The 72,089-nt window shown below is 41.1% G+C and overlaps 1 pseudogene; it reads right to left on the bottom strand.

The window, feature by feature from the left end:
- Positions 1-3,695: 3,695 nt before the first annotated feature.
- LOC134381096 (DNA-directed RNA polymerase III subunit RPC5-like) lies at positions 3,696-57,906 on the bottom strand (annotated as a pseudogene).
- Between the last annotated feature and the right edge of the window lie 14,183 nt (positions 57,907-72,089).

Consider the following 72,089-nt stretch of genomic DNA (forward strand, 5'->3'; position numbering starts at 1 on the left):
TTGACTGATTCTTCTGCCATCTCAAATTTGCTGTTAAGTCCATCAGTGAGGTTTTTATCTGTCATTGTACTTTTTAATGGCAGAATTTCTGCTTTTTTAATAAATAATTTCTAGCTCTTTATTGGGTTTCTGTGTTTGTTCAGTCGCTGTCATTACACTTTCCTTGAGTTCTTTAAGTACGGTTTCCTTTACTTCCTTTAAGTACTTACACTTGCTGCTTTGAAGTGTAAGTTTTTGCTAAATACAACATCTGGGTACACTTAAAGACACTTTCTGTTAACTGTTTTTGTTTTCTCCGCACAAGTGTGGGTCACACTTCCTTGTTTCTTTTCATGTTTTATGGACTTCTCCTTAAACACTGGATGTTTTAGATCATAGCAACTCTCCATTCTGATTTTTTCCTCTTAAGAGTTGTTCTTGCTGTTTTGTTTGTTTAGTAACTTGCCTGTATTAAATCTGTGAATTCTGTTAGCAATGTATAGTGGCAGGTGTCTCTACTCAAATTTTTGTCTTGTTTTTATTGTTATATACATGGCTTCCCAGGAATTACCCCTTTGTCTGCATGCATGGTATTTGGTCATCAGTAGTCTCAGACACCTTGAGTCAGTGAATCTGCCACTATTTGCTTATGATCTGTGTGTGGACAGGGAGTGCGTTCAGAATCCCAGTGTCCCTGGTGTTTGTCTTCTACCGGGCTCTCCTCCTGCCGTGTCTTCTCTGCACACACTCAGCTCCACCATTCGTCAGGGACGTATGGGTGGTTTGGGCAGGCTCTGGTCTCTGATGAGACTAGTAGAGCTGCTGGTCCTTCCTGTTTGTTTCCAGCAAATCACCAGTTTGTCTGAAAATTGTCCAAATTGTATGAGTCCCTCTGGCTGTGACAGCAGAGCTGCTGGCTTCCTGGCTTTCCCCAGCCTGACTGAACTACCATACCAACGGAGCTGGGGCCTGTGGGCACTGTTAGCAGCCCCTGGAGGGAATGCCACAGTCTTGAATTGTTCTTGCTTGTAGTTCAGTAGTTTTCATGAGTCATCACTTCTCAGTTTGTTGTGATGTTTTGGTCAATTACCAGAATACTGAAATTGTTGCTTTTGGCAATTTTGTGCAGCTTTTTTACCTGCTCTTTGGGGAGAGAATTTGTTGATATCTTCATCCCGTCATCCAAAACTTGTGTTCCCCATGGGTACCCCTTCCTGTTGTGTTTTTCTTAATAGACTTCCTTTTTTAGAGCAGTTTCAGGTTTACAGCAAAATTGAGCAGTAAGGACAGAGAGTTTCCATTTACTTTCTGTCCCCCTCCCACCCCACCTCTGTGTCTATTGACTTCCTACACAAGAGTATTACATTTTTTACATTTGATGAACCTACGTTGATGTATCAATATCACCCAGAGTCCATAGTTTACATTAGGGTTCCCTCGATGTTGGGTTTTGACAAATGTATAATGACAGATAATCCACCATTACAGTAGTAGGCAGAATATGTTCACTGTTCTAAAAATCATCTGTGCTCTATTTATCCCTCTTTCCCTCAGTCCCTGGCAATCATTTATTTTTTTACTGTTTCATAGTTTTGCCTTTTTCAGAATGTCATGTGGTTGAATCATGCCATATATAGCCTTTTCAGATTGGCTTCTTTCACTTAGTTATATGCTTTTAAGGTCCCTCTGTGTCTTTTGATGGCTTGATAGCGCATCTCTTTTTAGCTCTGAATAATATTCCATTGTGTGCATGTACCACAGTTTATTTATCTATTAACCTACCAAAGGAGTGCTGATTCTCCCAACTTTTGACAATTATGAATAAAGCCTCTAAAAACAACTGGGTGTAGAATTTTGTGTGCACAACAGTTTTCAGTTTTTTTGAAGAAAAACCAAGGGGTGTGACTGCTGAGCCACACAGTAAGAATGTTTAGTTTTGTAAGAAACTGCCAAACTGTTTTCCAAAGACGCTGTGTACCATTTTGCATTCCTACTAGCAACTAATGAGAGGTCCTGTTGCTTCACATTTTCACCAGCATTTGGTGTCAACATTTTGGATTTTGGCCTAATTGCGTGTGTATTGATACCTCATTGTTGTTTCAGTTTGTAATTCCTTAATGACATATGATGTTGAGCATCTTTTCATATGCTTATTTGCCATCTGTATACCTTCTCTGATGAGATGTCTGTTCAGGTCTTTTGCCCAGTTTTTAGTCAGGTTGTTTTCTAATTGTTGAGTTTTAAGAGTTGTTTGGTTATTATGGATAAGAGTCTGCTAACAGGTATGTCTTTTGGAGATATTTTCTCCCGTTATATGGCTTGTCTTCTCATTCTCATTGACATTGTCTGCCACGGAGCAGAAGTTTTTAATTCTAATAAAGTCTAGCTCTTTAATTCTTTCTTTTATGGGTCTTTGGTGTTGTATCTAAAAAGTCATCATCATATCCAATGCCTTCCAGATTTTTCTCCTGTGTTAGCGTGTTGAAGTTTTATAGTTTTGCTTTTACACTTAGGTCTTTGATGTATTTTGAGTTAATTTTTTTTTAATGGTGTAAGGTCTGGCTCTACATTCGTTTTTTTGGCATATGGATGTCCCGTTATCCAGCACCGTTTGTTGAAAGGATGTTCAACCACTGTTGTGTTTTACATTTAGGTCTGTGATTCATTTTGAGTTAATTTTTGTGAGTAGTATAAAGTCTATCACTAGATTCTTTTTTTGGCATGTGAATGTCCTGTTGTATCAGCACCGTTTGCCAAGTGGCCTGTGCTTGTTCTATTGTGTTGCCTGTGCTCCTTTGTTAAAGATCAGTTGGTTGCATTTAGTGAGTCTATTTCTGGGCTGTCTATTCTGTTTGATTAATTAATTTATTACATCTTCAATACCACACTGTCTTGATTACCATTGTTTTGTAGAAAGCCTTGAAGTTGGGTACTGTTAGTCCTCCAACTTTGTTCTTCTCCAATATTATTTTGACTATTCTGGTATTTTTGTCTCTCTCTGTAAACTTTAGAAGAGTTTTTTGGTATCCACATATTAACTTGCTGGAATGTCGACTGAGATTGCATTGAATCCATAGAGCAAGTTAGAGCTGACATCTTGACTATATTGAGACTTCCTATGCAGGTAAGTATGAAATATCTCCCCATATATTTAAGTTTTTGATTTCTTCCATCACATTTTTAGTTTTTCTCATATAGGTCTTGTACATATTCTGTTAGGTTTATATCTAAGTATTTTATTTTTTTTGTGCTGATATAGATCACATAGTGTTTTTAACTCTAAATTCCAGTTATTCTTTGCTGGTTTATAAGAAATAGATCAGATCAAGTTTTTGTATTAATCTTATATCCTGCAATTTTGCTATAATTGCTTATTAGTTCAAGTCATTTTCTTGTCAATTCTTTTGGCTTTTTTTTTTTTTTTTTCCAATCCTGCCCATGTTAATACACACTCTATTTTGAGAATGAAACCAAATAATAAGCAAAATATCTGAAGAATTTCAAATTGTACTGCAAAGAAAGTCCTGGCTGGTCCATTCTGGGAGTAATCTCACTTAAGCTGACCCTACCACTTGCTGAGTATGATCCTCTCTGTCCACGGGGCTGCAGTACCACACTCTTGCTCAGTGTCTGCTGGAGGAAGTCAAGACTGTACTTGTGGCTCTGCTGTCCTTCCTTGGGCTTGGATTCATTGGGTTAGTGGTTTGCTGCTATTGTCAAGACGGTACCATCACTTTAAGGTACCACATGTCAGCATAGCTTACTCTGTAGTCTTTTAGCACTTTATCCACCTCCTGTTTACTTAAATCCACTCCACACTCTTGAGTCAACCAGATTGGATCTTGTTCAGGCATTCCCAGCAATTTTTAGAGAACAAAACCTGTCGATGCTGATCACTCATGTGTCCAAACTCCATTTGGTCATCCAGGGAAACAGCAGTCAGGGAGTAAAAGGCACCAGTATCTTCTTGCACCATGTCCTGCAGCATGGCCTGCAGCGTGTGTGGCCAGGGGGCGTGCTGGCCAAGTGTAGGTGAAGAGATGTTTGAATTCTCTCAGTGTGAGAACGAAGTGTTTGTGAAAGGTGGCCTCCATGAAGGCCCTCAGTTCCTGGGCACAGCCTGGGGGCAGGTGCTCACTGAAGCTGTCCCTCCTGCTGCCCACCTGGCAGGCAGCCTGTCAGCCAGCCTGTTGTTGAGGCTGCCGCTGGGTGAAGTGTCCATGGGCTTCTCTTCTCCTGCTTCCTGCTCTTCCTTTTTCTCTCCCTTCTCACTCAGGGGATCCTCCTTGATCCTCACACCTGGCAGGACCATGGGCACCCAGTTCTGCTCCTTCTGCTGCTGCAGCTCCCGTTCCAGCAACAAGTGATTCTGCCGGGCCCTGTTTTTGGCTGCTTGGACCCGCTGCTCTTCAGACACTAGCCCAGCAGGCCCTGATTGTCCATCGGGCTTCTTTGGCATGGTTTCCCTTACAAGATTATAGAGTTTTTGTAATTTTTCCTGGATGCCCGTCCACATGTGCTGCTGCTGGACCACATCCAGATGCTTCTTGATGAACTCCCTGCCTTAGGGCGGGATGACACCCCAGCGTATGTTATTCCTCAGTACCTCCATGTGCTCTAGACAGGCCTTCACGTCCTCAGTGTAGAGTTTGGTCAGCATCGCCACCTCTTTACTCACCACCCAGTGGCTCTGCATAAACTTCCACATAACAGAGTCTTGGCCTCTGCAGAGCACCTCAGCAGGCACGCTGCTGTGAGCGCTGGATGACTTTTTGGGGTACAGGATGTAGCTCTTCACTACCCAGTTTCTGTAGATTATCATTGCCACCTCCTGAATGCCACACAGAACAGTCCCAGAGTTGATAGAGGGGCATAGGAGACTCATCAAGTTGGCAAAAGGTATGACCTTCAAGTTTTTCCTGAGGATCTTGATCTGATTGGCCAGGTGCAGGGTGAGCAGCTGGGCCATGGACAGGACATTGCTGGGGGCCACAGGATTGTCATTCTCCTGGCTGGCTGGCATCAGCATCATGAGATACTCGCTGGGATACTTGAGGAGCTCCATGTTGTCCACCTTGTTGGAGCCCTTGCACAACAGGTGCTAGCTGTCATGCTCCCAATGGCTGTCCCTCAGGCCATAGTGTAGTGCAGGTGGACCCAGCGCTCTTCAGCATGCTTCTCTTGCAGTACTTGTAGGACTGCATGTGGCACTGGCGGGCCTGCTCTGACTGGCCGGGAGAACCGCTTGGTCATCTGCTTAACATCTTCTTCCACCTAGTCCTGTGACGAGTCCCCCACCTCACTGGCCACCTCCCTTTCCAGGTGCTTGGTGTGTGCCTCATGTAGCAGAAGGTGGGCTGGAGCTGCAGGATGCCATGTAAAGGCATCAGGTGGAGCTCCCCTGAAACAGATATAGCTTCTCTGCCAGACTTTTGGCCAAGTACACATCCATCTCCTGTATGACTGGGTCATCCATTTTGTTTGTCATCTTAGAGGAGAGCAAGCTGCACAGTCCTGACACTCCATCTTTCCATGGGGACCATGCACAGGCATCAGCAATGGCCCAGACACCCGCGGGCTGCAGAGGCAGTGGCCCCCAGCTCTTCTCTTAGGCAGTGGTCATGTTGCTGGTGGAGAAACTCTGGCAGACCTCTTTAGGCTTTTCTTTGTAGACAGTCATGTCATCTGCAAAGACAGTTTTATTTCTTTTTTCCAAATCTTTATATCATTTTTTCCTTTTCTTGTCTCAATGCATTAGCTAGGACTTCCAATATGAAGTTGGAAAAAAATAGGGAAAGGAGACGTCTTTACCTTGCTTCTGATTTTAGCAGGAAATCTTTGAGGTTCTTATCAGTCAGCCTAATGTTAGGTGTCAGTGTTTCATAGATGTTCTTTATCAACTTGAGAAAGTTTACAACCATTTCAAGTGTGCTGAGAGTTTTTATCAGAAATGGGTGTTTCATGTTGCCACATGTGTTTTCTGCATCTATTGATATGATCATCTGATTTTTCTTCTTTAACCTGTTGGTGTGGTAGGTTAGATGAATAGATTTATTAATGTTGAAGCAGCCTTTTAGACTAGAGATAAATTTAACTTGTTTGTGCTCTATATCTTTTATTCATTGATGAATATTACTTGCTAATATTTTCTTGGGATTTTTTGCATATGTTCATGAGAGGTATCGATCTGTAGTTTTCTCTTACAATATTTTTGTCTGCTTTTGGTATAAGAGTAATGCTGTCTTCATAGAATGAGTTAGAAATTAGTCTCTCTGCTTCTGTCTTCTGGAAGAGATTACATAGAATTGGTATAATGTCTCCTTTAAAAAATGTTTGGTAGGATTAACCAGTGAATTCATCTGGGCCTGGTGATTTCTGTTTTGGAGAGTTATGATTTATTGTTTCTTTTCTTTTTTATTTTTTTAATTTTAATTTTTATTGAATCAAAACTAATGATACATATTTTTGGGTTTCAACATTGAGATATGTTGATCAAATCAATATTACTAGCATATATATTGTTACAAATTTCTTTATGCCCCTGTCCAATCTCTCCTCGTTCCCCTTTCTCTCCCCCCTCTGCACTCTAATCACCTTAGATTTCTTCTCTCCCTCTGAAAGAGTAATGGTTACTCTGTTGATTTGCTGCCCCAATAATCTGTCCAATACTGAGAGACATGAGCAAGTCCCCCATGCTATCCTAGACTAGATGTCTCTTCTGTCATTATGAAATGGGTTCTGTGGAGACAGACATCCAGCTTCTTTATTTATCTCTGCTGGTGACTCTCCTTGTGTCAACTCATGCCAGTGGCTGGCGGACCTTATGCGTGGTGGTTGCGGCATCTATCCGCCTTCGCAGCAGCCATGGTTATCATAGTAGCTATGGTGGGCCACTCACATGGAGGAGAAGTTTTTGTCGTGCTCTGTGGTGCTGGCAGTGTGCCTGGTTGTGGAGAGTGACTGATCCCCAGTTCCATGCCCTGGGTCGCCAAGTGGGTCCCAAGGCACTGGCACGGTGTGCCTGGTTGTGGGAGGGGGGGTCAAGTCCCCTTCTCCAAGCCCCAGATCCCTGGGTGGGCCCCAAGGCACTGGCACTGGGTGCCTGGTTGTGGGAAGGGGGCTCCAGTCCCAGGCTCCATACCCCGGGTCCCTGGGTGGGCCCTGAGGCACTGGCGTGTGGTGCCTGGTTGTGGGAGGGGAGTCTGGTCCTCATCTCCATGCCTCAGGTCCATGGGCAGACCCGAGGCACTGGTACAGTTTGCCTGGTGGTAGTAGGGGGATCTGGTCCCCTTCTCCATGCCCTGGGTCCCAGGGAATGCCTTGAGGCACTGTCAAGGGGTGCCTGGTTGTGGGAGGGGGGTCTGGTTCCTGGCTCCCTACCATGGGTCCCTGGATGGGCCTCAGGGTGCTGGCACATGGTGCCTGGTTGTGGGAGGGTCGTCCAGTCCCCTTCACCATGCCTTGGGTCCTCAGGCGGACGTTGAGGTGCTGACATGGTGTCCCTGGTTGTGGGAGGGAGTTCTGGTCCCCTTCTCCATGCCTTGAGCCCTCAGGTGGGGCCCCGAGGCACTGTCACAGCATGCCTGGTTGTGGGAAGGTGGTCCGGACCCTGGCTGCTAGCCCCGGGTCCCCAGGTGGGCCCCTAGGTATTGATGGTGTGCCTGTATGTGGGAGTGGTGTCCGGTCCTTGGCTCCAGTCCTCAGGTTCCCAGGTGGAGCCACGAGATGCTGGCGGTATGAATGGTTGTGGGCAGGGGTCCTGCCCCCTGGCTCCATGCCTCATGTCCCCTGGTGGACCCCAAGGCATCATGGTGTGCCTGGGCCAGAACTAAGTTTTTGTCCTTTGCTTGCTTCTAAAACAGGGGAACTTCCTGTGGGAACCAGTCCTTGAGCTGTGTGGTTCAGGTAAATTGATGCTTTGCTGCTGTTTCCCTAGGGAAAGCTTTTTGTGCAGCTCAGGGTTTAATGGTTGACCTTATAGGTACTTGCGGCTCTCCAGATACTCGGTGCACCTGGGTTGTGTAGAAACTCTGATCTGGGCCTGAATCTTTTCATCAAACTGCACTCCATGCAATTCTGCATTCCCATCCAGTCTCCTCTGAGTGGTCCTGAGCTGATTGGGGGGCAGGTCAGCTGTCCTTGCTGTGTCCCAGTGTTCCCCTGGTGGGCCCGTCTCCCCTATAGTCCATGCTCCAAACACTTCCCGTGGGACAGGCCCTGCGCCAGTCCCCTGTGATGACTCACTGGCCTCTGAGTGTCTCTTTTTCTGCTGTTCTGGCTCCTCACTCCTGTATGGGTCCACAGGAACCCTATTAGTGGTCTTGCTGTCCTGGGGGCCACCAAAGTTCTCTTCTCCCCTGCTGCCTCCAAGTAACTCCATCTAAAGGGCACAGCCGTGGCTTCTGCCGGCTCCTGCTCCATGTGCTCCAGCATTAAAGCGGCCGTGGCCAACATGCTGAGAGCAGTTTTTTCTTTCTCTCATCCTGGTTTCTCCCGCCTTCATGAACTCTGTAGGTCTCTCCTCCTCTTCCCCTGAGCTCCAGCGGCCCCAGCTTGGCTGACGTTACATTTTTATAGTTGTAAATTCGTTGATTTGTGGGAGAGAGTGACCCTGGGAACTGTCTATGCCACCATCTGGACCAGAAGTCTATTCAGTTTCTTTAACAGATACAGGCCTGTTCAGATATTCTGCTTCTTTTTGTGTGCGTTTTTTCAGTTTACTCTTTCCAGAAGTGGGTCCATTTCATCTAGTTCATTGAACTTGTGGGCATAGAGTTACTAACAGTATTTCTTTATTATTTTGTTGTCCATGGGATCTATAGTTTTGCCACCTTTTCCATTTCTGATATTAGTAATTTGTGTCTTCTCTCTTTTTTTTTCTTTTTTAGCCTGGCTAGGGGCGTATCAATTACATTGATCTTTTAAAATTGCTTTTGTTTTATTTATTTTATTTCTAACTAGTAAATAATAATCATGTATATTTATGGGGTACAATGTGATATTATGATACATGTTTCCATTGTAGAATGATTAAATCAGACTAATTAACATATCACCACTTGCTTATTTCTTTGTTGTGAGACCATTTAAAATCTATTCTTTTAGTAATTTTGAAATATATGGTACATTATTATTCACTACAATGACAATGCTGTACGACAGATCACTACAACTTATTCCTCTTGTGTAACTGAAGCTTCACACCCTTTGACTAACACCTCCCCTTTCCTCGTCCACCCCTCCCATTATGTTGGTTTTCTGTATTGATTTCCTGTTTTCAATTCCATTGATTTCTACTTTAATTTTATTCTTTCTCTTCTGCTTACCTTGGATTTTATTTTCCCTTCCCTTTCTAGTATCCTAAGAATGAAGCTTAGATCATTGTTTTAGATGTGTTTTTTTGTATAATATACGCATTCAATGTTATACATTTCCCTGTAAGCAGTGCTTTATTGAATCTCACAAATTTTGATAAGTTGTATTTCTATTTTAGTTAATGCAAATATTTTAAAAATTGGCTTTGGATATCTCCTTTAATCCATGCGTTACATAGAGTGTGTTGTTTAATCTCCAAGTATTTTTGGATTTTTCAGCTATCTTTTTGTTATCGATTTCTATTTTAATTCCATTGTGGTTTGAAGTAGATGTCATGTGATGTCTTTTCTTTTAAATGTGTTTAGGTGTGGGGCCGAGCCCATGGCGCACTCCATAGCGTGCGGCGCTGGGAGCGTGGCGACATTCCCGCCACGGGTTCGGATCCTATATAGGAATGACCGGTGCACTCACTGGCTGAGTGCCAGTCACGAAAACGACACACACACAAAAAAATTAAAAAATAAATGTGTTTAGGTGTGTTTTATGACCCAGGATTTGGTTTTGCTTGCTGAATATTTTATGTGAGCTTGAGCAGAATATTATTCTGCTGTTGTTGGATGAAGTAGTCTACAGATGTCAGTTATATTCAGTTGATTGATGGTGCTCTTGAGTTCAACTATGTCCTTACTGATTTTCTGCCTCCCGGATCTGTCCACTTGTAATAGTAAGGTGTTGTTGCCCCCAGTCATAATACAATATTAGTAGATTAAATTATTACAATAATATATTATAATAAAAGTGAGTGCATCTGTTTCTTCTTGCTATTCTATTGGCTTTTGTTTCGTGTATTTTCATGCTCTGTTGTTAGGTGTCTACACATTAAGAATTGTTCTGTATTCCTAGAAAATTGACCCCATTATCATATGTAATGCCCCTGTTTATCCCTGATAACTTTCCTTGCTCTAAAGTGTGCTCTGTCTGAAATTTATACAGCCTCCCACTTTGACTGGATTAGTGTTGGAATGGGATTTCTTCCTCCATCTCTTTACTTCAAATATACAAGGGTACTTCAAAAGGTTTGTGGAAAATGGAATCAAAAGATAAGAATCTTTCCATGAACTTTTTGAAGTCCCTTTCTGTATGTGTCTTTATATTTAAAGTAGATATCTTATATAGTTGGGTCTTGTTTTTTTGGTCCACACTGACAATTTCTGTCTTAATTGTTGTCTTCAACCATTGACATTTAAAATGATTATTGTCATATGTATATCAAAATCTTCCTGTTACTGTTTTCTATTGGTTGCTCTTGTCCTTTGTTTCTACTTTTGTCTTCCACTCTCTGTTTCTGCATTTTGTGAATTTAAGTGAGCCCTTTATATGATTCTGTTTTATTTTCTTTCCTAGCATATCAGCTATGCTTCTTTAAACTCTTTTTTTTTGAGTTGTTGCTCTAGCATTTGCAATATACGTTTACCACTAATTCAAGTTCAGTTTGAAATAATGCTATACCACTTTAGTGTACTGTGAGCACCTTTTAATAATAAAATAATTCCATAGCATCTGTCTGTCATCCATCTGTGTGCATAATAGAATGCATTGTTGCTGCTGTTATTTTTAGCAAACTATCTGATAGGTCAATTAAGAATGAGAAAAATAGAAGTTTTTATTTCACCTTCAGTTATTTCTTCTCCGATACTCTTCCTTTCTTTATGTAGATCCAACTTTCTTACCTGTATTTTTTCTTCCCTTTGAAGATCTTCATTTAACATTTCCTGTGAGCAAGGTCTACTGCCAACAAATTCCCTCAGTTTGTCTGTCTGAGAAAGACCTTATTTATCCATGTTGGAGAATCATTTCACAGGGTACAGAATTCTGTATTAGTGGGTTTTTTTCCTCTGAACATTTTAAATATTTTACTTCACTCTTTTCTTGCTTGTGGGGGTTCTGAGGAGAAGTTGTTTTTAATTCTTATCTTTGCTCCTCTGTGGGTAAGGTGTTTTGTCCTTTTCTTTCATGGTTTTTTCTTTTTCCTTGATTTTCTGCAGTTTGAATGTAATATGCATAGGTGCAGTGTTTTTGTTGGTTTGGTATTTTTTGTTTTGCACTTGTCCTTCTAAGTGTTCTCTGAGCTTCCTGGACCTGTGGTTTTGTGTCTGACAGTAATTTGGGGGAAATTCTCAGTCATTATTTCTTTAAATATTTTTTCTGTTTTTTTTCTATCTTTTCATTTTGGTATTTCTATTATGCCTATTTTTTATACTTTGTAGTTCTCCCAAGGTCTTGGATATTCTTTTCTGTTGTTGTTTTTCCAGAGATTTTTTCCTCTTTGGTTCTTAGTTTTGGGAGTTTCTACTGAGGCATCCTCAAGCTCAGAGCTTTTTTCAGCTGTGTCCTGTCTACTAATGAGTCCATCAAAGGCACTCGTCCTTTCTGTTAGTGTTTCTGTTCTCTGGAATTTTTCTTTTGACTCTTTCTTAGGATTTCCGTCTTTGCTTAAATGGCCTGTGTGTTCTCGTGTGTTGTCTACTTTTTCCTTTGGATTCTTTTGCATATTAGTCACAGTTGTTTTAAATTTCCCAACTGATTATTCCATTATCACTGCCACATGAGTCTGGTTCTGATGCTTGCTCTGTATCTTCACACTTTATTTTCTGCCTTTCAGTATGCCTTGTTATTTTTTGTTGAAAGCCAGTCATGAAGTATTGGGTAAAACAGGCATTTAGTGATGTGGTAGTTAGGTGTGGAGGGAGGGGAAGCGCTCTGTAGTTCTGTGATTAGGTCTCAGTCTCTTAGAGTCTATGCCCCTACACTGTGAACGTCACCAGTGTTCCTCATTTCCCCCGCTCTGATGGGACAGGATGTCTGGAGGCAGATGTAGTTGGATATTTATTTCCCTTTCCCCACATGGAAGACTAGAGGGAGCTGGAGTTGGGCATTTCCCTTTTCCCAGGTCCTTTAGGCTCTATAGAAGAAAAAGAAAAAATCCAGAGATAGAAGTAGATTAGAGGGTACAAGAAATGGGGGTTGGGAGGAGAAATAATGAGAAGTTATTGCTTAATGGGTGCAGAGTCTATGTCTAGCACGACTAAAAAGCTTTGGAAATAGATAGATGTAGTAGTTACACAGCATTGTGACTGTAATTAATTCCACGTAATTGTATACTTAAAAATGCTTTAGATGGTAATTATTATTCTATATATGTTTTACCACAGTCAAAAAGAATAATTTTTTAAAAATCGAGCAGGTTATGCTCTTATAAAATATTTCCCCTGCAGTCAAGCCTTACTAAGAAGAACGGAATGCTCTGGCATATGTCAAAATTGGTTACTTTCCCCCTCTTCTGTTGGAAACATGAGGGGATTTTTTCCCCCTGAATTCACTGTGAAAACCTGGACAAGCTCATGGAGGTAAAACTCACAGTGTGAGGAGCCGTGTGACTGGGCTCTCCTGAAGTTTTTGACTCTCAAGCGTGTGCACATTGGGCCTTCAGCTACTGGTCAATTACAGTTCAGGCTTTCCGACCTAGTACTGATTCCTGCAGAAGTTTCTGCTAGTGGGTTTCTGTTCCAATAAATTATGATTCTCTGTGTGTGCCTGTCTCTCCATTTTTTGTCATAGGTGTTTGTCCTGTGATGTAACTTCTCTGAGAATCTATGAAGAGGTGTTGATTTTTCAGTTTGTTCAGCTTCTTGTTTGTTGTTAGTACAGAATGGTGACTTCTAAGCACCTTACATGCTGGATTGAACCCAGAAGTCTCCCCATCCTGTTCTGTGCATTCTTTTATTCCATCTTCCCATGTGACTCTCATCCTCTCTGGAGCATCTGGCATATATAAGGGGGTTGTGATAGACTGTTACACTGATAATCAATCCCCAGTGACTCACACTTCCCAGTATTTACTTACACCCTTGTGTAGCTGCCTACCACAATAACCTCATGCTTGGCCATATGACTTGATATGGCCAACAGGTTATCATCAAGCCTAATGTAAGCAGAGACTAGAAAAACGCTTATACGTTGGGGTTGGTGACTTAAATAACACAGCTGTCATGTATAGAAACTCAGTCTAGCCTAGCAGAGGATGAGTGATCACAGGAAGACATAGGTCTCCGCCTTCTAGCCTCACTTCCAAGACCTCAGACATGTGGGCAAAGCCAGTGTAGATGCTCTAGTTCCAACCAACCCATCAGCTGAATGTAGCTCCATGAATGGCCCAAGGAAGAACAGCTGGAGAAACCACAGCTGAACCACAGCATCATGAGAAACAAAACTGTTGGTGTTTGAAGTCACTAAATTTTGAGATGGCTTGTCATGCAGCAATAGGTAACCTGCCCGTGATACTGATCTCTGTGAAGGTATGGGTTCCATTGCTAATCTGAGCATGATTTAAAGTAAATTCAACTTTAACATTTAAATCCTTCATGATAATTCTTATACTCTCATGTTAGGTTTCACTGTCTTTAATTGCCCCTGCTAACAAAATATTTTGGATTATTTTCATTGTCTTTTATTTCTAAATGATTAGGTTTAGTTTTGAATTAGGAAGACTCTTGTTTTATTCTAAGTTGGTATTTCTGGGTAAGTGGGTAGTTCTTTTTAAAAAAACCTTCCAGCTCTTCTGCAGCGCTCTGGAATAAGGAGGGATCTCACCATCGGAGAATAAGGGGAGGACACAGAGTCATGTGGACTCCCCTCGGGCACTCAGAAAGAAGCCTGTGCGAGGACGGAGAAGCCACGGCCCACAGCATCTATAGTCATCCTGCAGAACTGGCCACTGAGATGTTGGGTGCCACCTTCATGTTCTGGTAGTGAGGAAATGGTGGTAAAATAATAACACTCTTTTACAGGAAATACCATGTGCTACATAAGTGTTTGCTATATATAGGTATAGGATGTAAGGATGTAAGTTTACATATAATATGTAATTGTTTGCTGCTGCTCTCAGGACCTTATATATTGACTTTAGAAAGTGAAGCTTACTTTTCAGCTGCTCCCACACTCTTCACCCTTAGTTGTCAGTGTCCTGTATTTAACCCCATCACCAAATGCTCTTAACTATCCTGAGTTTTCTGTTTCTGGAGAGCTATTTTCTGGAGGCTTTGGGGTATTTTTTCCTCTCTATTTCTCTGTCTCTGCTTCTCTCTCACCCAAAGTCTACTGCTTTGGCTGCTAGAGCTGCTAAAATGCTTCATTCTCACTGTGAATCCTCCCAAAAGGAAGCTGGGGGCAGGAAGCCTATGAATGCCCTCAACACAGGTCAGGCTGAGGGCACAGGGTAGGGTGGAATAGAGTGAGCAATCTAGAAGGGCAGCAGAACATATCCAGTGTCCACTGCAAAGGCCCTGAGGCAGGAGTACATTCAAGGAGCAGCCAGGAGGAATCAGCTAGTGTCCCAGGAGGACAGTGAACAGGGTTTCGGGATTGCGTAGAACATGAAGCCTCCTCACTGGACCGAAGCTCCAGGAAGCTTATTTGATTCACTGCCATATGTCCCGTGCTTAGCAGAGTGCAGGATACAAGTATTTATACAAGAGTGTGTGTGGCGTAAATGGATGAATAAGTGAGTGGGCAGGTGAGTGATGAAAGACTAAGTTAGCAAACTTTTTGCAAATAAAAAATTGATGTATGTGACTGCATATGTAAATACCCTGGATTCTCGTTACTCAAATGAACCCCAGTTTGGTTACACAGTGACAATCTATAATATGTGGCATGTAGCATTGGAGGTCTGTAAGTGCAGGAGGGTGGTAGGACTGTCAGGAGGTCAGCCAGAGGGAAGAGAGGGAAGCTGAGGTTTCTTCTCCAGCTTCCTTTCTGCAGGCGGAAGGAAAGAAGCAGTGAAGACCACAGCTCTTGCAGGTGGCCTCTCTGCACAGTTCCTCTGTCCCATTCCTGATCTTCTTTTTCCTAAGGCCACATCAAGCCTAGGGGTGGCATGGTCCCTATATTACTACTGAAGCTTTTGTAGTTTCCCTAAACCCTGCTTTTTTTCTTTATTTTCTTTTAATGAATATACTGGGTTATGAATAAGGTAATTTCAGGAGACATAGTATAGCTGAACAAAATCAAGCATTTGACATGCTTAATCATTGTTTTCCTGTGGATGAATACGGGCTCCATGCAAGGACCTCTAAGTAGATTAATTACTCATTCAACAACTATATCTAAAGCTGCCTTGTTTGTTGTTTAAATCTCTTTATTGAGGTGTGATTGACATACAAAAAGCTGCACATTTTATGTATGCAGCTTGATGTTTTTGTAGATACCTATGCATGTGTGAAACCATTACCACAAACGAAGAGGGATTTATGATCCATCACCTCCGAAAATTTCCTCCCACTCCCTGCATTATTTGGCAGTTTGACAAGTGGAGAGGTTGCAGATGATAAATATATAAACCCAGAAAGTCCTGGTCCCTTATAGTTAAGAGTCTTTACTTACTTAGCTTCTCTCGCACATCAGTTTTACTTTGGGCTTCTTCATAGGAAGAGTTACTTTCCTCCAAGCCTGAGGGTCATTTTCTTCATGGGCCTGAAATCCCTTCCCGTCAGCCAATTCAAGGGCCATCAGGTTAGCACAAACAGTCCTTTTGAAGCCCTTGTGGTTTTCATTCTTACTCTTTTCTAGGTCCTTTCATCTTCCACCAATTCCTGGTCCAAAGGCATCCTGTGTGTTTCATTAGTTTTTTGTTCTGTTTTGTATTCCTTTGTTTTGTTTTGTTTTTCTTTTTATTTTTTTTCAATTTTATTTTATTTTGTCAATATACAATGTGGTTGATTATTGTGCCCATTACCAGAACTTCCCTCCCCCATTCTTCTCAGCAATGTCCTTTCTGTTCGCTTGTCATATCAACTTTGAGGAATTGTAATTGCTGTGTCTTCTTCCCACCCCCCAGTTTATTTGTGTATTTATTTTTTTATTTATAGCTCCCACAAATAAGTGAGAACATGTGATATTTCTCTTTCTGTACCTGACTCATTTCACTTAATATAATTCTCTCAAGGTCCATCCATGTCGTTGCAAATGGCAGTATTTCATTCGTTTTTATAGCTGAGTAGTATTTCATTGTGTAGATATACCACATTATTCATGTCCACTCATCTGATGATGGACATTTGGCCTGGTTCCAACTCTTAGCTATTGTAAAGAGTGCTTCAATGAACATTGGGGAACAGGTATACCTTCGACTTATGATTTCCATTCCTCTGGGTATATTCCCAACAGTGGGATAGCTGGGTCGTATGGTAGCTCTATCTGCAATTGTTTGAGGAACCTCCATACCATTTTCCATAGAGGCTGCACCATTTTGCATTCCCACCAACAATGTATGAGAGTTCCTTTTTCTCCGCAACCTCACCAGCATTTATAATTCACAGTCTTTTGGATTTTAGCCATCCTAACTGGGGTGAGATGGTATCTCAGTGTGGTTTTGTTTTGCATTTCCCGAATGCTGAGTGATGTTGAGCATTTTTTCATGTGTCTGTCAGCCATTCATATATCTTCCTTTGAGAAATACCAATTTAGCTCTTTTGCCTATATTTTAATTGGGTTACTTGTTTTTTTCTTGTAAAGTTGTTTGAGTTCCTTATATATTCTGGGTATTAATCCTTTGTCAGATGTATATTTTGCAAATATTTTCTCCCACTCTGTTGGTTGTCTTTTAACTCTGTTAATTGTTTCTTTTGCTGTGCAGAAGCTTTTTACTTTGATAGAATACCATTTGTTTATTTTTCCTTTGCTTGCCTGTGCTTTTGGGGTCATCTTCATGAACTCTATGCCTGGCCCTACTTCCTGAAGTGTTTCTCCTATGTTTTCTTTATGTTTTATTTCTTAGTAACTTTTATTGCTTCAGGGTATATATTTAATTCTTTAATCCATTTTGAGTTGATTTTAGTATATGGTGAGTGGTATGGGTCTAGTTTCATTCTCCTGCATATGGCTATCCAGTTATCCCAGCACCATTTGCTGAAGAGGCAGTCTCTTCTCCAGTGTTTAGGCTTTGTTCCTTTGTCAAAGATGAGATGGCTGTAGGTGTGTGGATTGATTTCTGGATGCTCTGTTATATTCCATTGATCAGTGTGTCTGTTTATATGCCAGTACCTTGCTGTTTTGGTTATTATAGCTTTGTAGTATAGTTTAAAGTCAGGTAGTGTTATGCCTCCAGCTTTATTTTTTTTACTCACAATTGCTTTGGCTGTGCGTGGTCTTTTATTATTACATATAAATGTCTGGATAATTTTTTCCATTTCTGAGAAAAATGTCATTGGAATTTTGATAGGGATTTCATTGAATTTCTATATCACTTTGGATTGTATGGACATTTTCACAATGTTGGTTCTTCCAATCCAAGAGCATGGGATATCTGTCCAACTTCTTGTGTCCTCTTTAATTTCTCTCAGCTGTGGTTTGTAGTTCCCATTATAGAGATTTTTCACCTCCTTGGTTAACTCTATTCCTCAGTATTTTATTTTTTTGGTAGCTATTGTAAATGGGCAAGCTTTTTTGATTTCTCTTTCTGCATGTTCACTATTGGAGAATAGAAATGCTACTGATTTTTGTGTGTTGATTTTGTATCCTGCAACTTTGCTGAAATCATTTATCAACTCCAAGAGACTTTAGGCTGTTCAATATATAGGATCATGTCATCTGCAAACAGGGACATTTTGACTTCATCTTTTCCAATCTGGATGCCCTTTATTTCCTTCTCTTCTCTGATTGCTCAGGCTACTACTTCCAACACTATGTTGAATAGGAGTGGTGAGAGTGGGTATCTTTGTCTCATTCCTGTTCTTAAGGGAAAAGCTTTCAGCTTTTCCCCATTCAGGATGATATTGGTAGTGGGTTTAACATATATGGCTTTAACTATGTTGAGATATTTTCCAACTATACCTAACTTGTAGAGAGTCTTTATCATGCATGAGTGTTGAATTTTATCAAATGCTTTTTCAGCATCTATAGAGATGATCATATGGTCCTTGTGTTTGATTTTATTGATATGGTGTATCACGTTTATAGATCTGAGTATGTTGAACCAACCATGCATCCCTGAGATGAATCCCATTGATCATGGTGTATAATTTTGCATATGTTTTGCTGTATTCTGTTAGCTAGTATTTTTTTGAGGATTTTTTCGTCTATATTCATCAAGGATATTGACCTGTAGTTTTCTTTTTTAGTTGTATCTTTACCTGGTTATGGTATCAGGGTGATGTTTGCTTCACAGAATGAGTTTGGGAGAATTGCCTCTGTTTCAGTCTTTTGAAATAGTGTGTAGAGAATTGGTGCCAATTCCGTTTTGAATGTTTGGTAGAATTCTGCTGTGAATCCATCTGGTCCTGGGCTTTTCTTTGTTGGGAGCCTTCTGATAACAGGTTCAATCTCTTTTTATGTTATTGGTCTGTTCAGATTTTCTACATCATCTTGGCTCTGTTTTGGTAGTTTGTGTGTGTCCAGAAATTTTTCCATTTCCTCTAGATTTTCAAATTTGTTGGTATATAATTTTTATAGTAGTCTTGAATGATTCCTTGTATTTCAGAAGTGTCAGTTTTAATATCACCTCTTTCATTTCTTATTTTTGTTATTTGGGTCTTCTCTCTTCTTTTTATAGTTAGCCATGCTAATGGTTTGTCAATTTTATTTATTTTTCCAAAAACCAATTTTTTGATTCATTTATCTTTTGTATCGTTTTTTTCGGTTTCAATTTCATTAAGTTCTGCTCTGATCTTTATGATTTCTTTCCATCTGCTAACTTTGAGTTTGGATTATTCTTGTTTTTCTAACTCTTTAAGGTGAAGTATTAGGTTGTTTACTTGCCATCTTTCCATTTTTCTGAAGTAAGCATTCACTGTGATAAATTTCCCCCTTAGTACTGCTTTTGAAGTATCCCACAGGTTTTGGTATGATGTATCATTATTTTCATTAGTTTTAATAAATTTTTTGATTTCCTGCTTGATTTCTTCTTGGACCCATATGTCATTAAGTAGAATGCTGTTCAATTTCCATGTGTTTGTATAGTTTCCAGAGTTTCTTTTGTTATTGATTTCTAATTATAATCCATTGTGGTCTGAAAAAATATATGGGATAATTCCAATTTTTTTGAATTTGTTGAGACTTGATTTGTGACCTAACGTGGTCTATCCTGGAGAATGATCCATGTGCTGATGAGAAGAATGAATATTCTGAGGTTGTTGGATGGAATGTTCTGTAGATATCTGCCAATTCCAATTGGTCCAGAGTGTTGTTTAGATCTTGTGTTTCTCTGCTGATTCTTTGCCTAGATGATTTTTCCAATATTGATAGTGGGATGTTCAGGTCCCCTGATATTATGGTATTAGTATCTATTTTCTTCTTTAGGTCTAATAGAGTTCGCTTTATAAATCTGGCTGCTCCGACATTGGGTGCATATATAATTATGACTGTTATGTCTTCTTGATGAATCAATCCTTTTATCATTAAGTAGTGTCTCTCATTATCTCTTTTTATGGTTTTTAGTTTAAAGTCTATTTTATCAGATATAAGAATTGCTACTCCAGCTTGTTTTTCATTTCTGTTTGCATGGTAAATCTTTTTCCATCCTTTCACTCTTAGTCTGTGTGAGTCTTTATAGGTGAGGTGGGTCTCTTGAAGGCAGCATATAGTTGGGTCCTCCTTTTTAATCCATTCAGCCAGTCTGTGTCTTTTGATTGGGGAATTTAATCCTTTTACATTAAGAGTTGTTATTGAAAAGTGTTGATTTACTCCTAGCATTTTATTGGTTTTTGTTTGGATGTCTTTTTGTTCCTTTCTTTCTGATATACTGTTTGTTTTCTGTATTTGTTGGTTCCTTAGGTTGTGGATAAACTTTTCTTTTTCTCTTCATTGTGAATATTTTTATTTACCCTGGGTTTTGATTTTTCTTGGGTTTTTATAGCAGTGGTAGTTATTTTTCAGATACCAAACCCAGTACTCCATTGAGAATTTCTTGTAAAGGTGGTAGTGTGGTAGTGAACTCCTGCAGTTTTTGTTTGTCTGAGAAACATACTATTTGCCCTTCATTTCAGAAGGATAGCCTTGCGGAGTAGAGTATTCTTGGCTGGCAGTCTCTGTCTTTAGGATTTTGAATATATCATCCCATTCCTTTCTTGCTTTTTGGGTTTGTGATGAAACGTCTGATGGTAGTCTGATTGGGGCTCCCTTATAGGTGATTTGATGCTTCCCTCATACAGCTTTTAAGATTCTATCTTTGTCTTTGCACTTTGTCTTTGTCAGTCACATGCTGGCACTGTGGGGTGCATGGTCTCCACGGATCTTGGGCCTTTCCAGCAGGGCACCTCTCTGATTGGCATGCACATGGCCAGGCTCTTGTTTTGTTTTTTAATAGCAATGTGCCATTTTAGTATTAGTATCTCTGCTGGTTATTTATTGCTGGACAATAAAATACCTCCAAATTCAGTGTCTTCAAACAGCATTTAGATTATTAGCTAAACCTGCAGTTTAGCTAGGCTCAGTGGGGGTCATCTTATTTTTTGTCCACTTGGCATCAAGTGGGGTGACTTGAAGCTGGGAACTAGAATCTTCCAAAAGCTTGTTTGTTCACAGTTGTTTATTGGCAGTTGAAGTTCACTTTTGGCTGGGACTTTAGCTGTGGCAGTTAGCTGGAACACCTGCATGGGGATTCATTTTGTGGCCTGGGCTTCCTTACAGTATGGTGGATGGATACTAAGGTGAGCTTCCATAGACAGAGAAAGTCATATGGACACTATCACATTTTCTAACTTTGCCGTAGAAGTCCCACAGCAGTTACACTGTATTCTGTTCACTAGAAGCCAGTTACTAAGGTCATACTATGCACATACACAGGAGAGGAAATTTCATGGTAGAAATGTCAAAGATTTTACAGACATGTTTTAAAACCACGATTCAACTGACCTTTTCTTAATTATTATATTTAAAGGAGCGTAGTTCTACTGAAATTCCAGCAAATTGTTGTTTAGCATGTGCCCTTATTTTGTGACAAGTGGCAAAGGATTACAATATGGTGCTAATTGAAATAAAACATTTTGGTTCAACAAAACATATACATCATGTCCCAAAATATTATACTAAGAGATTTACTTGCTACTTAACCCTCAGAATTATTATGTAATCTTTTGAATAACATTCATATTAGCACAAAATATTGGCAGTTCAGAAATGGCTCATGGTATTAGAATTTATATTTACAAGTTTTATTAATTAGAGTCTCATTTTCAGTCTCATCATGGGAATCACTTTTTGAGTCAAGCCTAAATAACTCAATATAAAATCCCTAAAACTTTTTTAGTAATTATGAGGAGTAAAAATAGGGAGAAGGGATATAATACTTTCTGTTAAGAGGTGACTTAGAACCATTTTAAGGAGGAAATACATAAAATAATCATAGAAAAATAAAAGTGCATGATCCAGTGCAAATGAGTGGCAAACATGATGAGAGTAAGTAATGCATTTGTGTGGCTTCTGATGGTCTTAACTTTGTTCTTGATTTTCTGAGTAATTCACGGTCTACATTCTAAGAATCTATTTACAATATAGATAATATCTCATTGCAGCTGAATTTATTTCAAAATGTATCATTGGTTTTGAGTTAGACTATTCTCAGCCTACTTCCTTTGTTACCAAACCATATCATTTCATTCCTTCAGGTTGATGGTCTTACAGCATAACTGGAAGCTGCATCTTCACATTGTCTGCATCTGGATGCAGAGAATCAAGTTCTTAAAAAAGAGCTATTATCTATGAAAAAAATACAAAAGAAATGTGAACAACTAGAGAAGAAGGAAAAGAAGTTGGAACAAGTAGTAGTGAACCTCAAAAGTCACATGGAAATGAACATGGTAGAACGTCATCAAGTAGAGCAGTATAAGCAGGAGATTGAAGAAAAAGCAAGACAGGATGTAGTAGAAAAACTGAAAGAAGTTAATCCATTTTTACAGGTTAGTTTATTTATCTGTAGTGTGCTTTAGTTCATGTCACTGCAAATTATATTTTGGATATATATACATTGTATGTTCTACTTCCCTTATAGTGGTTTGTTTAATATATTTCTAGGAGGGAGGCTTTTGTTTTTTCCTATTTTCAGTTTCCATCATTATTATTACTAAATTGATCTTGATTATTAAGATCTGGCATAAAACTGACTTTTAGAAGGAATAGAAAAAATTGTGATTTAGAAATTATAGCATACTCTTGAATTATTCTTGTCACATTGTTCAATTTTTAAAATTGTAAATTGATTCTAATATTCTTTGAATTATCAGGTTACTTATGTTTTATTTTTATTTCTTTTAGTATATTTATCATTATACAATGTAATCAATTTTCATGGCCCTTTACAACTTCCCCCTTTCCCTTCTCCCTCTCCCCCTTTCCCACCCCTGGCAGCCTCAGTTCTGTTCTCTTCTCTTGGAAAGTTCCACATATTATTGTGATTGTTGTATCTTTTTTCTTTCTTTCTTTCTTTTTTATTACCTCCCACATATAAGTGAGGATATGCGGTATTTCTCTTTCTGCGCCTGGCTTATTTCTCATAATGTAATCTTCTCTAGTTTCATCCATGTTGCTGCAAATGGCAGTATTTCATTCTTTTTTATGGCAGAGTAGGTATAAATATACCACACAGGTTCCAGGAATCCTAACATAAGTAGTATTAAACAATTTTAATATTTGGATTTAATTCAGATGAAATAATTATTTTAAACTTTAACTTTTTTCACATATTTAAAATTGCTCTCTGAATCACTGATTCAAAACTAAAGGAAATAAATATGCAATACTTACTCAGGTTATAATTATTTTTAAAATGCATCCTATTAATTCACTTTAGGAACAAGCAGCATTTCAAGAAAATTTAGAGAAATTAAGAGAGAATAAAAATGCTTCCATAAGAAGTCAGATCGAACTCAGAATTACTAAGACCTGGAATCTGAACTCATCAAAATGAAAAATTCTCAAGATGATTGTCATGAAACAGAATTGGTAAAATATAAGCAACTCTATCTAAAAGAATTAGAAGCCAGAAAATCATTGTCAGAAAAACTAAGCAAGTCAAAACATATAATCAAAGACAATAAATTAAGCTCATTAATTTGCCCCTAAAGCATAACCTTAGTAGGAAGTGAAAAACAATATAATTTTGGAAAATGATGTTAATAAATTTACTTACTTTTAAAATGTTGGTTCGGACATTTTCTGTCTTACCACCTTTTTTTAGTTTTATATAGCTTTAATTTTTTCTCAATATTTTCTCAAATGCTCTTTGGAAGATTTGCAATTTAGATAATTTGTTACATAATTGCTTCTCATCTTTCCCCTAAATAAAAATTTTAATAAGTTCAACTTTTGGGGGTGGGGGAATTACACCTAAACCCAAAGGGTCAAGTACTACTTATTCTCAGTATGTTTTTGCACATGGGAAATGAACTTTCCTAGATGGTGATGTTTGGTATTATCACTAGAGGGCACATTAAGACAAGCTATTCTTTATAGATTTTTCCAGTCTACATAAAGGCATGCTGGTGAAATAAGGAAAGATGAACAGAGATGAAGAGAAATAGAATTCACAAAGGGGCCACAACTAGTATCTCAGTCAGTCTGATGGGTTGTGTGGAAGACAGAAAAGGCAGGCCCCATCCCTGTGCCTTGGTAACAGTGTTAGGAGCAAATTGCCTTTGCAGCTGTGTCAGTTCACTGTGATGGCCAACTAGTGTATCTCGTCCCCTAGAGCTTGTTGCTCTGAATTCTTCCTCAGTGCCAGATGTTTCATTTCTCCCAGGTAATGGCTGAAATGTACAAGGGAAGCAAATGCTTGAAAATATCTTTGAGGGATTTTCTTCTTTTTAATCTCTAAACTGGTTTATTATGAATCCAAGTATTTCTAGCTTTTGCATTTTGCATTTTAATTTTTCCATTGTATATATTTAAGGTGTACAACACGATATTTTGGTATATTTATTCATTGTGAAATTGTTATTATAGTCAAGCAAATTAACATATCCATCATCTCAAGTACTTACCCTTTAAAAACAAGTATTTCTAATGGCATCCCCAAGAATCTGCCAAGTAGACCAGTTTGTTACCTGGTAAACCATGTATCACTGATAGCCATTTTTCTTCCTTCCCTACTTTGTATGAATTACTTGTTAGGGATCCCCCTAGAAATGCGCATACTTCTTTAGAAAAATTTATTGCACACAGTAGTTATGCTCAGATATGTTTTCAGTTTAAAACATTGTTAAATGGGAAGTTCCATTTATTATTACTGCAACTTTTTATTTTATTTATTAAAAAAATTCATGAGATACAATGTTTAATTGTCACCCCTCATGCCCATGGTGTGAGGGCCAGATACATACTGGGGACATACCCATTACCAGAAATCATCTTGGTACTCCATGTCCTCACCCAATTATCCCCCAACCTCTGTCCCTCACCCCTTCTCCCCCCTACTCTGCTTTGTAGCCCTAGGAATGTTCCCTCCCTCTGCTGGATCATGGCACTACTGTGGTCTTTCTTTCCTGCCTTCCTTTCTCTTAGCTCCCACATATGAGTGAGCACATGTGCTATTTATCCCTCTGTGCTTTGCTTATTTCACTCAATATGAGTTTCTCTAGGTTCATCCATGTTGTTACAAATGGGAGTATTTCATTCTTTTTTATGGCAGAATAGTATTCTGCAGTGTATATATATCACAGTTTCCTTATCTAATCATCCATTGATGGACATTTAGGTTGGTTCCATATCTTGGCCATTGTATACAGAGCTGCAATGAACACAGGAGTGCAGGTATCCCTTCGACATGATGATTTCCATACCTCTGGATATATACCCAGAAAAGGGATTGCTGGATCATATGGAAGATCTATCTGTAGTTGTTTGAGAAACCTCCATACTGTTTTCCATAGTGGTTGTACTAATTTACAGTCCCACCAACAGCGTAGAAGTGTTCCCTTCTCTCCACACCCTTGCCAGCATTTGTTATTCACCATCTTTTTGATTATAGCCAGTCTAACTGGAGTGAGGTGGTATCTCAATGTGGTTTTAATTTGCATTTCCCTGATGACTAGTGATGTTGAGCATGTTTTCATGTATCTGTTGTATGGCAACTTTTTAAAGAGTGCAAATCATTTAGGAATCATATAGGGAAAAATGAGATAGTAAGCATTTGTCTATTCCAATCTTCACAGGGCTGATAAGAGGCTGGCAGAGGTCAGTACCCAACTTCTTGTGGAGGAAGAGTACACAATTCTTAGTCAGGATCTCACTGTTACTACGAGACCTATCCTGGAGTCACCCAGAGTTGGAATTCCTAATCATCATTTATTACTCAGCAGCAATCATTTTTCAAGACAAAACAGTGATTCCTACCTTGATGGAGTTTGGATGTGTTGTCCCCTCCAAAACTCATGTGAAAATTTGATCCTCTTTCCTTTATAACTTACCCAGTCTCAGGTAGTTCTGTTATAGTGACACAAAATGGACAAAAACAGAAAATTGGTACTGAGGAGTGGGGTGTTGCTATACAGATACTTGAAAATGTGGATGCAGCTTTGGAAATGGGTATTAGGCAAAGGCTGGAGGAGTTAGGAGGACTTAGAAGAGAAAAAGATGAGGAAAAGTTTGGAAGAGTTTAGAGAATGGTTAAATGGTTGTGACCAGAATGCTGATAGATACGTGGACAGATATGTGGATGATGAGGTCTCAGAGAGAAAGGAAGAACTTATCGGGAATTGGACAAAAGATCACTCTTGTTACACCATAGCAAGGAACTTGTCTGCATTGTGTCCATGCGTGTGGACTTTGTGGAAGGTGGGACTTAAGAGTTGTGAACCAGAGCATTTGGCAGAAGAAATTTCTAAGCAGGAAATCATTAAGGAAGCTGCATGGTTACACTTCTAGCAGCCTATTCTGAGTTATGGCAGCAAAGGCATGATGTAAAGCCAGAATTTAAAAGGGGAGCAGAGCGTAAAGATTTGGACAGTTTGCAGCCTGGCCATACAGTAGAGAACTGGAGAGCTGGAGAAAAATGCAAGGGTGAAGGAGATAAACTGGTTACTAAGGACATTATCGTGGTGGTGAGGCAGCCAGATACTAATAACCAGGACAGTGGGAAAAAAGCCCTGCAGGCATTTGAGAAGTCTGGATCAGTGCCCCGCCCATCACAGGCCCTGAGGCCTAGAAAGACTGAGTTGTCCTGGAGGACAGACTTGGGGTGCAGCTGCCCTCGGGAACCTGCTCCCTGCATCCCAGCTGCTCCAGCTGGAGCAGCCCCAAGTGTGGTTCATGCAGCAGCCCTGGAGAGTAGAGGCCTGAAACCTCAGTGTCATCCATATGATGTTAAGTCCTCAGGCCGGCAGGAAGTGAGGGCAGTGGGGGTGTGGTAGTCTCCACCCAGATTCCAGAGGATGAGTGGAAAAGCCTGGAAGCCCAGGCAGAGGTCTACCGCAGGGGCAGAGACACCGCAAAGGCCATCTGCTAGGGCAATGCGGAGCAAAAAAGTGGGGTCAGGGATCCCAGAGCTGCAGGGCCAATGGTAACATGCAACGCAGGCCTGGAAAAGCTGCAGGCACCAGCGCGGCCCACTGGGATGTGCCTGGCAGAGCTGTGGGAAAGAGACTGCCTGATGCTTTGGGGGCTCAGATGCCCAATTGTGCCCAAGACGCAGGACTTGGAGTCAAAGAAGATTATTTTGGAGCTTTAAGACATAATGTCTGCCCTGCTGGGTTTCGGACTTGTTTCGGGTCTGTTTCTCCTTTCTTCTGGTCTATTCCTCCCTTTTGGAATGGGAATGTATACCCAATGTCTGTTCCACCATTGTATCTTGGCAGTAGATAAATTTGTTTTTGATTTTTTACAGGTTCACAGCTGGGAGGACTTTTGCTTTTGGTCTCAGATGAGACTTTGGACTTTGGACTTTTAAGCTGGTGTGGGAACAAGCTAAGACTTTTGGGACTGTTGGGATGGAATAATTGTATTTTGTATGTGAGAGTTTTGGAGGGCTAGGGGCGGCAGAATGATGGAGTTTGGATGTATTGTCCCCTCCAAAACTCATGTGGAAATTTGATCCCCAGTGTGGCAATGTTGGAAACTGATTGTGTCATGGGAGCAGATCCCTCATGAATGGATTAATGCTCTCCCTGAGGGAGGGGGATTTAATTAGTGAGTTCTCACTCTATTAGTTCCCATGAGAGATGGTTGTTTAAAAAGACCCTATCACCTCCTCTCTCTCTCTCTTGCTTCCTCTCGCCATGTGATCTGCTTGTACCTGCCACTTCCCGCCATGAGTAGAAGCAGCCTGAAGCCCTGTCCCAGAATTATAAGCCAAATAAACCTGTTTTCTTTTAAAATTACCCAGTCTCGGGTATTTCTGTTATAACAACACAAAACAGACTAATACATACCTCAACCCCATGGCCTTCAAATAACAGCTTGGATGACTACTTGGCTTTCACATTTCTGATATAACTCTTATTTTTAATTTGGTGAAATACTGAGCTGTATAATTGACTTAGGCATATTAAGTAAAGATCATAATTATCTATGCCAATAAAGAAAGGAAACAAATTTTACCGTTTTTTAAAATGTCACTGGAGCTCATTTTTAAGAGATACCCTTTGTTATTCAATAAATGTAACTGAATATAAACTTTATTCAATAAATGTAACTAAAGTGACACATTTTATATTTCTTAGAAAACTGCATTTAATTAGATTTTAGAAATTGAATATTATTGTCTAATAAGTAAAGGTGTACTTTGAGGCGCTTTGGCTTACTTTCTAATTAATGTTAGTTTGGCTGTGGTTCATAACACATTTAGAGTTTACTTGCAGCACCCCAAGTTTCCACCCCTAATCATAAGTGAATGATTGACATCCAAACATTTAACCACTTGTGAGTATGTATTACTTAAAGGAATCCAGGAGAAATCCTTTTCATAAATTGAATAAACCTGTAACACTAAAAAAGGATTATTTCTTTTTAAGTTAAAGTTTTTGTCATTGACTTTCATAAGAATACATCCTTCATTGGTATATATTACGTACAGCATTTTTATTTCAGTTGATACAAAATGTGTCTATTTGGGGGCAATTATAAATGTTTTACATAGATTCATCCAGCATATATTTAAATTTATAAAATGCGGTCCGCTTCTGTCTGTCTTGCCATCATGTGAATGATTTATGGCTGAGATGGCAGCAATACCAAGTCTTTAAATAGCAACCAGTTTTCATTGTTAGTAGAATATTAATTTTAATCAGTGCACATGGGCTTACAGTTTTCATGATGTTTTCATGATCTTCTTTACGCAGAGATAAACAGAACAGGCCCGTGTTAAATGAGTGAGGGCTCAACCTTGTATTTTTACTTAACTTTATGTCCTAGACACAAATCATAGAAGAACACAGCTAAGGTTTCTTCGACAGCATTGTGGCCAAACAGCTAAAAAGGGAACAAACTGAATGACTATTTTAGTACATAAATGACAAGATCCTAGCTAGCTAATATTTCTTCATCATCTTGTTAGCTTATTTTCATTTTATTTTTCTAGAAATAATGAGATGATCAGGGTCAATGTGCTTCAGGGTCATGAATTGGACTGCAGAATAAGAAAAGAAAATGCATGTCAGTTACTTTTATAAATTAAGTGTGATGCACATATAACGTGTTCTCATTCTTGCCAGAAGCATCAGGTAATGGGTCATTTTACAAGCTGACGATGAAAGTATAAATGCAGGTACAACAGAAGGGGAGCTTTCTGAGGAAATATTTTAATTATGTTTTTTGGGGGATAGGTGTGTTTATTTTCAATATTTCTAGAGAAGTTGAAAAATAGTTTATTTTAAACTTAATGTAGTAGTTGCAAGGTATACATGGTTCTTTTGTGGAACACTGGTTTGCCAAATCTGCTAGCTTAATATAAAGATTAAAAAGCACTGTTCTATCAGGCTACAAAGACATGTTCACAAATCACTGCAGAAATCCTTAAAAGAGTTCTTATGCAGCTGTTTTCAGAATTCTTGGAGTTACAGAAAGCAGGTGCCTTCTAGAGTTGCTACAAATTTAATTATTGCCACCTGGAAAACATCAAATACTACTATGAGAGATAGTAACATGCTGTCTCCAATGACAGAAAAGGTTGGCTTTTGGATGGGGCAGTTCAAAACAACACGCAGAGATTTTAGCTATGGTCTTAGAAAGTGATGGAGTTCGGATGTGTTGTCCTCTCCAAAACTCATGAGGAAATTTGATCTCCAATGCAGCAGTATTGGAAACTGATTGAGTCATGGGGCAGATCCCTCATGAATGGATTAATGCTCTCCCTGGGGGAGGGGGATTAATGAGTGAGTTCTCGCTCGATTAGTTCCCGTGAGAGCTTGTTGCTTAAAAAGACCCTGGCACCTTCTCTCTCTCTCTTGCTTCCTGTCACCTTGTGATCTGCTTGTACCCGCCAGCTGCTGCCACTTTCTGCCACGAGTAGAAGCAGCCTGAGGCCTGTGCCAGATGGAGCTGTCCCAGAATCGTAAGCCAAATCTCCTTCCTTTATAAATTACCCAGTCTCAGGTATTCTGTTATAGCAACACAAAACGGACTAAAACAGAAAGTAAAGTGTTAAAAGTAGCATGAATTCTGAGTTTGTTTTCCAGTCTCTTTTATTTGCACAGTTTTAACATTTTGAACTCTTCCTGCTAAGAAGTTCTATCTTCCTCAGCATTTTTCTTTTAATGTTAAGGAAAATGATTATGGTAAATAACTGCTCTAGTCTGTGATTTCAGTTGTACTGGTTCTGGAAGCAACTTTTTTCCATGTTCAAAACATTTAGCACTTATTGTATCTCTCCCCACTTATCTGTAGTGGTGACAGATAGTACAGTTACGTTTTGCTAATTTTTTCTTTCAGTTTTCACACTCCAATTTAATTCTGGGATGCTTTGTCCTATATATCTGAAGTAATTTTAGGATTTTATTGGTTCCTTATTCAATTTTCTTAAAATATAAAATTTAAAATTAGCCTGAACTGATACATCACTAGTTAACTTTTTTTTGCATATACAGTTCTTTTCTTTAGCTTCAGTTTGTTGCTTTTACCCCCTCATTTCAATACTTAACACACTCTTTTTTTTTTTTTTTTAACCGGTAAGGGGACCACAACCCTTGGCACGGTGTGGTCTGCACCACGCTCAGCCAGTGAGCGCACCGGCCATCCCTATATAGGATCCAAACCCGCAGCCTTGGCGCTACCTGCACTCTCCCGAGTGAGCCACGGGGCCAGCCCCTACAATTCTTTTCTAATAACAAAAATCTTAAAGATCTATTCCAATTTTATAAAAGATAAAAATTACCTGGGGTTTTTTTTTTTTTCTTAAAATTTTATTTTGTCGATATACATTGTGGCTGATTATTGCTTCCCATCACCAAAACCTCCCTCCCTTCTCCCTCCCCCCTCCCCCCCAACAATGTCATTTCTGTTTGCTTGTCGTATCAACTTCAAGTAACTGTGGTTGTTATATCTTCTTCCCCCCCCCAGTTATTTGTGTGTGTGTGTGTGTGTGTGTGTGTGTGTGTGTGTGTGTGTGTGTGAATTTATATATTAATTTTTAGCTCCCACCAATAAGTGAGAACATGTGGTATTTCTCTTTCTGTGCCTGACTTGTTTCACTTAATATAATTCTCTCAAGGTCCATCCATGTTGTTGCATATGGCAGTATTTCATTCGTTTTTATAGCTGAGTAGTATTCCATTGTGTAGATGTACCACATTTTCCGTATGCACTCATCCGATGATGGACATTTGGGCTGGTTCCAACTCTTGGCTATTGTAAAGAGTGCTGCGATGAACATTGGGGAACAGGTATACCTTCGACTTGATGATTTCCATTCCTCTGAGTATATTCCCAGCAGTGGGATAGCTGGGTCGTATGGTATATCTATCTGCAATTGTTTGAGGAACCTCCATACCGTTTTCCATAGAGGCTGCACCATTTTGCAGTCCCACCAACAATGTATGAGAGTTCCTTTTTCTCCGCAACCTCACCAGCATTTATCGTTCAGAGTCTTTTGGATTTTAGCCATCCTAACTGGGGTGAGATGGTATCTCAGTGTGGTTTTGATTTGCATTTCCCCTGATGCTGAGTGATGTTGAGCATTTTTTCATATGTCTGTTGGCCATTTGTATATCTTCCTTAGAGAAATGCCTACTTAGCTCTTTTGCCTATATTTTAATTGGGTTGCTTGTTTTCTTCTTGTAAAGTTGTTTGAGTTCCTTATATATTCTGGATATTAATCCTTTGTCCGATGTATATTTTGCAAATATTTTCTCCCACTCTGTTGGTTGTCTTTTAACTCTGTTAATTATTTCTTTTGCTGTGCAGAAGCTTTTTAGTTTGATATAATCCCATTTGTTTATTTTTCCTTTGGTTGCCCGTGCTTTTGGGGTCGTATTCATGAAGTCTGTGCCCAGTCCTATTTCCTGAAGTGTTTCTCCTATGTTTTCTTTAAGAAGTTTTATTGTTTCAGGGTGTATATTTAAATCCTTAATCCATTTTGAGTTGATTTTAGTATATGGTGAGAGGTATGGATCTAGTTTCATTCTCCTGCATATGGATATCCAGTTATCCCAGCACCATTTGCTGAAGAGGCAGTCCCTTCCCCAGTGAATAGGCTTGGTGCCTTTGTCAAAGATCAGATGGCAGTAAGTGTGTGGGTTGATTTCTGGATTCTCTATTCTATTCCATTGGTCAGTGTGTCTGTTTTTATGCCAGTACCATACTGTTTTGGTTATTATAGCTTTGTAGTATAGCTTAAAGTCAGGTAGTGTCATGCCTCCAGCTTTATTTTTTTTGCTCAACATTGCTTTGGCTATGCGTGGTCTTTTATTGTTCCATATAAATGTCTGGATAGTTTTTTCCATTTCTGAGAAAAATGTCTTTGGAATTTTGATGGGGATTGCATTGAATTTGTATATCACTTTGGGTAGTATGGACATTTTCACTATGTTGATTCTTCTAATCCAAGAGCATGGGATATCTTTCCATCTTCTTGTATCCTCTCTAATTTCTCTCAGCAGTGGTTTGTAGTTCTCATTATAGAGATTTTTCACCTCTTTGGTTAACTCAATTCCTAAGTATTTTATTTTTTTGGTGGCTATTGTAAATGGTCAGGCTTTCTTGATTTCTCGTTCTGCATGTTCACTATTGGAGAAAAGAAATGCTACTGATTTTTGTGTGTTGATTTTGTATCCTGCTACTGTGCTGAAATCATTTATCAATTCCAAGAGTTTTTTTGTAGAGGTTTTAGGCTGTTCGATATATAGGATCATGTCATCTGCAAACAGGGACAGTTTGACTTCATCTTTTCCAATCTGAATGCCCTTTATTTCCTTCTCTTCTCTGATTGCTCTGGCTAGTACTTCCAACACTATGTTGAATAGGAGTGGTGAGAGTGGGCATCTTTGTCTAGTTCCTCTTCTTAAAGGAAAAGCTTTCAGCTTTTGCCCATTCAGGATGATTCAATTCCTGTTTGAATGTTTGGTAAAATTCTGCTGTGAATCCATATGGTCCTGGGCTTTTCTTTGTTGGGAGCCTTCTGATAACAGCTTCAATCTCCTTTATTGTTATTGGTCTGTTCAAATTTTCTACGTCTTCATGGTTCAGTTTTGGGAGCTTGTGTGTGTCCAGAAATTTATCCATTTCCTCCAGATTTTCAAATTTGTTGGCGTATAGTTGTTTATAGTAGTCTCGAATGATTCCTTGTATTTCAGATGAATCAGTTGTAATATCGCCTTTTTCATTTCTAATTTTTGTTATTTGAGTCTTCTCTCTTCTTTTTTTAGTTAGCCATGCTAATGGTTTGTTAATTTTTTTTATCTTTTCAAAAAACCAACTTTTTGATTCATTGATCTTTTGAATTGTTTTTTGGTTTTCAATTTTATTCAGTTCTGGTCTGATCTTAATGATTTCTTTCCATCTGCTAACTTTAGGTTTGGATTGTTCTTGTTTTTCTAGTTCTTTAAGGTGAAGTGTTAGGTTGTTCACTTGCCATCTTTCCATTCTTCTGACGTGAGCGTTTAATGCGATAAATTTTCCCCTCAATACTGCTTTTGCAGTATCCCACAGGTTTTGGTATGATGTATCATTGTTTTCATTAGTTTCAATAAATTTTTTGATTTCCTGCTTGATTTCTTCTTGGACCCATATGTCATTAAGTAGAATGCTGTTTAATTTCCATGTGTTTGTATAGTTTCCAGAGTTTCGTTTGTTATTGATTTCTAATTATAATCCATTGTGATCTGAAAAAATATGTGGGATAATTCCAATTTTTTTGAATTTATTGAGACTTGATTTGTGACCTAATATGTGATCTATCCTGGAGAATGATCCATGTACTGATGAGAAGAATGAATATTCTGAGGTTGTTGGATGGAATGTTCTGTAGATATCTGCCAATTCCAATTGGTCTAGAGTCTTGTTTAGATCTTGTGTTTCTCTACTGATTCTTTGCCTCGATGATCTGTCTAATATTGACAGTGGGGTGTTCAGGTCCCCTGCTATTATGGTATTAGTATCTATTTCCTTCTTTAGGTCTAATAGAGTTTGTTTTATAAATCGGGCTGCTCCAACATTGGGTGCGTATATATTTATGATTGTTATGTCTTCTTGATGGATCAGTCCTTTTATCATTAAGTAGTGTCCCTCATTGTCTCTTTTTATGGTTTTTAGTTTAAAGTCTATTTTGTCAGATATAAGAATAGCTACTCCAGCTCGTTTTTCTTTTCTGTTTGCATGGTAAATCTTTTTCCATCCTTTCACTCTTAGTCTGTGTGAATCTTTATGGGTGAGGTGGGTCTCTTGTAGGCAGCATATAGTTGGGTCGTCCTTTTTGATCCATTCAGCCAGTCTGTGTCTTTTGATTGGGGAATTTAAGCCTTTTACATTAAGAGTTGTTATTGAAAGGTGTTGATTTATTCCTAGCATTTTATTGGTTGTTTGGTTGTCTTAGGTGTATTTTGTTCCTTGCTTTCTGATTTACTGTTTGGTTTCTGTGTTTGTTGATTCCTTAGGTTGTAGATAGTGTTTTTGTTTGCTTGTTTTCTCTTCATGAATGCCATTTTTATTATACTAGTGGGTATTGTTTTTTCTTGGGTTTTATGGCAGTGGTAGTTATTTTTCAGGAACCAAACCCAGTTCTCCCTTGAGGCTTTCTTGTAAGGGTGGTCGTGTGGTAGTGAACTCCTGCAGTTTTTGTTTGTCTGAGAAATATACTATTTGCCCTTCATTTTGGAGGGATAGCCTTGCAGGGTAGAGTATTCTTGGCTGGCAATCTTTGTCTTTTCGTATTTTGAATATATCATCCCATTCCTTTCTAGCTTTTAGGGTTTGTGATGAAAAGTCTGATATTAGCCTGATTGGGGCTCCCTTATAGGTGATTTGACGCTTCTCTCTTGCAGCTTTTAAGATTCTCTCTTTGTCTCTGAGTTTTGCCAGTTTGACTATGACATGTATTGGAGAAGGCCTTTTTGGGTTGAATACGTTTGGAGATCGTTGAGCTTCCTGGATCTGAAGATCTGTGATGTTTCCTTTACCTGGGAAGTTTTCTGCCACTATTTTGTTTAATATGTTTTCAATGGAATCTCCATTTTCCTCCCCTTCTGGAATACCCATGACTCGGATATTTGAGCGCGTAAGGTTGTCTGATATCTCTCTCAGATTTTCTTCAATGTCCTTGATTCTTTTTTCTTTCTTTTTGTCTGCTTGTGTTATTTCAAACAGCCCATCTTCAAGTTCAGAACTTCTCTCTTCACCTTCGACAAGCCTGCTGGTTAAACTCTGTTGTGTTTTTTATTTCGCTGAATAACTTCTTCAGTTCAGCAAGTTCTGCTACATTTTTTTTTAAAGACATTGATTTCCTTGTACATTTCCTCTTTTAGGTCCTTTATACTTTTCCTCATTTCATCATGATGTCTAGCTGAGTTTTCTTGTATCTCATTCAGTTTCCTTAGAATTATCACTTGAAATTCCTTGTCAGTCATTTCAAGGGCTTCTTGTTTTATAGGATCTAGAGTTTGAGATTTATTAACTTTTGGTGGTGTACTTTATTGATTTTTTGTATTTCTGGTGTCTTTTTTTTTGATCTTTTTTCATTGTGGCAGGGGGTTTCACAGTCCACCGGTTTGAGACTAATGACTAACTAGGATGTTGCTGTGGGAGCCAATTTTGTATGGCTACCTCTGTGACTGCTCAGTTGGCCTTTAGTGCCTTGTGTGTGTGGTTGCCTCGGGTCTTGGGCTGCTCCGGGGAGCCACCTTTCTGGTTAGCTTGGACTCTGCTGGGCTGGTGGATCACGTACCACAGGGTGTGTGATCTCTGTTGAGCTTTCACTTCCTGTGCCGGACTTCTCCCTGTTCCGTGTGCTCTGGCCTAGGCTGTTGGATTGTGCAGTGGCGACCCTACAGGGTGTGTGGTTTCTGTCGAGTCTCCACTTCCCTGGCCGCATGTCTCCCCACTCTGTGCGCACTGTGCTCGGCTGGGACGTGTCTTCTGCAACCCTCGTCTATCAGCTGGGCCTTCAAGACCCTGCTCGGCACCTCCTCGCCCAGGAATTCTACCAGGTTTCTGGTAGGCACAGACAACCGGTCGCTCTGGGTGCCTTTGTAGCACTGTGTAGATCTTTCTCAGGACTTGTTCACCTTTGTATCCCCCCGGCATAGACCGAATCTAGCTCCCTCCTGCAGCCAGCTCTCCGGCAGGTTCAAGCGGACCTGGGAACTCTCCTACCACACTATTCCCAACCAGAAATTGGTTAGGCTTTTTTCCGAACTGGTGGCCGCAGAGATGGTATCTGCCTCCCAGTAACAGGAAGTTTACTGGGGGCCGGAGTCCAGGGTGTGGTGGAGTGACAGTCGGCCTCGCCCATACTTCTTTGCCCTCCTGACACTCGCCAGGGACGCCCCACGCCACCAGCCCTGCCAGAGAACCGTGGAGGGAGTGGGAGGGGAGGCCAGCCCACAGGCTCCGGAAAGCCTCCCGCCGGGCCAAGCAAGTGGGAAGGCTCAGTGACGGCCGAGCCGGGTGGAGCTGCCAGCACCTGGGAAAATGGAGGCAGCCCCGGGGCGTTGAGTGGACTGGTGATGCAGGCGGGAGCCAGGTGGGGCGTCAGCCCCCCGAACAGGGCTGGGCCAGGGATTACTCACAGGGTTGTGCCAGGTCGGGTGCTCACTCTCTGCCTCTGGTTTGTCGCCTTCCCCGTTCTTGGCCGCTGCCGCCTTGGGCTGTTCAGTCACGGCGTGGCTCGGGTACTCCCAGGAATCTTCTTTAATGCCGGCCTGAAACCTCGAATCCTGAATAGGGCAGCTGGCCGCCTTCAGCGTGGCCCCGGCCTCTGGGATCCTGTCTGCATCCACAGTAGCCCTGGCGCCGTGTTCCCTGTTTCGAGACTCACTTTTGCAGCTAAGAAACCGTTCTTTTCCTGCTCCACACTTCAAAGCTGTTGCCTGTAAATGAGGCAGCCTCTCCTGCCGTGGGCAATGTGGCGGTCAGCCCCCACGACCGGCCAGCAGCTGCGGTCCTCCTTTAAGAGATGGCAACAGGAAGGTCCACAAGTTTCTCGGATGCCTGAGGCCCAGTGGCCGCCTTTTCCACCTCAGCTACTCCGCCCAACCGCTGCAGCCACCGCCATCTTGAAACGCCTATAGTTCAAAAATTACCTGGTTTAAAAATGTTTTTATGTTCGCGTTGTTTAGTACTTGTGTGCTTAAGACGATGTGTGACACGCAGTAGTCACTTAGTAAATGTTTTTTTATTTGATGTTTAGATAGAAAATTGTTTTCTCAACATACAAATGAAGGAAATCATCCCAAACTTAATATAAAGTCAATTGATAAGGAACAGATTTAACGCACAAAGATTAACATCCTCAATGCATAAAGAACTCTTAAAAATTAATTAGAAAAATCTTAATAGAAATTTGGTGAAGGACATGAGCAGACAAGTGACACACCCCTTAGAAATACACGTGGCTAACATTCTAAGGTGTTCCTGTGGGCGGATGGGGTGGCTGTCTGTCATTCCTGCGTCTCTACTGCATGTACTGTACTTAGCCAAATGCCCAGTGTTCATTTCATCCTTTGAAAGATTCTAGTTATCTCTCAACTTCTTTCAATTCTTTTTCTTTCATTCCCTTTTTCCTACAAGGTGTTTAAATGTACATATGGCTCTGTACTGAATTCTTCAGCTCCTTGATCAATAAACTGTTCCCCTGGTCTTTTCTCTGTGACAAAATACATGTGTTTAATATTTACAAACTGGTAAGTGTAACTTCCTTCATACATCAGTCTGTTTACAAGTTGATACTGAATTGCAGTGGTTTCAATGGGCAAACATTTTATTTTCTTATATTTGGTGTATATTTATTTTTGTAATATTTGACTGCTCCTTGAAGTAGAAAATGATGTCAAATTTTAATTTTAAAGCATCAGTAGTTACTAAAGATGTATTAACTATCAAAGAATGTGTGTGTGGTGTATGTATTTATCAAATTGGTCTCAAAAAGAGGATACAACATTATTTTCCAACCTGTATTCTCGAGGATAATTTAACAGTAGCCTGTCAATAAATTATTGTTGAATGAATGGACATATATCTGTATCTGTTGTGCTTTGCTATTTCACTATATTTCCCTTCCTAACGTCTCCTGTCAACTCTTCTCCTCTTTAAAGCGGGGGCTATTTTGAAGATTGTACAGTGAGATTATGAAGTCAAGGAAGAAGCAGCATTTCTACAAGTGCTGTACAGTCCTCTTTCTTGTTGGGGTGTGGTGGATAGGCAGCAAATAACACTCCTTTTTTCCCTTCTGAGTTCAGGAGACAGGAGTGAGACAGGTGGACATCAACGTATCAGCTTTATTCCTAACACATCGTACCTAATGGGAGGACAAGGCTTAGATGTGCAAGCACAGCGGGCTTCCAAGTACTTGCGCCCGGATCAGGCACTTGCCCACACAGCCATAAGTGGTGGAAACAAATACTTAACACATTTCAGCAGCAGGCTGCTTACTGCTGAGATGACAGCTGCCCCAAATTCATGTTACTGTGGCAGACAGGGCTTTTCAAAGAGAGGTAAGGAGCCCAGCAAGCACACTCAGTGTGCTTCACCCAAATCCACCCGTTAGGTAAATCTTTCCTCCTGTCACGAGGAAGGTAGAGAGTTTAAGTCCTCACATGGAAACTTGAGGCCAGGGAGATGAAGGCTCTCTTACTATTTCTGCCTGGATTTGTATGTACCAACTACTAATGAGAAGTTGGACAGAAGTCTGCTAGATGGTAAAGAGAAATCATTTTGTGCTTTTAATTCTGCCACGAGTAACATGCGACATGGATAATTCATTTGTTGATTGCTTTTGATAAGCCGAGTTTTATTTGCAGGAAATAAATAGTTCTGTTAAAGAAGAATTTTCTCAATTTCAGCTTGCTTAGTTTGACGAAAGATTTATTCAGAGTTCTCTGTTCTGTGATTTAAAAAATTTGTGCTTTATAGATTAAGTATATTGACTGCCACTAACAGAAGTTATGATATTAATTTCTGTTCCTTTATTTTTATTTATAGCATCAGTACTTAAAATTTAGAGAGCTACTCTTTTATGTCTCAGCCTAAATAGTCTTGAGCTACCTGACAAAGTCTCACATATGCATTTTGTCTGAGTTTTATGTAAAAGCCTATGTATTTTTCCTGAATATAAAGGAAGTAGCTGGCATAGAACTCCAGGCTCAGCAAGGAGACTGAAAGCCCATTCCTATCCTGTAGCAAATAGCTTTCTCAAACTACAATCTCTCTCAGTTTGTATTGCCTCTTATATAAAATTAGGGACTTTCACTGAGCCAGTGACTTTCATACCTTTTCCACAACTCTTTATGGAAGAATAGTACTTTTCTTTTGTTAAAAAGGGAACTTTGCATGAAACCATATTGTATAAAACAGACAGAAGTAGAGCTGTCTGGCTGAGGAGGGAGAGCTCTGAAGCTGTGACTTTCTTATCTCTCAATCCTGCAGGGTTCTCTGTGGACCCTTAGGTTTATCTGGTAGTAGTTTGAAGACTACACCACAGAATCCTTCTAATTAGCTAAAGTTCAGGATACATTGCTGTCCTGTGTATAACTTTCTCACCTTCTTATGTCTGAAAAATGCACAAGTATAAATGAAGCTGCAGATGTGCATATCGCACCTGCTATCTCATTCCAAAGGTGGTTGCCCTCAGCTCTTATTTATGTTGTAAATTATTCAAGGGCCAGTGAAAGGCTGGAAGAGAGTTTGTGTAGGAGGCAGCCACTCCAGGGTTGGAGTAGAGGCAGCTCCTTTTACCATGTACTCTTTAAGAGTAAGGAGGAAAAAATGACCAGCTCATCTTAAATTTGTTATGCAAAAAGTATTCTCTAGCTCGATAATTAAGACTTCTTCACTACAAATTTAAGCAATCTTTCGAGAAGGCAATTTCATTTTTATTTAAGTAACATTGATGTATTATGAAAGTATTTATAAATGGGGTACAAAAGCAATAAAATCTGTTACACATAGAAAGTAAGTATTTAGGAGAACATGGTTGGGGGGGGAAGATAATAACGTTACATTGGTAGTACCTTAATTCTAGTCATGTAAAAATTGATTTACATTTTACATAGTGCTTATTAATGGTAACATAAGATTCTTTGAATAAAGTCTTCTCCCGTCATCTGGCATAGAGTCACTACTTTCATAAGATCTGTCTAGAAATTCTAGCTTTTGTCCCGTTAGTCATTTTATAAGGCCTGTCTGTAATGCTATTGTCACAGAAATGTTACAGAAAAGTTTCTCAAAATATTGGGAAAACTTACTCAAAAAATTTTGTCTTTGCACCTAAAGCTTGTAAAGGGCATCGGATATCACATTATCATGATCAAAAAGTATTTATTGTGTTCAGGATACTATGGTAGACCCTGCTTTGGTCATTTAGAAAGAGAACAGTTTTTATATGAAAGATTCACATTAAGACCACTCCAGATGGGGATGCTTGCAATATAGTTTGAAATATTCCTGTACATTTTACAATGAAGTAGGTAACTATAGTTAAGTCAAATGTTTCAAAGAAACGGGTGCTAATTCCTGAAAGGAAATCAAAGTTACAATGAAAGAAGTATATATTGTTTCCTTGTTTTTTCCCAGAAAGTCACGAATCAAAGACACTAAGTTTGAAAATTGTCTCTAATCTATATGTATCCTTTTTTCAAGCAAACTTTCTGATGTCTTTGTGTTCACGTGAATAATGTTTATTCGTAATGCAGACAGCTTACTATTATTACTTAATCTTTGGCCAGTGGAATTTTCACAGGACAAAATTATGCCATTACCACTTTCTTCATTTATGTGTTTAAGATTGTGTGCAATAGCCTAAATTTTTAATTTTCTACAAGTGGAGAATGGAAAGTTCATTTTAAGGAAAAATACATTGAAGTGAAAATACTGACTAACATTTTTTAACCAGCAGAGCCTTGCTAATACAAAATAATGCATTCAGTGTAAAATATGACTTGAATTGTTTAATCTTTGTACTAAAGAGATAAAACATCAGCCTTCTGAAATGATGTATATTCAGTAGATCAATATTAATCATACTTTTCATCAGATTAAAAAGCATTGCATACACATTCTCTATTATCTAAGCTTAAAATAAGTAGCAATTTTGTTTTATTTATGCCATTATTTTTCTATTTAAGCAATGCTCAGGTTGAGTCTAGTTTCTAAAAGTATTGTTTAAAGATGACATTTTGTATATGATCTCATTCCCATGATAATGTCCCTTGTTTAACTTAGACATAATAAAAAATATTTGATTCATTTCAGATGCAGCAGGAGTTGGATAAAAATGTAACTGAAGAACTAGAAGAATGTATGTTGCCAAAATTTATGAGTTAAATGTAAATTAATTACTTGGATTCTAAAATAAACTATACATAGCAAATGGAATCCCTTTCCATAGTTTGATTAATAGATACCACATTTTTTTTGCTTGCACACATCTAATGAAAAATGTAAAAACAAATATTTATAGTGAAGAATATCCTTAATCCTCATTTATTCATCATGTTCCATAGTTTTTAAAAATCTTAGAAAGTCTGTGAAGCTTTTTTACAGTTTCATCCTCGTCCTACTTAGATTTTAAGAGCTAAAATTTTAATAACTCTTGCTTACATCCTTTATTCCCTTTTCTTTCTGTCCTTTCAATATACTTGTGTGGCACGACCAAAACTACCCAAGAGAATAATTATCATTCTTCCCTTTACCTTCGCCCAGTCATCTGAGTGCTGCTGAAGAAAAACACACAGTGCCCGAGTCCTGCTGCCTCTCTTTGGTTAAATTGCATCCCCTTTATCCACAGTAGTGACTTCAAATCTCTTTCTATAACCCTCTCACCGAGTTTCTTCCCCCTTGTGGTGCTCTGTGACTAAGGCTAATGTCGGGATTCTGTTGACATTGCCAGCTGTAGTGCTCTTAATCCTGTTCGTGACGCCAGTTGTCTAGCTCCACGACTATGCTAGTTGCCAGGCTCTTTTACCTCCTGGTAATCCTGCCCTGACTGGGCCAATTGTCGAGCTAGGGCTGGATCTGGAGCTCCCCAGACTGGGTCATGAACCCTTCACATGCCAGGCTGGGTCCCCAGACCCCTCACACGCAGGTCTATGAGCTAGGTAACTGGCCAAAAGGTCCTCGGAAGACACAGGTTGGAAAGCATGGCTGTGTAGGGCAGATGCCCAAGGCAGACGCCCACCTGCCTGCTTCACTAAAACTCTCTCTCTCTCTGTGAAGAACACAAGAACAGCAATAACACTAAAAAGATACATTGCTGCACATGTGCACTAACTCCACACATACACACAGACACACACACAATTTGCTTGCAAAGGATGTGCTAAAACCACACCCGACTGGACCCAAGTTGAGGGCCCTAACCAAACCATTCTTTTTTCCCAGCACCCCTCACATTGCATCAGATGGTCTTATTTCTCACAACAAACCTCTTCAAAGATTTGCCTATTTCCTTGCTGACAGTTTCTGCACGTTTTTCTGAATCCACTTTCTCTTTCCTAAATCAAAGTGACACTTTCAGTTCTTGTCTGACTTCTCATTCCTCATGGCATTCAATACCTCCTTCTTGGGACACTTTCCTTTTGGCTGGGTAGGGCTTTTATATGCATTTTTGTTAATTTTATCCTGAATGCAGGTGTTCTGATCAGAGACAGATTTCTTATTAAATAACTCACAGTAAATAATGTGTTGCCCTACTTTTCTAGTCCTACCCCTGGGTGACATTGAGAGCCAGGTCATTTGTCCTACACCAATATCCTAGAGGGAGAGGAAAATGACTTTCCCCTCCTGCTTATGAAGGGGCAGGAGGCAGTGGTCCTGGTGTCTCTGGAAGGGTCTCCTTTCTCTAGCCCTTTGGGAAGTAAATAATATCCCCCCAGGAGCTAGACCTGAGCCCTCACCAAGTTTCTAGGCCATTTTCCTCCTTAAAATGTAAATAGATAAGGAGATAGTTAGCCTTGGGGGCCTACCCTACATATCTCCACAGGGCTGTAAATGACCCTCCAGAAGAATTGAGAGATTATTATTATTTCAGGTTAGAGCAATTAGATAAGCAGCTATAGATTTCAATCTCATACCACCTGAAGAATCAGAGAGCTAGGCTTATTTATTATTACAGGGTCTGAGAAGTCCCAGGAAGTTTAATTTTCCCACAGTTCAATCCCTTGTTCCTTGTTTTAGTCCCTGGGGAATTTTCCTATGTATATACCACACAATTGGCCAATCTAACCAGCTGAACTTAAATTGACATGGGCAGTGACCAGATCTTTTTGGCTCAACTTAGGCAACATTTAATCAGAGCTATGATCAGGAGGATACTGAGCAATAGGATGCAATTGGTCTCACCTGTACACCCCAAGATCTCACTCTCTGCTATTTATTTATTTATTTATTTATTATTTATTTATTTATTTTGTCTTTTTTCGTGACCGGTACTCAGCCAGTGAGTGCACCGGCCATTCCTATATAGGATCCGAACCCGTGGCGGGAGCGTCGCCGCGCTCCCAGCGCCGCACTCTCCCGAGTGTGCCACGGGCTCGGCCCACTCTCTGCTATTTAAATGAACCTCATAAGTCTTTAGGCTCTATCTTGGGAAGTCAGGTGGCTTTTTGTTTTTTCTAAGTTTCTGTATTAACTTTTTCTACCTGGCCTGGGGTACATACTACGTACAGCAGGGTATCTTAACAACTTGCACAGACTTTGTCTTGGCCTGCATGGAGGAGATCTATGGCAAACTTTTCCATACACCACTAGCCCATGAGCTGAAGCTCATATGAATGCCTTTCAGGCTGAGGCAGGGTCATTGTTCACTTCAGCAGAAATCAAGAGGCATTTTCTACACTATCTGGATGGTCCATGGATTCTTCAAGTTATGGATGAGATCATCAGAATAACATAAGTTGGAACTTTGCTTCAGATTGCTGGCTTTGCTGTTCTCCTTGGTGGAAAAGCAAATAGATGCCCATTAGATGTGCTATCAAGAATAAGCATGGATCCTATGTATACATAAGATATCGATAATAAGGTAACCATAACCTTGCTGACAATATTACAGGGCAGTAGTATTCAGCAGTGGTTAAAAATCCAGTATGCACTTACAGTAGACATTGAAAGTCGTCCCAGAGTCAGTGACAGAAACTAAGGGTGCTGAATGACAGTCCGTAGGCCAGAACTGCCACAGACTGTTTGTGAACAACCTGTGAGCTAAGGATGGTTTCTAGATTTTTAAATAAAAACACATTATAAGAACAGGAATATTACACGACAAGTGAAAAATGTATGAAATTCAAATTTCAGTGTCTTTAAGGTTTTGTTGGAACTCGGCTGTGTTCATTTGTTCATGGATTATCTATGGCTGTTTTCAGGCTGTAAAGTTGAGTGGTTGCGACAGAGACCTGCAGTACTGAAGGCAGCTACTCACTGTTTGCTGACCCCTGCCATATACGCTATGGTCCCCAACCTTGTTTGGACAATAGAATCATCCTGAGAGAACTGATGCTCAGGCCCTTCAGACAAAGTTTTATACTAATTTGTGAGAATTTCCAAACTGATTGATCTGGAAGCCTGAGCCAAATGGTTTCACAGTGTAACTTCAAGTTGTCCACCCCTCCCCTTGGCCTTTCTCCCCAAACTCCTCTAAGACCTCTAGATATCTCCTTTGCGGGGATTTTTTACCACAGTGATGCCATTCTAGGTCCACCCTCCGCACCCCCCCAACTGCTGTGGTTTGAATGTGTCCCCCAAAGTTCATGTCATGGGAATTTAATCCTCATGCAGCAGTGTGGAGAGGTGGAACCTTATCTCTTAGATTGTGGGTCCTAAGGGCTTTGCCCTCAGGAGTGGATTAGTGCCCTCACTGAGGAAGTGGGTTCCTGACAGAAAGGACGAGCTTGCTCTCCTGCCCCCTCTCTCGCACGCGTACTCCTTGCCCTTCCAGTTTTTTGCTATGAAATGACACAGCAAGAAGGCCCTCGCCAGATGCAGCCCTCGATCCTGGACTCCCCAGACTCCAGAATCATGAGCCAAGTGAATTCTGTTTATTATAAATTACCCAGTCTCAGGGATTCTGTTGTAGCAGCTCAAAATGGACTCAAAGAAACCAGACAGAAAATTCTATTAAATAAATGTTGTTGATTCCTTATCCAAATAACATCCATCTTTTTTCCCCTAATTTGAACCTCCTGGGCCCTTAGTCTTGAAAAATAAGCAGTTGCTCTTTGACAGGATCATGTTTTAAGATCACAAAATAATTTTATTCTTTGAGTTGATTCGTCCACATTTGAACCTCTAGGTGGCAGTGGAAGCTCACGGTTGACATGCTTCTTGTTCTAGGGGTGTGGTGTGTGTGTGTGTGTGTGTGTGTGTGTGTAGTGTGGGGGTGTGTGTAGTGTGATGTGTGTGGGGTGTGTGTGTAGTGTGCATGGTGTGATGGGCATGTGTGCTGTGCTGTGTGCTATATGTGTATTGTGTTGTGTGTGCTGTGTGAGCGGTGTATGTGTGATGTATGCGTTTGCTGTGTGTAGTGCATCTGTTGTGTGGAATATGTGTAGTTTGATGTGTTTGGTGTGTTGTGCTGTATGTCCGCATTTGTGTGATGTGTGGTATGTGCTCTGTGTGTGAAATGGTGTGTCTTTGTTGTGTTTGTGTGTGTGCAGTGTGGGTGATGCCTTTGATGTGTTGTGTGTCAAGTCTGGTATGGTGTGTGTTGTGTATATGTGCAGTGTGTGGGGTGCGTATGTGCATATGCTTCTGCGTGTGTGTGTTTTTGGGTGTGGTGTGGTATGTGTGTATGTCGGGGTGTGATATATATATGTGTATGTCTATATATGCTTCTGTATGTGTATTGTGTGTGTGTGGTGTGTGTGTGTGAGCATGTGTGAAGCACAGGTATTGTAGGTGGTTGCGGCCTCCAGAAATGCCACTGTAAGGATCTGCTGAGTTAGGAGGTAGCGCCCTGCCCAGGTAAGAGCAGCTCAGCTACACACCTGGCACCATCCCTCCAGCCTCTCAATTCAAATCTCCCCTTTTGGGTAAATGCTGAATGGACAAGAGCCTTGGCTGGAATGAACTTTCTCTCTGTGGAAACTCCTCCTGGAGCTGAAGACCTGTTTTCTTTTTTTCCTCTAAGCTCCTGTGCTTTCTTTTATTCTCACTGGCCAGCAAGGGAGCAATGTGCCCTGCCTTTTAAATAGATTTGTATGGATTCTTACTGATGACTGCATGTGGGGCAGCAGCAGTCTTCCCTCTGTGTCCACCTGTGGACTGGTGAAAATGCTGCCTAATGTTCTAGAGTTCCATTTGTGCCAACTGCCCCATGTAACCTTTCTGCTAGGGGGCCAGGGTTAATTATGTTGCTGATCTTCTTTTGAAACTACTAATAGAAAAATTTGTCCTTAATTCTTTGGCCTTGGGCATCTCATAAGAAAGTTCTGGGAGAGGGCTGATAATGAAGTTCTTCCATATTAAAATGATTTTTGGTTCGCAGATGAACAAAGCATTGGAAGAGAGGCGGGGTGCTGGAAGAGAAGCAGGGTTCAGGCACACCCAGATGCCCGTGGTGGTGTGGAGAGGGTGCGGCATTCTTAAGAGGATGCCTTGCCTGCTGCTTTATGCACTTCTCGGAACCCCACTTTCCTCCTCTGTCAAATGGGGCCACGTCTCCCACCTACCTCTACAGCATTAATAGGGTTAAAGGAGATGGTGTGTCTGGGAAGGCTTTGTGAGAGAAAGTTGCAGATGCAGTTTCTGCTACTTCTGCTGACAGTGGCTCCTGGGAACTCTTGCTCCCCTGGGCTGACACCTGCTCTTCTCCAAGCCCTCCAGTAGCACCTAAGAACTTACACTGCACCGGGGCTCTGGGTGCTTCTGCCAACTGCACCATAAGGATGGGATGAAATGGAGGGGAAAGTGTATGAGCTCCTGCACGCAGCCAACCCCCTATTCCAGTGGCCCCCTCTCCAGTTCACAAGTCGGGCTCCTGGCTGTGGGTGTGGCCCTAGAGCTTGTGGAAAGTGAGACAGCACAGAACTGCAGCAGCACTGACAGAGCTGGGGTGTCAGCACTTTACTGCTGCAATGGGATGTGTTTCTTCTGCATCCCATCCCTGGGGTGCATTTGTATATTTCAGAGCCTGGGAGAGGGTGCTGTGCTCGTTCACCCACATCCTGGGCCAGGGTGCACTGTACCAACATTACCCATTTACTTCAGAACAAGCATGCTGGTGCCAGTTTCCCTTCAGTTCTGCCCTGCGGACGTGGCAGGCTGTCATTCACAGGCTGGAAACAGAGTCAGGTCTGGCAAGAGCAGGTCATCCCAGCTGCTCTCAGTGAACTTGACCTTTGTCCTTAATTGTTTGCGTCAGTCTACACATACCCAATTTCCTCTTGCCCCAGGTTCAAGCGCAGGTAAGAGGCTCCAGTTTGGACCCATATAATTGTACTGAATCATTTCTGTTAGACTCTATGTATGATTTTTAATGGAAGAGGAGCTTGTTCTCCCAGAAAGGCAGCTCTTGACTTCCCGTTGCCCTGCCAGGGGCTGCCATGTATTCTGAGACTCATCCAGGTCGGCCACGAGGGTTTCTTTTTAAGGCAGACACCAGTCTACAGAAACTCACTTGCTCAACCTCTCCACCCGTCAGGAGCCAAGGAGCAGCCAGGTCTGCTGTAACTCCAAGTCCAGGTGACCAGAGTTGCATTTAGATTTCTTGAAAAGTCACCTGGTCATGCATTCCTGGAGAGTCCGCATCTCCATTCTATCTTCTCTCCTCAGAGAAAAGTAACCATCTGAAGGCACTGGGCCTGTCATGGTTGGAATAAAATGAGGGAGGGATTCCTGACCTCTCTGAGATGCCTTGCCTGGGGTGTAGGTAACATTGTGGCCAGAAAGCTCACAGGCCAGTTTATAAATGGAGAGAGCTCATCTTCAGGCACATCACAGCAATCTAGTTTGCATACTGAACAGAAAAAGATACTGTTACCTTTCCCTCTTGTTCAGGTTTTTTTCTACATAGTCAAACAATAATAATGTGTTATTAATGTTCGTGTAACCTAACTCCAGCAAACTAACCTGAGCAAAAGTGAGAAAAGGTGGGCAGGTGTGCCCCAAGCCCAGTGGCTGAGTCCCTGCCAGCATCCCTAGGGCTGCTCCAGGACATCCTCTGACTCAGGGAGATCCAGCACCCTGCATCACAGACCCACGGGGGACCTGTATGCATCCAAGGGCTCAGAGGGCATTTGCAGATTTGGCTTCATTTCAAGACATTTCTGTTGGGTGTTAAACATGGGATCTAAAAGAGAAAAATCGATGTTGTGCAGAGTGTAGCCCTCACTAAAACTGATAATTGCTACAAAAATAGTTATGTGTCAGTGCCAAAGTTCCCAATAGTTTCCTAGGACCAGGAGTTTCCTAGGACCAGGAGTGTCTTTCTGTGGCACTTCTCTGCAGGGCAGTGGAACGGAGCCCGGGAGGGAGAGGACCACAGGGCAGGGGCTGGGCAGCACCTGTCAACCCTGCGTCTCAGCAGCAACAGAGCAGCAGCAGCATGGCTTACTGTCATGGGCAGTGAGGAGACATTCACGGCTGCTGGCTTAGTAGTTTTCAGATAATGAGCTTCTGGTAGAAGGCCTGCGGGTTTCCAAGCATATGCTCTAACAGATGGGATGGACTCAGCCAGGGAGAGGTGCACTTGGAGCTGTCAATCACTGGCTTCCAGCTTCTGGGAGAGAGCAAACTTTCAGAAAAGGAAAGAGAGGTGCTGGTAGCACCTGGAAACACATTTCAGCACAGGCTGACCTTGACCTACAGGGCTCTCCCCACCTCCCAGGATCCCAAAAAGCCCCTTGCCAGGCTTCAGATCAGTCCAGATGCTTCATGTGGGAAGAAATCTCAACTAGATCTGGGACTGTCCAAAAGGGGTGCCCAGACCAGCAGCAGCACCTGCAAACTTGTTAGAAATGAGAATTCCAGCCAAGCCAGCACCTGCTGGGCGGGAAACTCCAGGTGAGCTGCACTCTGCCCTGTAACAAACCTCTCAGAGGATCCCAGTCATGCTAAGGTTGGAGAAGCACTGACGGACCAGAGCTTGTCATCTGCTTTCCACACTATTTCTTGGACCCAGAGTATTACTAAACACAAAATGTGATCCGCACATACGTTTTTGGAGGGAATATGGAAGGAATGGAAGGAACTTTGTGGTATAATTTCAGCTTCTCTCTTCAAGCTTGGTCTCAGATTGAAACACTGTATTAAATCCCAGGAGGGAACACCTTAGGGCAGGCACACGTACCCCTCGAGAGAAAGATGTGGTCCATGGGATGGGTGCCTGCTCCTGCAAGACCCTGAGAAGAGCACGTTCCATAGAGAAATGAAGCACTCATTTCAACTCAGTCTTGAATATATTCCATTTGAATCAAGTTTAAGCCTGCAGTGTCACAGACTTTTGTGGAGTATACTAACATTTATAAAACAAATGTATTTCACAGGGCCTAGTTTCCAAAGCCCTGTAGTTTCAGATATAACCTAACTTTTTAAAATTACATATAGAAATGTTAACCTTGCAAAAGACAGGAAACTTTCCCCAGGCTAAAGTCTCTATTGTGGATATAGAATTGTAACACAGCAAAGTTGCAGGCTCAAGGACAGATGTCCTTGGAGCAGGTTAACCTACTGATTGATATGTTAAGAAAGTTGCTTTTTTGTTATGTAAAAATACTGAGGAAACTGCTGTAGGAAAACACAGTATTTGCTAAGCACAAGCTTTTGTTGGTGGATTGACTTAACCTTTTGCAAATTGCATTATGGAATGTCACTTTTTTATTTCACTGATGTTACCAGCTTCTATTGTTAAACTATACTTAACCGTAACTCCACCTATGTTCTTTTTCTGTAACCCTCTGGCCTGGAGAATAAATACTGAGACAGAACCCCAGTTTAGGGTTAATTTCCCAAAGGAGGAATGCCTCTCTCTTGAGGGTTCTGGGAAGTTAACCCCTTTGGGGTCTCTCACTGCTCAGAAGAAATGGGCTTTGAGTAATCCTTTTGCATCTCTGTCACCCCATGTGAGGCAAAGCAACAGACTTTGCCAATTAAAAAACAAAGCAGAGCAAAGCAAAACAACAAACCCAAACACTAGGGAAGAAGTTCCTGCAGAGGATGTGCTCCAGGGTGAGTGAGGGCGGCTGGGTCAGCAGCACTGAGCGGGGGACGTGGAGGTGAGACAAGGCTGCCAAGGGGTCACCTGCATCCTCAGGTGCAGACTGAAGAGCAGCTGCTGCCACCGGGGACCCCAAGCAGACCCAGCTCCAGAAAGCACCTTCATCCAGAGCAGGCGAGATGTCCACTCCTGCCACAGAAGCCCAGGGAGAGTAACAAGAAGGAGGAAGCTCTGTATACGCCAAATTGGCTTTTATTAGGCAAAGCATTTCTCCAAATGACTTAAACTGAGCTTCCAGTTTCTTCCTCTGTAAAACAGAGCTACTCATATTATCGTCAAGTATGCCCTGTGTTTGTTAAGTGAGACATGCTAGCGTTAGCATCTGCCACGTGGTGGTGCTAGTGGTTTTGAGAATGTGGGTTGCCGCCTATTCATGGAAAGGAAAATCAATTTAGGAAGTCATGATTTGAAATGATTTTTGTTGTTGATTGTAAATGATTTACTGGGGATTTGAACTTAAAAATCTTTTCAGAGTCATATTTGATGTTAACGTTTTAGATTTTTTTCTTTATCATACATAGTAAGGGTAAGCTTTTCACAGAATTTTTGTTTCAGTTGTATCTTATACACAAATATATTTATTGCTTGGAGTAGTAGACAAGAAAAATTGAAAACATTGTATCAGATGATCAATAGATACTTGTCTCTTTCCTCCTTCCTCCTCCATACCTTCATCTGTCCCTCGCAAAAATGTGGTGGCCACCTTTATCCATCTGGTATCAATATCAACGGTGGACACAAGTGAGGCCTAGTGAGGACTTCTGTGCATGGGCACAGGGTGCAGGCCACAACCTCAGCACACGGGGCAGCTGTTTCTCAGCTCTCTGCCAGGGTTTGCATGGGAGCAGGATACTGCCTGCACCCAGCAGGACCCGGAGGGCCGGTGGCACCACAGGGAGCCCCACAGGGACAAAATTGGGGTGCTTGTGGGAAGCTTGTAGATAAAGAAGAGACAGTGGACTACCCTCCTTGCTTACCCTTCTTGCCATATCTTTCTATAGGCAGGTAGTTAGAACAGGAGCCAATAGCTCAGAGGGCATCAGGAGGTAGAGGTGTGTGTGTGTGTGTGTGTGTGTGTGTGTGTGTGTGTGTGTGTGTGTGTGTGTGTGTGTGTGTGTGTGTGTGTGTGTGTGTGTGTGTGTGTGTGTGTGTGTGTGTGTGTGTGTGTGTGTGTGTGTGTGACCTACCCACCCACACACAAAGTTGTGTGAATGTATATGGGGGAGGGTGGGGATTTCTCAGCCAGGGCTGCACCTATTTTTGTGTTTGAAGAGAAAGCAAATAGGAGTGACCTGAATGAAGGTGAAAGGCATGGAGGCTGTGTGACAGCTCGAGATCAATGGTCACTGGGATGCAGGTAGAAGAGCCCCTTCAATTAACTGAAGACCCCGTGTTGCCAACACTCTCAGAAATAATAACTGCCCTTGGGTGGTGGCTGCCCCACTCCACCCTGCACAGCTGGGCCCTGTGGTGACATGCCTGTGTGCGGGATGCAGACCCAGCTGTCCCAGCACAATGGCCATCATTCCATTGAACAATGACCTTGACTCCAGGGAGCGGGAGCCATGGAGACTTACCACATGGTCAGCCCTCCTCCAGGTGGGCAGGACCCACCGCCTGGAGCCCCCTCTCCCCGGCTCCCCTCCTTCACTTACAGGCAGTCACCTGCTCTCCGGTGGGAGCAGCTAAGCGCCAGGCAACAGGAAGCTCCTTGCCCCCCGCTCACCTCCAGCCCACGGTGCAGCCCCCCAGGCCTCACCTCATTCCTGAGAACTGGAGGCTCTGGCCCGAGATGGTGGGAGGGACTCCTGCTTCCCAGAGGCTGCCGGCAGCCTGCCTGACACTGGCCAGCTCCCCTGGGCCCTGCTGAGGGGCAAGACAGCGACAGGACGAGCAGCTGGGCAGTACTTCTGTAGCCCCATGCTCATGGTCCAGGGCAAGCCATGTTATGGGACTGCTGTGAAACCCACCAGCTTGAAGACAGACGGGGGAGTCCTGCTAAGAAGCTCCCCTTCTCTCTGGGGGTGAGACAGGGGGCACTTTCAGAGGCTCTGGGTCCCTCACTTATAGTTCCCACCAAAACCCTGGGAGAGACAAGGAAGCTCACAGGAAACTTTGCATTTAGGGCTGCAGATGGTACATTGACATTATGACTACTTCCTAAAAACCCATTGTCAAAATCTCTTCAGCTTTAATTTTTTCTATAAACATGAGTCTGAATTGCTTGTGTGTGGCATCTAATAACTATTATGCATTTATATATTTTAAAAATATGAATGTAGTGCCTTTAGCCATTGAGATCCCAGCCGGTTTGTGGTGTGATGTGATGAAGACTTTGGGACGTGGGTTCACAGCCTTGGCTGCTCTTCAGAACCATCTGAAAAGCCATTTTAAAATCCCAGTGTTTTGGCAATGTCACTTCTGGGTAGATACCCAAGAGAATTGAAGGCAGGTACTTAAAGAGATGTTTATACACCATGTGCACAGTAGCATTGTTCACAATAAGCAAAAGACGGAAACAACCCAAGTGCCCATCGATGGATGAATGCATAAATAAAGTGTGGTACATACATGCAATGGAACATTATTCAACCTTAAGAGGGAAGGAAAATCTGACATATCTACAACGTGGATGAACCTTGAGGACTTTATGCTAAGTAAAATGAGACAGTCACAAAAAGACAAATACTGGATGATTCCACTTCCAGAGGCACCTAGAGTTGTCACATTTATAGGGACAGAAGGTAGAATGGAGGTTGCCAGAGGCTGGGAGGGAAAAGAGAGTGGGATAGTAACAAGTATAGAGTTTTAGATGGGTATAGAGTTTCAGTTTTGCAGGATGAGAAGAGTTCTGGAGATGACTGGTGGTGATGGTTACACAAAAATATGAATGTACTTAATGTCACTGAACTGTACACTTAAAAATAGGTAAAATGGTAAATTTTGTTATGTATACTTTATCACAATTTGTAAAAATTCCAGTGTTTAGGTTCTACCCCAGGCCAATTTGATCATAGTCCCAGAAACAGATCCCAGGAACTGGGTTCCAGTGCACAGTCCAGATTGGGAGCTAGTCCTGAAGGTTATTCCAGTGCTGTGAGATGTCAGCAGATTTCCAGGAGGCTTCACGGGAGTGGCTGAGGCTTGTCTTAAAAATGCTGATTTGCTGCAAAAATGAAAAATAGAGAAATACTGATCAGTTGCCCAGATTACTTGTAGAATTATTAAAATTCTGTTCGGGGTCCACTTATCGTAAACAGACACTTGCGTTCATGTGGTATTCAATCTCAATTGCCTGTGCTCCCTTCACTTAATGAATATGTGCTGAGTACCATGATGTGCCAGGCACTCTCCAAGGTGACAGTGAACAAAACAGCAAAGTCCCCTGCCCACACAGAGCTTCCATCCTACTTAGGGAGACAGACACAATTTAATAACTGTGTAGAAAATAGAATATGGTAACTTCAATGGAGAAAAATGAGCAAGTGCTATGGTCCGAATGTTTGTCATCTCCAAAGCTCACGTGGGAGCTTGATTCCTAATGCAGCAGTGTTGAAAGGTGGAACCTTTTAGAAGTGATTGGGTTGTGAGGATTATGCTCTCATGAATGGTTGATGGAAAGAGAGCAAGTGAGCACATTAACAAGCTCTCTTGCCCACCCCTCACCACGTGATACCCTGGCTGCCATGGGACTCTGTACAGAGTTCCCACCAAGATGAAGGCCCTCACCAGATGTATCCCCTGGACCTGGGACTTCCCAGCCACCTAAACTGTAAGAAATAAATTTCATTTTGTTATAAATTACCCAGTTTCAGATATTCTGATATCAGCAACAGAAAACTAGCTAATACAGCGACTTAAGGAGAATTAGGAGTCGGGGGAGGGGTGGTAGAACAGGGTGGTTATAATAGGGGTTGTTTTTTAAAAGATCTACCCGACTGGGCACTATAGGGCTTAAGACAAAACGAATATACATAAGAACTATAGTCTAGTGAGTATATTTGTTTCTCATAGGAGTAGAGGTTAACAATTCTGAAACTACCTGTATACTAGGATTAAACAGATCAGTTAATACATCATAGATAATGAGACCTGTGTACCTTACCCACAGAGAAAAAACTTTACAAATAAGCAAGGGGGGGAGATGCTAGAATGAACCCTATACTTCTAGATTACAGCCAGAGAGATCAGTATGAGCTCCTGTTTATTTTAATACGTGTACAATGAGTACACAGAAATAAATACATATGAACGTGTATACATGTGTTAACATGCACACGTTTTTTCTAGTCCTGCCTGCTGAGACAGCTTAGACACTGATGCCCCAGGAGCAGTAAGCACAGCAGCTAGACTCTGGTTCTTAACACTACTCTCCAGTAAAGGGAACCAGGGATCCATGGAGAAGTGTCTGAGTCTAGGGCTGGGGAAGGGAAAATATAAGATGAGCTTGGAGCATCTTGTTGTGCCAGAAAGTAAGCAAGTGATTTAAGAAAATACTGGGAGCAAGGTGTGAAGGGGTGGAGATGGCAGTATTTCAAAAGGGAAAATCCTGAAAGAGCTACTAATGGTCAAAGCCAAAACAATTTTAGCAACTAAACTAAATAATAATAGTATTTGATTATACCCCAAAGAATAAAATAAATAGCCATGAGCCCATGCTGATATAAATGATAGAACACATAAGGAAAATGGGAGAGAAGGAACACATCTTTCTTACAGAGTAATCACAATAACAAATGAGAAAGGGCTGAGGGAAACAGACACCACCATGAGAATAACACACAGTAACAACTGCTGCAGGCAAGGCGCCCTGAGCAATGCTAAAATTCATGCTCAAAACTTTGCTGAGAAGCACAACATCGGCACAGCCTCGAAGCTCTACCCCAAATCTTTCCTGATTTCTCTGGTAGTCTTAACACATGACCATGCGGTCTTCAACACTCCTGCCTCCAGGACTTGAGGCTTAGCAGAGTACAGAAAGGGCAAAGCAGTGACTTCACAGTGGGGAGATCTGGTGACACCACCTTAACCAAGGGAAGAAGGTGGCACCACAGGTGATGAGTCTTGCTGATGTCACGTGCCCCTGGGCGTGGGGAGATGAGACAGACACATCACTCCTATGCCATCTGCCCCCAAAACCCACAGCTTCGGTGTCACCATGAGAAGCACCAGACAAGCCCAATTTGAGCAAGATTCTACAAATTACTTGACAAGTATTATTCACAGGTGTCAAGGTCACGAAAAACACTGAGGAACTGTCCCAGACTGGGGACTAAAGAGACACAAGTAAATGCCATGGGGGAAGGGAGGTTTTGGATGAGATCCTAAAAGGGAAAAGAGCCATTAGTGGAAAATATGGTGACATCTAAATAATCTATAGTTTAGTTAATAGTAGTGTAGTTTAGTTAACTGTATTGTACTGGTGATAAATGCACCATGGTTTTGTGAGAAGTTAACATTAGAGGAAGCTGCGAGAAGGACCAGGAACTCTCAGCACTATCTTTGCAACTCTTCCGTAAATCTAAAACTCTTTCAAAATGAAACGCTAGATCAAAAAAGGAGCCATTGGCCTTGTAAGCCTTTTGACAATAAGTAATAACAAGGAATAGCCTCAATGAGGCCAGACCTTCCATACATGGAAGCAAAAGGCTTGGTTCCCAACACTCCTCAGGGAGACCCAGGCCAGCCTGACCACTCCTCTGTGACTCTTAGAGACAAAGGCTGACCACCACCCTCTGGTAGCAGGTGAGAGAAAACAGCCTGAGGAACAGGTTTCTTTCAGCCTCAAAGCCGAGTCTAGGCTAAATCATGGCCTCCTCCTTCCAACCTGCCAAACACACACGAAGGTTTTCCTTGGCAGGAAAAGAATCAGCTCAGACTGGGGTCACCTGTTAACTTGAGCCGATTACAGGTTAGACCCGGCTGGTTCTGGACTCTTCAAACTGTTGGTTTTGATGCCTTCGTTTTTATTTCTCTCCGATTTAGTCTCCACGTGTCAGCACAGCAAAGAGCTGTTGAAGATGCATGCTGTCTGCTGCTGGAGAGACGTCCTCGCCCATCAAGACCAAAACACAACTGCAAGAGAGGACTGCTGCCGTCTTACTCATTTTTTAAGTTTGAACATCATTTTTATTTACATAAATTTCACGAGGAAATGGCCTTGTAGAAGACAAGGGGGAGGGGAGGGCCGTCAGGGTTGGGTGCAGGGGAAGGAAGTTTTTATAACTTGGGAAGAGAACCACTGGTGATTCCAGGATTTCTCAAGATCCCCCTTGCCTCTTCCCTCCAAAGAGAGTATTAAATGTATATGTGATCGTGTGTGTGTATGAGTGTGTTTGTGTGTACATATAGAGTGTAGACTCAGTCACTGACATCAACACCTATAATGGAAAGAACACAGGAGCACAGGAACCCTGGCCCTGGTGAGAGCTTTACTACAAACTCTGTCTCTGGAGAAACACCTGAACTTTTCCAGGCCTCGTTTCCTCACCTATTAACCCAGGGGGTTGAACAGTGGTAACTTTTATCCTTATATCTCGGGTATAACTTTAGGGACTAATGATGAGACTGTGAAGTTAGAAGTAGAAAGGTATTGAGTATTGTGGAATTCATCCAACATCTTTCTGTCTAAACTAGTTCACACACACACACTAGGCAAGAGTAATTCAAGTGCTCTCTCAGAATTTCTCAGTAAGCCCAAGAAGAAAGTTGACTGAACATTTATAAAATATTTCCAGATGATGTCAACAGCCATCCCTTTCATAACAGGGAAGTGTGTAAGTACGTGTGTGTGTTGATCACATAGGTCAGTTTATTGCTGTCTGACAATCTCCTGGGACTGACTTCACCACGAGCAGTGTTGAACCCTTGGTTTCAGAAAATGTGGGTCTAAGTCTAAGTGAGCATCCTTGGCCTCCTTTCTTTTCTAAGGCAAGAGACAGTCCTCTAATTACAGCATACAACAAGAGTTAAAAATTAATTACTTCTGTCTACCCAGGACAGGCAGTGGAAGACTTTGCTCTCTGGTGACAAACCCCCACCATGACCCATGGCTCCAGGTGGGTCCCCTGCAGCCCAGATAAGGAGGCATGCCCTGGGGGCCCCGCTGTCACCCCAACACTGGTGGGGCTGGAATGACGCATGTGGGGTGAAGAGAGAGGAAGCCAGAAGCCAGCTCAGAATGTGCGGCTGCCTGGCTATGAGCAGTCAGGGCTTGCTGCACGCAAGGCGCAAAGTGAGGATGAGACTTTGCAAACATGGGACAAACTCAAAAAACTCTTTCTTAGTGACTGGGTTTACTTACATCAAAAATGTGAATGCCTGTCGTTAGCAAGGGGCTCACAGGCATTCTCAGACATCAAACTCTGTACAGACAGAAAAACCGCATTCTGACAAATTTAAGGAGAAATAAACCAAAACTATTCATGGATTTAATTGCTCATAAAACACAGATGGACTGTAAAGATTAAGAGGGAAAAAATCTGGGCCAAATAAACATGGAGTTAGTAAACACAGCAGAAACTATTTGAGACATTGGGGACAAAAATTCTAGGGTCAGATCACCCAGCCCTGTTGTTAAACCTCCTATCTCAGCCACAGACAGGCCATGGCCTTGAGTGGCCCATGCGGGGCAGGGTGCCTGGTGCAGCTGGAGCAGGCGGGAAGAGCCTTCGGATGCCCAGTGCATGCGCAGAAGAGCGCTCCAAACGGGGGGCAGCTGTCACAGCACAGTGCACCTGCATGTCATCGGTGTCCACTGCATCTCCATCAACTCTGGCCATTATAACTAGGAAGAGGAGGAGCCAATAAACTGAAAAAGAAGTCATATAAAAAAGTTAGGAGAATTCCTGGATTTGGAGATGACTTTTCAAATACATCTCTTCTAAAATATTGGTGGACTCCCTAAGCATTTCCCAATGTTTCTAACAATTGAATTTCAAATTTGACTCATTTATTGGGGCTTACTGGCCTTCATGAGTATTTTAGCCATCATGAAAATAGAATCTGGGGGACATTTTCCCAAATGTCAAGACGCATTATTAGTTATTTACTCAGAGTAATTACACCACAAAATCATCAGCCTTCATCAGTTTAATCCAGGTTAATGGTGAATGCGTAGATTCATTTTGGAAGCCTCCCTCAAATTACATAGTGGAAAAAACCCAAAGATACTGTCATTAGGGGCTTTAATCGTTACTCTCAGCAATGCTAAAGACATTCCAGATCAGCTAAAGCTGTATGGTAACTAAAATTAGCAAATAATTTGATTATTTTATGAATGTTTTCCAGCAACAAAAATCTAGGTACAAAAATTGATGCACATTTTTTTCAACAATAGCTCGAAAGCTATTATAAAAGTAAGTCAAATACAACTCACTGTACTTGCTGTACACAACTGTACTTGCTATAAATGATCCCCCCACTTACTGCTTGTACTTTGAATTGCTGTGCCAACATCTGTCACCAGTGAGGTGGCTTGTTGAGGTTATAAACTAGCAGGAGGCTGAGACAGTGTTTACGATAATCAGAACCTCCATGACCTACCTCTATTCCCCCAAAACACATTATTTTATTTCTATTCTTTCTACTAAAATCTCAGATATTTATTATACTGTGTGGTCTACAATTATTCGTATTCAGTGCTGCCCCATATATCCCCAAAAGAAACATAACAAGAGATTGGGGTTCTGATTGAAACTATACTTGCTCCTGAAGAATCCCATATGAAAATGATGCTAAAACCCAATGTTCAGGTTGATGTTGTTGGCTTTTTTGTTTATCTCCCATTACAAATGCTTCCACCCACCAAATATTTCTTATACTTCAAGAGGCAGCTCAATATCTTCTACTTCTAGGGAGATGTTCATGGTTCTTATGTCATCTCATTCTAAGTTAGGATTTTTTTCATGTTCTCATATAAGATCTAGTGCTTACCTCTACCCCAGTACTGAAAACATCACTTCGTAATTGGCAGTTTACTTGTCTTACTCTAACTTTGATGGAAGTCCAAAGACAGATCACTGATTTCTGGGAACTTTATACATAAATACCTCTGAGTAGTAGACTGAAAACCTCACTCACTCTAACATCCCTGCACGTTGCGTCTCCTGGCACATGGCACACATGCAAGTTTTTGTCCAATGTATTAATGAACCTCAAGTTAGTAGAATATGTATGATATATTCAAAGATTGGTGCTGGCATAATTGTACAGCTCTCTTGTAGAAAAGGCTATTCCTCTACAGCAAGGGTCAGCGATCTACAGATCATTGTCTGCTTTTGTACTCCCACCAGCAAAGAAGTGCCTTTACATTTTCAAATGGTTTTTTAAAAATCAAAATGAGAATAATATTTCATGACACATGACCACTGTGTGGAGTTTAAAACTCTAGTGTCCATAAATAAAGTTTTATTGGAGTGCAGAGTCATGTTCATCACGTGTGTACTGCCTATGGCTGCTTTCCTATGGCAACTGCAGAGGTGAGCAGTTGTGACAAGACTAGATGCGTGTTCTCCGTACTTTGCATGCTAGTGCACTGCAGATACAGTGATGCCCTTGTAACTTGACGTTTTCCCAGTGCCACTTGTAATTCAATACTGTGGCATTTTTATGTGTTTAATTTTAGTGCATCTTCATTATGTCAATCAAGAGAGGCGGAGAAGAGTGGAATCCAAAAGTCACACTTTCAAGGCACAAAGGAGTGTAGATTGTTTTGTTATGTTGGATTAGATGGCAAAGCTTGTCTTTATTATGCAATGACACTAGACTTGTGCTAAACAATGTAATGCGCTTTGACATTACTAGACTCAGCACTTATCACCGTCTTCTCAACTACAGGCAGAAAAATTAAACATTTAAAATGGGATACCTTATCATGGCAGAATTGCTGCACAAAATTTACACACATATAAATACACACACACATGAAGTTACTTCAAAAAGTTTGTGAAAAAATAGGACCAAAAGATAACACAATCTTTCCATGAATTTTTTGAAGTCTGTTCCTATACACACATGCACACACACACACACACCCAGAGTAAATTTCCAAGTGGCTCATTTGTTAACCAAGCACACAAAGCCATTTGCTGATGTTTAATTATATTGTGTTTGATTGTAGCAGTTGAAGTAATGTGTCCAAAGGAAATAAACTTGTTTAAGACTATTAGTTTTTCAGAAAGAACATTTGTTGAAAGAGTTGAGGATATTGGGAGAAATCTCAATAGTCAACTAAAAAGCAAAAAAAAAAAAAAAAAAATTATATATATGTATATATATATATATATATATAATGATTGTAAGCACAGGCAAAATAGTAAATATTGGATAATAATAGAAGTTACCTTTATTTCTGGGGACAAGAAAGCTTTTTGAATAAAAAATTGTCAAATACTACAAACCCACCAAAGGACAAAAGGAAATATTTAAAAATTCTACATTATTAAATTAAGAACTTAGATCATTCAAAGGTACCATAATCTCATAATAAAAACGCAAATGAAATTATACCTGTTAGACTGGCAAAAACCCAAAATTTCATCTCACTAAGATGGCAAAGTTGGTAGAAAACAGAATCTCTTTCACTGTTGTTGGGAAAATAAATTGGTTCAGCCAGGTCACTTTTATAACGTGAATTTCACACTATCTATAAAAATCTCACAGCATTTTTATTTCTGGAATTTTAGCCCTCAGTTATCTGTACAAAATTATTTACTGAAGCTTTTTTTATGGAGGCAGAAATTGTCAACTACCTGATCATCCATGCAAAGGGGACTTGTCAGATGAATGAGTGTCACATGCAACATGGAATACCGGTCTCATGTGGTTATGAAAGTATGTAACACTCCTTCTGCACTAAAATGAGTAAGATTTCAAGACATAGGAGGGTACTTCAAAAAGGTCATGGGAAGATTCAGAGTATCTTTCCATTCTATTTTTCCATGAACATTTTGAAGTGCACTCATATAACAAAGTGAAAAAAGAAGGGAGAAAAACATACATAGTCGTATATACAGTATGTCTACGACTGGGGAAAAACATGAGAAATAGAACATGTAGCTACATTTCCTACGTGCCTTAAAGTCTCAGGGAAGATACACAAAAATCCTACAGTGATGACTGATTTTGCTTTTCATATTTGTTTTGGAGGGATCTTGTTTAACTGGACAGGGTTGGAAGGCTGAGTTTTGGCTGTGTAATTTTTATTATTTTTGATCTTTGAATCTATTTTAAGAAGCTAGGTGATAATCCCTTGACACACATAAAAGAAAATTGTTGTTATTCAGAATGTGTACCTAACTACAAATTAATTATTAAAAAAGATTAAACTGCACTATAGAAATGGACAAAGGCTTGGATGTCACTTTGTGATAGACTCCCATAATTAGAGAAAGCTAGAAGAGTTGAGAAATGTCAGAATATTGCTCAATTTCATTTTTCCTTCTTTAATTCTCACCAAAATGAGATCCCATTTCACACCCACCTGATTGGGAACAACTTAAAAGTCCACTAAGGCCACGTCTTGGTAAGGATGTGGTGCTCTTGCACACTGCTGTCGAGAGTATCAATTGGCACAACCACTATACTTCCAAAAACAAATTCCATTCTTTGATATACCACTGAGAAGCATGTGTACCAGAATATACAGAGACAGTGTTCATAGAGCAGGGCTTATACTGGCAAGAAACTGAAAACAGCCAAAACTTCATCAAAAGCATAATGGATAAATAAATTGGGGTATATTCATTTGGTGGAATTCTACACAACAGTGGAAATGAATGAAATAGTGTTATAAGCGACAATGCAGATGAATTTCACAAGTGCAATGTTTAGATAAAGGTGAGTCACAAATACTGTGGGACTGTATTTATTATTGTAAAATTTTAAAATATTTAAAGCTAAACAGTATGCTTTTTAGGGAAGTGCACACATGTAGTAGAATTCTAAAGAAAATCAAAGAAATGAAAAACACAAAAATCAGGACAGTGGTTAGTCTGGAGGAAGAGAAGAGGGAATGAGACAGAAGTATTTAGGAGGGGGTGGGATTACAGGAGGGCAGGGAGGACCCTGTAAACGTAATAGTATTTTTCTTTTCTTAACTGATTGATAAGTGCAAGTTGTGGGTTGTATCATTACTCTTTATAACTTAAATAATTATTGTAAATGTTTTTATTTCATCCATTATTTTATAAAACTACTGAATTTTAAATTTGCTAATCCTGCATTACTAGAATAAAGCCTGTATGTTTATAGAGAATAATTACTTTAATACATTGGAATATTCTATATACTTGTATCTAATTTAGAATACCTGTATTCAAAAGTACAATATAGTGTTCAGTTTTCTTTTTCAGTACTACCATCTTGAGCTTTTGACATTAAGGTTATTACTAACTGTGGGCCGGCCGGCCCGTGGCTCACTTGGGAGAGTGTGGTGCTGATAACACCAAGGCCACGGGTTCGGATCCTATATAGGGATGGCTGGTTCGCTTGCCTGGGGGAACGTGCTGCTGACAACACCAAGTCAAGGGTTAAGATCCCTTTACCGGTCATCACTTAAAAAAAAAAAAAAAGATTATTGCTAACTGCACAAAACGAATTGAGAAATTTTCAGTTCTTTTATGGTCTTGTTTAAATATTCAGGCATTATCTGTTGTTCTTTACTCTGTTTTAATCCATCTGTTTCATTTTGTTTTCTTTCACAAATGATGTGCCTTGTCTATTTTAAAGACTCTTTCATCCTAAAATGCAAGTCAAAGCAAAGGAATATTCCAGTAAGCTAGGATTTTTTAAAATCCTGTTTATAAATGGAAGCCAGAGGAGGTAAGGAAATAAATGAGCTGGTATAACTATCCAGCTTCAAATGTGTGCTACTCTTTAAGCATGTGCTTCTCTTCAAACATGTGCTTCTCTTCAAACATGTGCTACTCTTCAAACACGAGTTACCTTTCAAACATGAGTTACTCTTCAGACATGAGCTACTCTTCAAGCATGTGCTACTCTTCAAACATATGCTACTTCTCAAACATGTTCTACTCTTCTAACATGTGTTTCTATTCAGGAAGGATGACTCTGAGAGCAGAGCCCTGGACCTAGGTGATGGAGTTACGGGTATAGAGCATTGAGCCACAGAGGATTATTCCCAGGCCTTGAAAACTAATGAAACTTTTCCTGCTGGATTTTGATATTTCTTGTGACAGGTACTTCCTTCCCACTTTCCATTTTCTCTCTGGAATAGGAATATCTATAACTGTTATCCTAGAGTTATTCCACCATTGTACTTTGGAAGTAGATAACTTGTTTTCTAGCTTAACAGTTTCACAGATTAAGAGAAATTTTGCTGCAGGATGGATCATACCCCGAGTTTTATCAATATGTGACATTCATGATTAGATGATAGGATTTGGGACTTTTGAGCTAGTAATATCTATACGAGATTTTAGACTTAGAGTTGATGCTGTAATGGATTAAGACTTTGAGGAATGTTGGGGTGGGGTGAATGTATTTTGTACATGGAACAGACATTAGTTTTGGGGAGTCAGTGGGCAGACTGCAGGGTTGAATGATAGCCTCCGAAAATATAGGTCCACTTTCTAATCCCTGAAACCTATGAATGTGACCTTATCTGGAAAAAGAGTCTTTGCAGATGTAGTTGAGTTAAAGATGTTGAGATGAGGAGACCGTCCTGATTATCAGGGTGTGCATTCCCATGTCAGATGTCCTTATAAGTGGCAGAACAGAAGACACACAGATGAGAAGGCAACGTACAGAAGGAGGCAGAGACTGGAGTTATGTGGTCAGAGCCGCGACAGACAAACACCAGCCTCTAGAAGAGGTGAGGAGCGGAATCTCGCCTGGAGCCTCTGTAGGGGGCGCTGCACTGCCGATGCCTGGATTTAGGACTTCAGGTATCCAGAATTGTGAGATAATAAATTTCTATCGTTTTAAGCCATGAAGACTGTGGTCATTTGTTATAGCAGCCTTAGGAATCTACTACACTCGGGAAACGCCGTCAAACCCCAGATACAAGACACACTGATGGTTAAGGAACCAAAGGTGCTCTGACCCTGGGAAGCAGGAAACCGTAGCAGCCTCTCTAGTGCAGTAATCGTCGTAAAAGCATTTCCAGTTTGCAATAAGAAAATGTTTCTTTTTTGGGGGGGTGGGGCAGCTGGCTGGTGATAAACACCCTTGATCTCGGTGTTACTGGCACCACACTCTAACAGAAAACTGTTTATTTAACCTGTACCTGAATTATCTTTCTTTTAAACATATTCAAGCAGTGAACTAAAATAAAATTGCAGAACTAAACAGTAGGATAAAAATAAAGATCACCTTATTGGGCTAATTTTGTTTTTAATTATCTGAATATTAACATGTGCATCTATGTTTTAGAGACAATCCTTTGACACTTCATTTTTTGGTACTATATCATAATTTTTTCATCATCTTTAAAAAAAAAATTAAATAAAAATAAAGTTAAACTCCAGTTTCTAAACTCCCGAGCTCCTGTTTCCTGTGCTCAGGGCATGAAGAAAGCTGCAGGAGTCCGCTCTGAGGGACACAGACCTTCCGGATTGCTAGTGCTCAGTGTGTAAGCCTCGGAGACACCCCGTTATTTAGCTCCCTGGGACCAGATGGTTAAGGCTCTTCCAGACATTCCAGGTGAGGACTTGCGAGGGCAACTGCGGGTTTAACGGGGGCTGGTACGGAAGAGATGTGGATGTCGTGTGGCAGCGCGTGTTCGTGACAGTCCCAGCGACGCAGCAGTGCTAGCTAGCAGATGCCGGATGCTGCCAGCGCGGCGACAAGTGACGGGCTGCGGCCTCTTGGTGCCCGGGTGCTGCGCTACCGGCGCGACCAGCCCAGCCCCTGAGCCCTGAGCCTGGCGGGGTCGTCACAAACGGGGCCGGGCTTTCCCTGGTCTTCATTGCGGGACAGCAGCGTTTGTCCCCAGGGGTGGCCAATGCACAGGCCAAGATAAAGCAACAGGAGAGCATGAAAAGGTTGACACAAACGGGCGGGTAATTCCACCCTCGCCTAACTGAGTGCTCAAAACTGCCGTCTAGACGTTGCTGCCATCAGGTTAGTCCCTTCTGTGGCATGTTAGGGCCCCTCTGCCCCGATTCCCTTTCCTGACTTCCTGGGCAAGGATTTTCTCAAAGCAGCAGTTTCAGTGTAAAGGGGACTCTTCTCATGTTCCCAGGTCACTATGTCTGTTCCCCCCTCGCAGGGTGGTCCCACTTTCCCTCAGCCATGTCAGCAATTACCCACAGGACAGCAGAATCCACAGAACGCCAGGACCTCCATCAAGTCAGATAAGACGCTTTGTATCAACCTTCTACATGTTGCTTTTCTTTGGCAGTAAATTTGAATCCCAGCATATTAAGAGAGGATTATGCCATCTCCTTGCCATCTGCTGAGAGCAAAATAACTTCCTTTAAAACAGTCCTCAAAATTAGGTCTGCTGCTTCCATTAAGGGTATGATCTTGGTGTTTTATTGCCTTTTAAAGTTGCTTGTCCTTTTATCTCCACCTTTTTATATTCGAGTCACTTCTATAAAACCAAAGGTTATCACAGGAGAGCCTCTGTGACAAGCCTCTGAACTAGCTTGACTCTTGCCCCTCCTTATAAGGGAAAACACCAGACCTGGAAAGTGCTGCAGGAATCCCTTGAGGGGACAGGGTCTGCCTCCAGCTGGCCTGTGTGGGGCAGGTGACTCCGGCAGCCAGGCCCTGCATCAGGAGGCAACATGGAAAGAGAGCTTTGAAGCTTTCCTTCTGTCCCTCGGCACACCCACCTTGGGCACAGTGTCCGTGGGTCTCTGGATGCCGTACAGATGTCCTTCCAAGAAAAACCCATGGCTGAGAGGAGGTCCAGAGGAGGGGAGGGACGGAGCGGAGAGAAGAGCTGCAGAGTTGAAGGGGGAGAGGTCTGCAGAAGTGACTCGGGCAGAGGGCCCTGGTGTGCAGGTGCATTAGGAATGTCACCAGCACATTTTCCTGTTCCTGCATGTGTGAGTGTGCCACTGCACGAAAGCTCTACGTGCCCAAAGAAGCCTAAGTAAAAGACCTCTATCGACTATTTTGAAATAAATATCCTAATAGATAAAAAACACATTTGTTATAGGTAAATCGACAGCCAGCAGCTTTTAGTATTTGTTATTCATAAAACAGTGGTGTGTCTTCCTATCATAGCAACTTAGATTTAATTAAATCTAATCTCTCCTTTTGTGTGTGTATATACCTATGTAGATATACACATACATAATATGCCTGCAATATTTTGGGAAAGATATCTAACTGTCTGCCAACAAATATGAAAACTCAAATGAAGTGGATTATGGATTATTTCCTAAAGATAGTTAAATTGACAACAATAACTGAAGAAGCTATAGGCAGCTGGATAAGTTTATTAAATAGAAAAATAAAAAGAGGAAAAGAAAGCCATGTGAAAAGTCTACTTTTTTAAAAAGAACTTATCCCAGATGATTTCAGTGACGGCTTCTGATTCTTCCAAATTTTTCCCAGAGAGAGGAAAAATTCCAAGTTCGTTATTCTGTGAAGCTATCACAATTTGGATACGAAAAGTAGATGATGGTAGCACAGAAAAACAAAACCTAGAGGCAAACTATTTCTTAACATAGTAGCAAAAATCCCAAAATAGAGTCAACAAGAACAAAAACCAGCAACAAAGTAAAACAATCACATCTTGTGACCTAAAGGCTTATCCTGGGAATAAGCTGCTCATCCTCAGGAATTTTACTGACGAAAACCACCATATTAAGAGACTGGAACATCTCAATAAATCCCCCTCAAAGCAGGCAATGGATAAAATTTAACATCTATTCTTAATGTTTAAGCAAACAGGATAAAATAAAACCAATAAAATTAACAAAATTTATATACTAGAAACCTGTAGCATCCATCAAGTTTAATGGCAATTAAAAAAAATTGCAATAAAGACAGTACCATGACAAGTATTTAAGCCAGCAATGGGGGTCATATCACTAAAATAAAAAGCTTTTTTGTGTATATTGGAAAGTGATAAAACATCATAATTTGCAGCCAAGATTATCCTTGAAACTGTTCAAGAGAATCAATTGAATACTTGTTAGACTAATTTACTAAGATGGCTAAGGGACGTTTGGAGGCAAGTCAATAGCTTTCTGATATACTAAAATGTAAAATTAGAACATGAAAGGGGGATAGAACAGCTCATTCCTAACAGCAAAACAGCAATAATCCTATTAAATACTTAGTAGAAACACAGCAAGTACATGTATAAGACCTACTATAAGGAAAAATGGAAATTTTCTTGACAGAACAGAGGAGAGGAAACATACCCCGAGGCTGCAAATATATTTGGGGATGAAGCTTCCAGTTAAAAAAATCTCCAGTAGTGACTTCATTTTCTGACAAAATGGCAAACAAGAAAATCCCCTCCACTTCACCAGCTTGTACCTCAGCTTGGTGTCATTGCTGCTAAACCAGCACGCTGAGTTCTCAGTTTCAGTCCCTATATTCTTTTATTTTCAGTATGTCTCTTCCATTTCTAATATTTTTGTAATTTGTCAAAGCATTCAACCCTGTCTTTAATGCCTCACGCATATTAATTATATTTAATGTCAGTGCTTGATATCTGGATGTTCTGTGGATCTTTTTCTATTGTGTAATTTTTTTCTCAGGCAGGCCAGGTTTTCTCTCCTTGAATACCTGATTATTTTGGACTGAGTGGCAAACGTTGTGATGAAAACTTGTGGTGCTAATCCCAGTCCTCGGTGATGAAACCTTCCCGCAGGAAGATTTTGCTTCTGTCAGGAAGCTAGAAAAGGAGCTGGGAAATGAGCATTTGTGCTCATGGCTCACCTCAGTCCAGTCACAGAACCGGGGATTGAGGACCCTGGATCCTGCGAGGCTATTTCCAGTTCATTCTCACTCCTAGGGTGGAGACTTCTGGCTTCCAACCAAAGCCCGCTGTGTGTAACAGGGCCCCTCCTGGTTGGCAGTTCCTGAAACTTGTAAGCATTTATAAAAGTTCAACTTGGTGTGCCACCATCATGATGCCAACTCCGGGAGCAGCTTAGAAATTACTGATGGATCTTTAAGCAGATGGGCTGAGCTAGTCCCCTGATTCCTCATGGTCCTCGTGTGATAATATCTTCTATTGAAACTGGACTCTGGCTGGATCTGGTGGAGAGTTGTGTCACCCAATATACAGCTTGTATAAATAAACCACAAAAGTAGTTTTAAATTTTCTGGTAGCCATATTTAATAAATAGAGAGAGAAACAGGTGAAATTAACTTTAATGACATATTTCATTGAATCCAATATATTCAAAGTATTATCTTTTCAATATATAATCAAAGTAAAATTTATTGATGAGTTCTTTTTACATTCTTTCTTTTCTGACCAAATCTTCAGAATTGGTACGTATTTTAAAATAACAGCACATCTCGATTAGGACTAGCCACATTTTAAGTGCTAAATAGCCATGTGGCTAGGTGTACCACAGTAGTCACCATAGTCTAGAACTTTGACTTAGATGTCAAATGCTAGAACAAGAAGCCACGCTACCTGTGTCAGGCCAGCTAAGAGCTTGTGACACTGAGGTAGGCACATTAGCCCATCGCCCACCTCCAGGGTGTAAAAGATGAAAAACCACATGGGAACGAGGAACTCCTCAGCAGGCCGTCGCGGGGCTGCCGTGCGTCAGGGCGAGACGGGCGTTCATACCCACCCTTGCAAGTACGCAGGGTGAAACGGGCTTCACGAAACGCTGAAAGAGAGATTGATGTCTCGCTTCTGGAACTTGAGAGCCACGAGACCTGCATTTGGAGGCTTGCCTGGAAAAAGCCCGAAGGTCAGAGATTGTGTCTGCTCTCACAAAACGATAAAGATGACAACTTTTGGAGCAAACTGCTCTTTCACTGATTTGGGGACTGACTTGTGGGGAGGAGGTAGAGCAAAGAGAAAAAGCACCCACCAGCACCTGCCCCAACTCCCTTGCCACGTTCTAGCCCTGAAACAGGCCCAGGGTAGCAAAGAAAACAATGTTGCAATGTAATGATATTTGGAGTTTGATTACTACATTGGACTGACCAATACAATTACTGAGATGAGACTGTTCTTACAACTGAAAGTACCAGAAGCCGTGGCACCTATGTGAGACGTAAGCAAAAGGTAAGCAGAGAGGGAACAGGCTCACAGAGTGGACGTCACATATAGGGACAAGACACACCATAGAGCTTCTCCGGGATGTCGCTGACTGGGTCTTGTTCGTTCAGTAAGTTGGTTACCTGAGGGAGGGTTGTCTTCACCTCTTGTTGACCTCGGATGGGAGGGCCAGAAAGAGCTGTGAGAACCTGACGATCAGACCATGTTCAAGGCTCCTGCTGCAGAGTGGGGGGCTTCCCAAAGCCACACCCTTGGTCAGTGGGTGTCAGCTTGGCACCCGAAAAGGGGCAGAGGGAGTCACTGTACCTCAGTGGGCTGGTCCAGGGGTGCCAAGGGATCGATGGTGCCTATCAGCCCCAGCATGTCCCAGCCTTGGGGACTCCAGAGGCTCCCCCAGTTCAGAGATCACTCTCTGGGCTGTGGAATCTTCTCTGGGCTCTTGGCAAGGTGGAAGGAGAGGGAGGCTGAGAAAAAAGCATCAATAGCCTTGATAAGAAAGTGAACCTTTTATTTTTCCACTTATTGATAAGAGACTATTTAAACTGGCAAAGATTAGAGATTTTTTTTTTTTACCTTTAACCAAAAAAATAAAGCCTGTTCTTCTCTCCAACCCAAACTCCATCACCAGGAGTCTAGCAGAAGATGATGTCTGCTATCTAAAGTAAAGGATGCTGCAGGTATAGACAAACTGTTTTAAATTTTATAAAGGAAGCCAAAATTTTCGCTGCAAGTGCAATATTTGAGTGTTGCCAAAAGAAAGAGTAAAAGTTCATCTTTGCGGCAGGAGGAATGCGGGAGCAGAGCACTAAAGGGAACAAAGACACGGAGTCAAGATGTTGGAGGCGGACGATCCACAGAAACATACCGTTTTGGAGACAGAAGAATCTTGGTGATTGGGCACTTGTTACTTTTTAGATAAGAAAATTCAATCCGGTAATTGCAGAATGTCTCACAACTAGTTAGTGGTGGAGTCAGCAGAACCCAATGACACCTGCCTTTTAATCCAGAGAGTTTTGGTCCCCCTCCCCTCCCACCACCTGCTCTCATGAGATGGGCCGTTCTAAAATACTGTAGAAAAAACCTTCAGAGCTGGTACTAAAATGCCTTTTTGCAAAGGGGCATTTCCTTGATAAGTCACATGCACAGCTGCTATGAGTCAGAGAGAGAATGAATTGGCAAGAAATAGGAAAGTAAAGAGAGCTGAATTATTCTCCTTAGGAGCATGACATTTTTTTTAAAAAAGAATGTATGTTTAATTTTATTTATTCCTCCTGAGATATTGTGGACAGAGAAGTCAGAAATGAGAAGAAAAGATGGGATACTGGTTTGTAGGCAAAAGTCCCCCTTGTCTGAAAAGACAAAGGATTGTTATTTTTTAAAGAACACAGATGTATAATATGTAGTTTTAAGTTGTTTGCAAAGCATGTTGGTCAAGGCAGTGAAGGCTGGAGTCAGCTTGTATTGGGTCACAACAGTTGATTGTTAAATTGTAAGGAATTTTACAAGCTGGTCATTAAATCTAGCAATTACTCAAGATTAAATAACAGAAACTCAATTAAATAAACCATATTAAAAGCAAAGGTAACAAAGCTCAAAACTTAGGTTCTAATTACTTTGCTGCATTGTACATCTATGCTCTTGAGCTTACTGAAACTTATAGTAGACGTGTGGTGGAAATACTATATGAAACTGTAATAAGTATTTTGTAGTCACAGTGCACTCAAATCTATTCCCCACTCTGCTCACTCATGTCATGTTGGTAGCTTGAAGCATTTAAACCACAGGATTTGGCAAATGCTACAAACCAGGGCGTTCTTGTTTGCAGAGCAGGTCATTAAACCTTTACCAGCACACCAGCAGGTCAAGGGCAAGGGTGCAGTGCCTGATGCAGCCACTAGAAGTTCTAGCTCCGGCAGTTACTGGCTGGGTGACCTGAGCATGTGACTTAATCTTCTTCTGCCACACTTCTGAAGATTAAATGAATTGAAATATATAAAGCACTAGGACATTACTTGGCACACAGTACCTACTATGTAATTGTTATCCATTATTGGTGTTGTTACTTTTATTTATATAATAATAATAATACCCATCTCCTATATAAATGCCTGACATTTTTCTAAAACTTCAAAAACACACAAGGGCCTGGCTTTCCCCAGTAACCATTCACTGAGACTACATAGTTACAGAACCCCCAGCTGTGAGCTGGACACACGGCCCCTATCACAAGGGCAACATTCCCTGGTTCCTCTGACAGTTTGGAGCAAAGTTCTGCAGCCCTAAGTGCCATGGAACAGCTGCCTGTGAGCTACAATATAGAAGTTGCCTGGGTTCCCAAGGATTCCACGGAGCAGGGTCTCCACACCAGCCCTTTCCTGGGAGAGAGAACTAAGTGTCTGTGTTATTGATGCCCTGATAGTGTGTTCCTTGAATCAGCAGACCTTCTTGGAATTCAGAATTTCATTCTCTCTCAAGCCTTGTAATCTGCATAGTAATAAAAGCTGTATTTAACACAGTCCTGGGTGTTTCTTGTGCACACTAAAGTCTGAGAAGCATCGGTTTGAGCTGCTATTATTTTGGCCATTCTTACTCTCAGCTGAGCCCTACCCTAAGTGCTTTAGCCCTGGTGGGATCAAATCTGTGTACAGCAACCAATGGAGTGAGTGGCGTGCATACATGGGCTCTCGAGATGAAAAGGAACAGTAAGATGTGGTATGGTGAAGAAAATTTATCAGGAGCCTGTGCCACAGCAGATACAAAGCTCTTGTTGGCGGCTTCATTGCAGGG

The sequence above is a fragment of the Cynocephalus volans genome, chromosome 6 (genome assembly GCF_027409185.1).
Source record: "Cynocephalus volans isolate mCynVol1 chromosome 6, mCynVol1.pri, whole genome shotgun sequence".
NCBI lineage: Eukaryota > Metazoa > Chordata > Mammalia > Dermoptera > Cynocephalidae > Cynocephalus > Cynocephalus volans.